A 72,089-nucleotide genomic window follows, 5' to 3' on the forward strand; every position below is an offset into this window, starting at 1 on the left:
ACACTTACATTTTCCAACTAACTGCACACTATATTTTTCTATTGATTGCACACTTCCATTTACTCAAAATGTCGAATTAGTATAGAGTAGCTGGGAGAATTATTAGTGCATTAAATGGATTGTGCAGGGGTTTATGGCAGAAACTGATTAAATGGTCGGAAAATCAGCTTTTTCTAAATCTACTGTTCATTGTTGGATGCCTATTTTATTGTCTCATGTTCAATAATCCTATTACACAATCAAACTTATTTCAAAAGCAATGTTGCCGCTTAAGAAAATATAATCCTAAACACAATGTATTCAGGACTCTGATCCCTTAATGAAATAATTTAAACATTGCATGTAAGAAATTGCTTCAAAGACTAGATTTCAGATTTTGCTGACGATTTGTTTCACGAACTCCAAAAGTTAATATACTAAATCTTCTCAGTGGGTTGAAAGTCCCCCAAGAAGCTAAATATGTCGGTCAAGTCAATACGGTCTTCATAATATTTTAATGGTAGGTATAATCATCGAAAAAACGTTTACCGTGACAGTGGATTCGCCGCGTGAGTGCCTCGGGACTGGAGGGCGATAAGACCCAGAGGATTCATCGTGGGGGACATTTTAAATCTGAAAATTGCAGATTTAATCTCTAGTGGGCGCTGTCGATCCATGAAAAAGACTAAAGTCAGTCGAATCCTGGCTGGTGCCTCGCATATCATACCTTTACATCACTGCATTTAATACCCAGCCCAGAACGAAACATATCAGTACCTTTACCCAACCGTGTCATTCCTTAAACAGAACGCAACTGCATGAAATTGCAGCAAGTCAACGGATGGTGCATAATTGTTTACCTCTAGAGTTAGGCACATAGTTATATATATCGCTAGAGTGAATGTTACTCAAGATTATACATATAGGAAACCTTGCATCTGCAGTCGTTGCCCTCGCCCCCCTCCCCCCGCCATGCAATGTTGCAGAATTGGCCAGTTAAGAGAACATTTGTCAGGGAAACATGTTGAACTTTATTGCAAAGTGTAAACTTTATCAGTTTATTGAAGTGATGCTGAGTGCAGTGGGTTGCGGGCATTCCTCCCACCTTCCATTACCACCTAAATCAGGCGATAATGAGATTTGTGCTAAACCTCATTCCTTCCAATTATCAAGTGAAAATGAAATACTGTGAGGATTTACATAGAAGCGCTACAGCTATACTTATTTGCTCTGCTTTATTTGGTTACCTGTGCTGTTAAGCTGGCTGCTAACAAACTCCCTCAGCGCAGCCATAATCCGATGAAACAATAACAGTGGAGGGGGAAGGCGTTGATTGACGGCTCCTGCGACCAATGAGAGCGCGGCTGCGCCTGTCAGTCAGGTGGAGCGGCGGCTGCAGGTGACACGGTGGACCAATGAGCGGGGCGGGGGCGCGGGCGCGCTCTCACGGTAGGTTGTTCGGAGGTATATAGGCTTCTTGCAAAGAGCTGGCTCATCACGTCTTGGATGGTGAAAGTGACCAAGTGGAGCTCAGAGCGAGACAGAAACACACACACACACACACAACACACAGACAGGGCGCGCTTGCAGGCACATCGCTCCATTCTCATGTTAACAACCCGTCGGACAGACTTGGTCATCGCAAAGATTAATCAGACAGAGAGAGAAAAAAAATAAGGGTTGCAATTGAAATTTGGGGCTCATTCTGCGGTTGCAACGCAAGCAAGTGCCTAGATGCAGAAAGAGTTTCAGCGATTTGCAGTAACAAGGGGGGAAGGAGGAGGGCAAACGGCCGAGTGTGAGACCGAGTGCCCCGCTCTGCAAACAACTCCACGGGATCAGCAGCGACTGTAACGCGAGAGTCGATTTCAAGTTTCGGCGAAGCAGAGTCTCGGATCAGAAGTGTGCTTTTGGTAAAAGGATACCGTCCAGACATTTGAGAAGAGACGCACCCAGGACGAGGACACGCGAAAATATATATTTATACCTATATTGTCGGAGGACAAAGTGATCGGTGATGATGGCGATAAGGAACTCGCTTTGGAAATACTATTTGGGAGTTTTGTTCGTTTTATGCAGGGCGGCTATATCAAATTGTGAAATTTTGCAACCTATATATTGGAATTCCTCAAATCCCAAGTAAGTGAAACAACTGATGGGCTTGGTCAGGCTCAAAACCTGCAACTTTTGTATTTTATTTCTTATGATATAGATACACAAGGTACAAGGTGGAATTGACTGTTGAGCGCAGTCCCGATCTGGATCTCGGTGTTACTGTAAACACAAAGCTGTAATAATTGACACACTCGTGCAATAAATTGTATTTAAGGAGGTCTTCCTGAAACTGCCGGGGAGACTTGAGCAGTTCGTGAGGATTAACACACGGTTAGTTGTTTATACTGTAGCCGGTCCGCGATCATCGGCGTTCATGGGGGTTCAGTTATGAATTGTTGGCCGCATGTCTAATGTAGACGCAAGTTGTTTAAATGATACGGGGTCTAATACATTGAATGAATTTTTAATGTGGGGGTGGCGGATTTTACAACCGGTGGGAAATTAAAATACCATGTTTTAAGGTTGACGATGTCTATATGGATTCAGCCTCTCTGGGTGACTTCGGCTGGGAGAACAGGAATGGGGAGGGGGTGGGGAGGTAGGGAGATAGAAACAGGAGACACTCAGGTCGCAATATGAGACGATGTAGAGCATTTGAAAAAAAAAACTCAATAGACGTGCATCTAAACCCCAGAGCGATTTCTATTCTAAGCAGCAGCCGAATAGACGAGGAAGCAGGTGGCGTTATTGTGGGATTCGGTGCTAATGTTCAGGAGGATAAAGCGATTCTACCTGTCAGTGTGTTGGATGAGACTCTGCTACCAGCAATAAGCCTGCATTAGAGGCTTTGCCGAAGTTTTTACTGCAAGGCGATTCTCTCCAGGAAATCTAATCATTTATACAGGCTTCATTCCCTCAATTATCCCAAACCCAAGTTATAGTTGGCATAGAAAATCAAGTGCTGGAAAATCTCCCCTCTAATTCTTGCATTGATCCACGCGCTATTAAATAAATGCTATGCACTGTATTTAAAATCAAATTAAAGTGTCGGACTCCCCCCCCCCCAACTCCTTTGTTGTACTTCGAAAATTATAATTTGAAACTCAAATTGCTAAGGTCTGATTGCAACCTGGTTGCTTGTTGGTGCTCGTGATAAAATAAAAAGAAAGCAAAAATAAAAATATAAAAACTATTAATTTTAATTTACCCCCAAGCCTATGCCGCTTTCACCCCACCCTGTTTCCTCTCGAGATTAATGGCCCTTTCAGGATTTTGTTCGCAGTCTATCACTTTAAAGTAATGGAAAAGCACACACAAACAGTTAAAACTGTGTTCGCCCGTGAAGTGTTTTGTCTATGAATCAGCTTCTTATCGGAGTTGGGTTAAACCTTTCGTTTGGAACTCAATGAGCAAATGTTTGTTTAAAGTTTTAGAGTAAATCGAGTGTCCCAGCTACCAAAACAGGCCAAGATAAGAAACTTGATGAAAAATTTAAATATACTCAGCTTTGGTACTTTTTAAAAATTACCCAGACCTTTCGTACCTCACCCCTTAAAAGTTTACTTAACTGTCAGTCTCACTCGGTCAGGGCTTAAAGTTACTCGGGAATCTTCCTGGGCAATTTTACACCGGGTTATAAATTAAAGCATATTTTTAATGCATCTGAACAATTTTTAATTATCTATTTTAATTTTAACATTATTTAAATTCTAAAGCACCATGCTGCAAGGTGTAGTGGGACTTTTAAAACTCATGCAACTTTTAATGCTGCTTGTTTCGTGACGGCTAATACACGTTCTCTTACAGAATAAAAGCCAAGTGGAAAAATAATATTTCTGTGCTGCAAACGGCGGGATACCCAAATTGCCCGTAAGAATTCGAAATGTAACTTTTTTTTTGCTTCTGGGCTCTGCCTTTTTGTCAAGCTCAGACTCTAGAGGTTGTGTGTGTTTTCCTTTTTTGAAAAAAAACATACACACCACATAGAACTGCGAGTTAGTGACGAAGTAGTTGCTGCTGGATGAGGCTGCTTGTTCCTGTAAAACAGGGATCGATGGAGTTTGATCGAACCTAACCAGGTTTGGGTTAGATTTAGGGGCAGAATTAAAAAGAATGGAACATTGATTGAGAAATCATATTACAGCCTCACCATTTATCTTCAGTCAAGTGACACTTTCGTTCAATAAAAGTTGCGTCAATTTTCTTCCGCACGTTGGAAAGAAAAAGTTGTGAAACTTGCTTTTAACGCGCCATATGTTCCAAATAAAAGGTTCATAAAATTCCAATGACGGGTTTTGTTCCCTAGCCCCAGACTTTATAGAAAGTGATCTCATCTTAATTTAGGAGTCGGTCGGCAGGTGCGAACTTTTTGCTCAGTGCTTGGGTGGGAGAAAACGGTCAGTTTAAAAATTAAGGATATATTATGTGGAAGATACGAATTAACTAATTTTGTTCGAATGATCGCCAATGGAAAATCGATTTCTCAATGAAGGATAACGTTTCTTGCTCTTAACATTGCATCCTCCTCGCCGCTCTCAGACACTTCCAGCTATTTATAAAAACAGAAAATGCTGGAAATACTCAGCATTTTCTGTTTTTATTTCAGATTTCCAGCATCCACGGTATTTTGCTTTTACTTTCAGCTATTTTCTCGGCTATTTACCAGAGTCTTACTTCTCCAACTCTGCTTAGAATGGGTTGCAAAAGTATCCCCTTCAGCCACCATTGAAAGAAAAAAAGTTGCAAGGAGATTTTAGACAAACCATTCTCTAGTTTTCTCGAAGCAAGCATCGTCATCCCTCCCGTCGCTTACTTACAGCAGCAACACGGAACTGGATTAATAACTCCACTCAATGGTTAAAGAAGCACACCTCAGATAAATAATCACCACAAAGAGACAATACAACTCCTGGTGTAGAAAGTACTTGAATCAGCCGAACATTGTACCACTGTCCAATTGTTAGGCTCTGGGACTTCCTGCTCGATATAAAACATCTCTTTATAGTGCGCTCTTGGAACATTTTAGAACTTAAAATGGTAATCATAATATAAACAAGCCGTGCACACCTGACAGATCAAATAGGTGCTTGCGGTGAACCTGATAATATTGGCAACTTCTCTATTTTAAAAAAAATGACACATATCCTTTAACCCAGGATTTTTGTGACCGATTTGTATATAAATTTAATCAAATCTTGTCTGGCATTGAGTTTGTGAAATTCAAAGTTTGGTCTGCATTGATATTTTGCGGTTAAAGATTCATTTTGCGTCATAGCGCTTGAGCATGTCTGAATACTTGTCCGTTTAAACAAGCTGAAATGTTCAACATATCGCTCAACTTAGATATACAATAAAATTCATGCATCAGTGCACTATTCATATCGATCTATAAAATAAAACCCAAATGCTAAACTTCGAGCCCAGTCAATCTAAACTGGCATTGTTTTGTCTAGTTTTTAAATATTCTAATAGCTGTATTCAAGATGAAAAAAAAATCAGCATATTACTAGAAATTCTGGGGCTAGTTATTAAATAATTAAGGAAAAAAGATGGAAGACTTCTAACAAAAAAACGAAGAGAAATTTCAGTCAGATGGTGGAGGTTTAGTTTTAAAGTGCAGCTCTTTAGCTCACAACAGGGGAGAGATGCAGATCTCTCCAAATAGTACAATCCTACAGAGGTCACTCTTCAGATGCTTAAAGCAGCCAACCTCTCTGACAAGAGTTCTCACTCAGTAGCTGTCTGTAGCCATTTTTCTCTGTGGAGTATTGATATTTTCTCCGTTTCTGAAAATATTTCCCATAAGTTAGGAAAAAAACACTAATATTTATTCTGTAATCGTTACCAGATTGTGTAAAGCATTCTGGGACAATTTTACAATCCGAGTCCAGTAATACCATCAGAATAATTGGAATATTTTACCTTATGGTACATTACCAATAGTCTTGTATTCAGGTGAGAGAGCTTGAGTGGCCTATTGCATTGATCAAAGCACCATCATTACTAACCAACTACCTCAACATATGCAGGAGACATAAACTTTGCTTTGAAGTTATTGTATTTTCACTGCTGTGCATCTGTTTACAAGGGCCTGCTTCAAGGTGGCCCTTAAACTGCCTGACAAGGGCGGGCTTGTCGGATCTGCGCAGTGTGCTCTGCGATGTGTCAGAAAGTGTCTTCATGCATTGCAGGGAACTGATCATTTTCTACAGCTCATTGGTTTGATGCAATAAAATGTTACCAGAGAATGTCCATGTGGTATGTTGAGATTAATGAGCACCCTGTTCATAGACACGTTGGTTCAGATGGAGCATTTACTCAAGTACAGGTTCATTGCCTGTTTGCTCACAAGTGAGGAGAGAAGGGAGCATTTTTGCTAGCTTGCTGTAATATCACACAAATGCTTCTACTGTATTTACAGGAAGCATAGATCAATCATTGTTGAATTCACCAACGCATGTAACTTAGGTTATGTGTTCCTTTATCCCTATACTAGACTACCTGGCTAGATTGTTATCTCTGTAACTCTCTTGGAACTCCAAAGGATGGAAGTAGAATTCACATTTCTAATCTGTGATACGATCAATTGATTTACTCCACAAAACAGTGGGACAATGTGCATAAAATTAATTTTAACAAATCTTTTCCCTTCCAAAAAAAGCCTCTGTCATGAAATGGTTTTAATTTTACTTATAAGGGTTTACAGCAAATCATTTATTACTTTGTCCCTGAGTTACATTACTTCACTTCAGTTCTATCTCATCATAAACTTAATTGCCTTATCACAGTAGCAAGGGTGCAGTTTTATGCTTATTCATGAGCGCTGGTGGTGTTATTCAGTCAACGACCATTAGAAATGAAAGAATTATACAGTATTGGCAGTTTGGTGAGCACTGCTTACACAGAAGTCTTGTGCACATTTACTGCCCTCCAATTGCTGCTGTTTGCTCATTTTTACAACAACTCTGTTCCAATAAAACCTCAGGATCTGGGCAGAAACTTCATAAATAGTTGGGACTGTTTGACAATTAACATTTTCCAGATGCTCAAGTGTATGAAAAGTTAATTTTCAAATAACGTATATAGAATGTATATATATATCTACATATATATTTGGTGAGGAGTTGTCGCCCATACGTAACCACAGAAAAATCTGAATTTTTCATTTGCCTTTTATTCACTACTTAAAGGAAATGATGTAAGTCTCAAAATATAGCTAGTTATTCCATTTACTTGTGTTCATAATGTACTGAAACAGACCATATTACTGTATTGATTATAGAACCATGCAAATTACAGCACATGGAGGCCATTGTGTCGGTGCTAGCTGTTCAACTGGAACTACCTGTTCTAATCTAATTTCCCTGTCTTTTCCTCATATCCTTTTAAATTCTTTCTTTTCATATACTTATCCAATTCCCTTATAAATAATGTTAGGATCTCTATTTCAAAAGCTACTCATGCTAAGGCATTCCATGTTCTAATGGCATCTGTTTAAAATACTCCCTACTTACCTTTTAATTTCTCCAGTGATAATATCGAGTCTGTGCCTCCTTGTTACCATTCACCAGTTAGTGGAAAGAATCTTTCATTATTAACCCCTTTCCAAAACCCTTCATAATTCTGAAAGCCTCTATTAGGTTCACCTTTGAATCTTTGTGCCAGTGAAAAAAGCATCAATTTTTCATACCTATCACCTCTCATTGCTGGTATCATTCCAGCGAATCTTCGCTGCGCCCTTTCTATGGCTCTAATATCCTTCCTGTGATGGGCAACTCTTATTATCAGGAATTATTCTTTTGTATTTTCCTCGTTGATACAATTCAAGTTTTTCCTGACAAAATATATTTTGGCTATATATAGAAGTTCTACGGGCCACCATGAAGTAGATTAACAAAGAAAACACAGTCACAAAATCAATCTGTTCTGACCAAACAAGAGGACTGTTTTGTTATACATGGCAAACTATAATTATCCATGATTTCAGAAAATAAAAATAAAATGTTAAATCATTGGCATCTTTAGGAATGATAGCATGCTTTTAAGGTGAGAGTTTTGAGAGGGGACTGTACACATATCATTACTGGTACTGCTTCGGAATCTGCTTTGATTGCTTCAGTTAGTAGTAAAATGTGTTTTTTTTCTGATTCCTGTCATGAGTAGTGTGCTTGGAGGATGCTGTGAAATTTGTTGAAAGGCTATCGTTTGTTCTGTTGAATCTCAGTGCCACAATCTTGTTCTCTGTCTGAAAGAAATTCAAAGAAATGAGAGTAAAATATAATTCTACCAATTGCTTGTGCAGAGAACATTTTACCTCAGTCTGTTTGTTTAGTTCAAATCATCAAAGGTATAGGCAACACCCTTGATACTTCTCCATTAAAGTAAATTGTGGGCAGGATCCCGGTTTTCACCATAATAAACCTAACCACAAAGAAATGAGGCTAGTCATTATTTTAGACAAAATATCTCTGTTATTAGTCTTCATGGAGGTTGGGGACTGTGAGCAGGCAGTGGCAGCTCATGGCACACAGAGCATGAGGAATGCAAACATCAACACTGGTGCTGAGCAGAAAGACTGTGCTTTATGTTCACATACCCAGAATGGCCAGGCAATGGATTTAACTTCATTAAAAGGCATGTCACTTTTCAGAGAGAGGACAGCACTCAAATGACAACTTATTCCATTTGCATTTTGAAGACACATCATCAGCTGTGTTATTGAGGCCTTCAAAAATTCACGCATAATTTAAACAAGAGTGTGCTGTGCGCTGATGTGGCTATTTGATGGCAGAACGAAATACTGAGATTTGATTGTAGGTCAATGAAGATATTCTCAGTTCACGGCCAACTACCTCAAATAGCCCAAATGATTAATTCCTGGCGATTGTATGTTTACTGTGAATACAGAAAGACAGTTTTCTTACCATGCAGCAGAATGTTTATTAATATTATTGCATTGTCAGGCTCCATTGATGGCTTGGTTCATTAGGTAAATGCAGCGTGCAATGTAATATATGGAGTCAAGTGATGTCACCTGGGAAGGTAGTGGGGGTGCTACAGTTAGTTTTTGTGCCCCTGAACTGGAGAGGAGAAAAATTAGCCAGGGTCCCACTGCAGATGTCTATCCATTGGCCTTTGCTGGAAAGTGCATTTGTGAGGTGAGCAAAGATCAGACTGTCCAGGCTTCCACTTGAAGAAAGGTTACTTCAGTATGTCACCAACTTTAATGTCCATATCCTATCCAATAGCAACTTACTACCGGTAGCCTCGTTTCTGTGGGTGGAGATGTGTATGCTCACTTTTGTAAATATTATAAAGTTCTGCAGATATATAATTATATAAAACACTTTTAAAAAAATCAAGTGGTTTATGATCTTGTGAACCAAACATGGTTTGAAAATGTATTGCACACTTGTTTTGTGTTATTTGAGAAAGATCCTTCTTTGCAGTCCTAATTAAATAAAAATTCCAGTTCCCAAATGCTAATGACTACTGCACCCAACCTTCTCTTAATCGAACTGAGACATGTTGCTTCATTAAGAAGTTGCTTAAAGTGCGAGGACATCACTGGACGAGGAACATATTGATATAATCAGATTTCAAGAACCGAAAAATTCAACTCATGTATGTGATAACTGCAAACATAAATTATATGAGCCTGGAAATTACATTGTGCAAAATTATCATACGAGCACTTAATGGCTTAACATGCTTGTAACAAATTCATCTGTCTGTGACTTTAAGGGAGGCATTAACCTGTATAAAATAAGCAGGTTAATACCTCTGTTAAAATAGGAATTTAATAGGAATATGTTGCGCATTCATACAGCAATATTTCATGAGAATTTGCAGGCTCATGTTACTAAGTTTGGGGGAACCTCTGTTAGTTAGCCCCGGGGATTAATCTTGCTTGTCAGAGCAATTTTAAATTAAATACGACTGATGAGCCCTTTCAAGCAAATCATTGAGTGATACAAACTAGTCTCATTGTATTAAACATTCCTTTATTTGTAGGTAAACAGGTGCGTATTGACTGCATTTTGATTAGGCCCCAGAACTTAGCACTGCATTTATATCTGGGTTCGTCTTACTTGTGTTAGTCCTTGGGAAAGGAAGAAAGAACTTGCATGTATATGGTACAATAAGTACAAAAATCTGGCATTTTTAGTGCCTTGTATGTGCACTTTTACAAAATTCTATTAAACAAATTGAATACTCTGTGGATAAATTGAACCGATGGAAGTAAGACCTTTTTTTAAAATTGGGAAAGCTTTAGTTATGTTCCAGCAGGAACCACCATTAACCAGGATATGCAGCTTATGCATAATGATGGTGCAATTTGGCCCCCGCCTCTGGTGTCACAACAGCATGTGATAGGATGGGCATATGATTAGACTTAAAACAGTACATAATTGTCTTGATGCCTTTAGTGCTCTTAAACTGAATGACAGGTCTCCAATTCCTTGGCACTTTTTGCCTGCTTTTTGAAAGTGCTGCCAAGCTTATTAAAACCAGGCTGCTATGTTATTGTCATGAGAATTTGAAGTTGCTACACTTCTGTGAAGAAACCAATAATTTGATAAAAATAAATTGTTACAAAGTACTGTACATGGGAATCAGCAGGAAATGTTAGGAAAAGTTGTAAATACCAATTAAAGGAGTATGACAAAACAAACCTGTACTTGCTAACAGCAGTCTCATTGTTGTGGTATATGTCCCATGTCCTTGTCTATAAAATCGCATGGGAATGTAGGAGTTCCAGCTGCCTTAAAGCAAAAAAAATTGAGAAGCCTGTTTCCAGACTTTACACCCCCGCCCTCATGTTTAACCCCTGAGGAATTTTAATTTTGGCAAATATGCAAACCTATTTCTCAATTCTACCTCCAGATCAATCGTGGGAAAGGTAGTGCACCGAATTGCTCATTGTACCTTAAGGTGGATCTGTGCACATTAAGGTGAGAAAATATGTCCATTTGTGATGTTTGACTGTTGAGCTTTCATTGGAAAGGAGAACCTGTTTGTCAGCTTTTGACTCTAGGGATTTCCACATAATTTATGTACCAAATTGTTGATTAAAATCATGCATTATTAAAGGAATGCAGACGTTACATTGTTTGGGGTGCAGATCATCTTATAATTTGTCTTTGTTACTTTTCTCCTTTGTAAACTAAGAAAAATGCAACTTATGTGGCTCCATTGCAGAAGTTAGGCCAGGCAAAGACTGTCTTTTGATGTTAGATAATTTTGTGCATGAGTAATAACTGTTGGAGACACTCTTGGGTAATGACAATAAAGTCAAGGCTTTTCCTCATGAACTGGCCTACCATGATGTATTATATGTTTCACAAGCCTTTTGTTGGGGTTTTTTACCTCAAAATTCAACATACTCAAAGCTGGACAAAGCTGGATGTGCAAAACCTACAGAGTGGAAGAGTTGACAAACAGGTTTCCCCTAACCACAGAGTTAAACAGTAATAATCTCCCTATGGACATGTTTTCTCCCCTGAATATGCTTACAGACCTAAGCTACAATAAGGCAATTTAATGCATTACATTTTGCTGTAATTAAACCCGAGGTAGGGTTGAGAAATGTTTATATATTTGCCAATAGTAAAACTGCATCCAGTTTCTTTATATTAATATGCATATTTTTAGATATGGATTTGACTTGACTGCCACATTAAATGTTTGATACATACATGTGTTTTCTTCAGAGAGACTTTCAAGTGTGGAGTAGAAAATTAAGAGAAAGCCATAACACAATCTTCTATTTAAAAGGAAACCAGCTCTCAAGTTATTGACAATAAAAGGATTACACTGCAGATCGCAGCAGTAATGTGAATCAAGGGACAGAATAGAAAGAGCCGGATCTAGCACGATTGAAGTAAAGAGACACAAAGAAATCAGCTGTAGTAATCCGATCGTTTCGAAAGGAAACCACCAGTCTATTCCTTTCTGATAGTACAGCAAATGCACCCATTTTATATACAAAATATAAGCGGGAACCAGGGGTTGCCAAGGCAACATATAGATTTTGTTCATGTCCAAACTGACACATCTATCATTGTAATTTGAAAAGGAAAGGAGGGAAGCAGTATTCAGAGCTGTTGAGCATTTTACTATATAAGAGCAGGTTAGGATTAGGATATATAAAAGGCCCGTATTTTTTGGCTTGGGTTGGAGGATGGTAAAGAAAAGCTGCTCAGTTCTTGTTCATTCATTGTGTGTAATATGAAAAAGGTAGATTTAATTTGCTGCTTTATTGAAGTCCTGTATGCCTAAAGCTCCAGATTGTACCATGGGTTAGTTAGGAGTTTTTTTTAAACTCCTGGCCCAGCAGCAGCTATTCGGTCGGATTAAGCTCACTTTGAGATTGTTTCTTTCATCTATTTGTGCCACAGACAGGAACATGCTGAGAAGGAACAGAACGCAGGAGGATTGGTGGGGTTGAGGTTATCTGAAAGGAAAACAGAGCGCTTTTGATGCAGCCATCTTTCAGGCACAGGCTTTGGTCTCACACTCCATGAGAGAGGCAAAGATAAACACGTCACATTGTTCCTGTACTGCTCTGTTAACTATGTCCCTCCGAGTGCTGCTTCTTACCCAGCAGAACTGGTCTGATCTTCAGTAACCAAGCCAGCCATTTCCCACCATGATCCCGGTAAGTATATCCAGCTGGCCTTCACTCAGTCTCAGGAAATAGGGAGAAAGACTAAATGAAGTATCACATGCCAAATGCACAATCTTTCATAAGAGGCATTTAAATTCAGTACAGAGGAGATTGTGGAGATGGGAGAATGCTAGAAATCCCTGCATGAGCAAGACGGTTCCTTTATTTTTTTACTTTTCAATTTCCTGTTGTATTTGTAAAAGGGTTAAATTTTGTTCCTGTGCACTATTCTGAAAAGGCTTTGGCACAAAAATGCAAGTGCAACAGAGCTTAGGGTCCCTCCAGGTGTAAGCAAGTGACAACTGTTTTATTGGCTGCTAATTAGTATATCAGCAGGACAGTTCCATTCTGTGCCATTTGGAAGGAGAGTTTCAGATTTGGACTTCTAAATGATAATAGAAGTCATTTGCTTAAAGAAGCTTCATTTTTCCAATCAGGTTTCAAATAGCTTCTATCAGAGAGAGCCTGAATTAAGTTCTGAAGAGTTTTCAAGGTTTCTGTGTCACTTTGCACATGCAATAAAAGGTCAAGAAAAATTGGACAAATGTTTTTTTGCCAATAATCTTCACCAGTTTGCTGTAGTCCCTCCCCTTCACTCCTCTCCTGAAGATATTGACTCCTTCTGGAATACAGTGCTGTTTGCCCTCCAGTAACTCACTCAAGTGGCTATTATTCATCTGTGAGCCTTGACAATGAGTAAGGCCAAGAAAATTAGACAAACCTGATCTGTCCTGATCCAATGTCCACACAGGCTGGGAGCGGGGGGGAGGAGGTCAATAGTAGTGATTAGAAGCTGGCCGATTTTTTTTCCCCTTCCGAACCCACGAACACCGAAACCAATTGTAACACCCGTAATTACATTTCAACTGAGATCAGCAAATTCAGCACAGACTGAGGATCAAAGCTGGGACCTTCTCATTCTGTATGGCCCAGCTACTTACTGAACAAACTCACTAAGTCATCGTGAGAGAGCTTCAAATGTTCTTAATTGAAGGCAAAACAATCTCGAGAAGAAATGTAACCTTAACACCATTTTGTTAATTATAAATATGGATAGACCAGGCTGTTTAGAATACCGTTGTTCTGAGTTACTCTATTGAGATAGTAGTGTAACTGTAGTTCAAAACAAAAATTAATACAAAGCAATATGATTAAAAATTTTTGCCAGATTGCAAACTGAGAGGCTTGATCAATGTACTAAAAATGTAAAGGTTTGTGAAACGTGGGGAGGAAATGCTTACAGATAAATTGTCTGTGTTTAGCACTTCTAACAATACCTACCATTCCAGAAATGGATTAATGAACCATAGCAAAAATGTAGGTGGAGAAGCATTTTGTGCTTGTGAGGTGCGATATTGGGGAAATTTCTTCCACTGCTGCGCAGAAAAATCAAAAAGGGAGTATTTTACTCTAGGTCAAACTTGATATCTTTGAGCTGAATGGAGGGGGCAGATTTCATCAAAGATTTGATGATGAATTATCATCAAAGGCACAGGCAGACGCATAGTTATAGATTTAGTCTGTCAGCCAGGCTGCGACCTTACTGCAAAATAATTATTCTGGGGGGAGAGAGAAAATGAAACAGAAGAAAACTTTTTTAAAAATGTCGATAAGCTAGTTAGCAAATTGCTGCCTGCTGATTCAATGTTGAACGCAACTTTCCTGCAGTGGCAGATATAGAGATTTCTGAAGGGGGGAGTGCGCGTGATAAAAATTAAGTTTCTTTTCTGGGAATGCTTGGGGCATGATTTCCTTCTCCCTCTCCCCAGAAAATTGCGATTTTTCTTTGACACTTTATTTGGTGCATTTTCTAGCATTTTAGAACTCAAAGCAAATGCATTTTCTCACGATTCATAAGCTGTTACTTTCCAAGTCTACAGCAACTCCAATAAGTTAATTTGCAGCTTTATATAGAAATTGAAACCCCTCACATCATTTAACATTAGTTAATTTTTAATATGTTTCTCATACAAAATACACTGTAATTGTCTAGTGTCACATTAATTCCATCCAGTGGCTTCTGAATTATTTCTTTTGCATCACTTACTCTCTTGATTGCATTTGTTCTGATGAGTCTCTGGTATAGCCAGGCATCAAAGCTTGGCTTAAAACTTTGACATCTAAACACTGAATGTAACTTACTCAGTTTGTGAGACTGCAACCTTACTGCAAAATAATTGACTAATTTTATATACTCAGGTACACGTCCAAAAATATTTATTTATACAAGTTAGTGATGCAAATGCATTTTCATTTAAAGGGGAAGGAAGGTCCAGGGATAATAGAAACATTCTGTTTCTTACCAGCATGGAGACCTTTAAGCCAGGTCTCCCTCTCTGCTAGGTCACTAGGAGGATATTTAATTTCAGCAAACTACAGTAAAGGCTGTAGATGCAAAGTGTGTTTTCCTGGGGGGGCAGATATCACTGGGAGAGCAAGACCTGACATTAGTGTTTCTATGCTGATAAGAAACTTGATATTTTTATTGAAACAGTAAAATAAATTCATCAGACTGTTATTTCCTTCTATAAAATGGAGTACTTTGAGCATAAGAACATAAGAAATAGGAGCAGGAGTAGGCCATACGGCCCCTCAAGCCTGCTCCGCCATTCAGTGAGGTCATGGCTGATCTTCGACCTCAACTCCACTTTCCCACTCGATCCCCATATCGCTTGATTCCCCTAGAGACCAAAAATCTATCTATCTCAGCCTTGTACATTTTCAATGATTCAGCATCCACAGGCCTCTGGGGTAGAGAATTCCAAAAATTCACAGCCCTCTGAGTGAAGAAATTCCTCCTCATCTCAGTCTTAAATGTCCGACCCCTTATCCTGGGAGACTATGCTCCCTAGTTATAGACTCTCCAGCCAGGGGAAACAACCTCTCAGCATCTACCCTGTCAAGCCCTCTCAGAATCATATATGTTTCAATGAGATCACCTCTCATTCTTCTAAACTCCAGAGAATATAGGCCCATTCTACTCAATCTCTCCTCGTAGGACAATGCTCTCATCCCAAGAATCAATCTAGTGAACCTTCAATTGCACCGCCTCTAAGGCAAGTATATCCTTCCATTGACAAGGAGATCAAAACTGTACACAGTACTCCAGGTGCGGTCTCACCAAAGCCCTGTACAATTGTAGTAAGACTTCCTTACTCTTGTACTCCAACCCTTTGCAATAAAGGCCGACACGCCATTTGTCTTCATAATTGCTTGCTGTACCTGTATGCTAACTTTTGGTATTTCTTGTATGAGGACACCCAAAGTAACCCCACCCCTACCTCCCACCCCGGACATTGCTTCCCCCTTTAACTCAAAGAGCTACAGCTTTGTGCTTGAAACACCAGTACTGATTTTTCCCTTTAGTGGATCACATCTTGATGGTGCTGACTAGTTTTGGGTGTTGATAATCTTATTGAAATACTAATAAACTGTGGCACACACATATAGAACTCTTATAGAGCAGAGTGGCCGATTCATCCCCGAGATCTCTTTGGCTGGTCATTGGTTCTATTCTGTTTTCAGAAGTGAATTCCACAGAATTCCAGTCATTACTTTCACAAAAAGTGTTAGAACCAATCCTGAACAGCCATTGGAATATCTGCCCCTGAGAAACCAAACAGTGCTTCCCCTGTCCTCTGATAAAAGAAAATGGCCCGAGCTGCACTGTTTCAAAACGGGGAATCAAATTAAGGTATCAATTTGAGGTGGTGCTCTTATGTGAGGACCTCAAGGTAAAGGAAATCATAACGACATATGAGGCGACATTTGTTTCTGTGCATTTTACTGTGATATGAGTTGTGCATTTTTTCTTTTTTAAAAAAAAGCCTCACCTTACAAACTATATTGATTACAAGAAAAGGCTGATCGTGGTAGAGGGTCACTGCAAATGATACTCAACAGGTAACTGTGAAATAAGGTCCGAGTACTGCAATCTGTTTGCAAAAAAAGAAAGACTTGCAATTAAAAAGTGCCTTTGACGACTTCAGGATGTCCCAAAGCGCTTTACAACCAATTAAGTACTTTTGAAGTGTAGTCACCGTAGTAATGCAGGAAACGTGGCAGCCAATTTGCGAACACCAAGGTCCCACGAATAGCAATGTGATAATGACCAGATAATCTGTTTTTTAGTGATGTTGGTTGAGGGATAAATATTGGCCAGGACACCGGGGAGAGTTCCCCTGCTCTTCTTTGAGTAGTGCCATGGGATCTTTTATGCCCATCCGAGAGGGCAGATGGGGCCTCGGTTTAACGTCTCATCCAAAAGAAAGCACCTCCGACAGTGCAGCACTCCACTGAAGTGTCAGCCGGAATATATGCTTAAGTCAGACTTGAACCCACAACCTTCTGATGTAGAGGTGACAGTGCTACCACTGAGCCACGGCTATCTGGAAGTTAGATATACACAGAGGGTACAAACATCTGGAATTCCATCCAGGCAACATTCCAACTGGTTACAAAATTCTTGATCGTATGAAAATGGTATGGTATTTGAAAGTATGGTCTCCACATGTATGACATCACGGGGATGAGTCCTCCTGCGTTCCCAGTAAGGAGCTACACATGGTTGGGAAGCCGGGGCTGCAATGCTGTAACCTTACCTCCGACCTGTGATCTCTTTGAGGACACCTTCCGTGCTGGAATTGCAGAATTACCCCTCATAACAGATGGTCATAGTTTATTGTAGACCAGATAAAGTCAACAGCAAAGCACGACCTCTTAATATTAATGATTGCATTTATGTACTGCTTTATTACACTGATGCATGACAATCTCCTCATATAATAAACCATCTTTGAAACACAGCTGAATTTTGCCTACCTAACAGTCACTGGGGGTAATTTTGACTTTGGGTGATTGTGTAAAATGGGCGATATCGACTCAGCCTCCCTTTATACCTCTCTCACGATTTTCCCAATACAGTTGGATAAGATCTGAGGAAATTCCTGGCCTTGGTGTCTTAAAGTTGCATTACTGAATATACGAAATGTGTACGGAGGTTTAGATTGCACTTTTCCTGAAAAATGAATTGCAATGCTTAAAATATTAAAATTCAAAGAGGCTGCTATCTAGAATCAGTTACCAGTGGCAAAGATTGATGATTTTTGGGATAAAAATTCTAATGTGACCGCTCCTGGCCCACAACAGGTGTACACATCTTAAACTTGCACATCTCCAGCCCATGATGCTCCACTAAAATGAATGGCTATAGGCCTTGAATGTGCAATTTAACGATATGCACTGCCTGGCATGGCTCAGGAGCAGCTGCATTGGGATTTCCTATCCCTTTATCTCTTACCTCACTTGAGTATTCATGAAGAGAAATGGGAGGCTGAACACAAGCAGTATCTAACGGGTAAATCGGTATTTTCTCGGCTGGCCGTCAGCTCTTTTCTACTACGTTTGTGCACTCCATAGCGGGATGAACAAACTTTTCTCACGTTTATACTGATTAAGTGGCTCATGAGAATTGATAAATAATCATTGTTGGGTGCGCATTATGAGTAGCTGATTACTGCTATATTTTATCTTCACCATTTCAGACACAGAGTTTCACGTGCCGGGGAGGGCTCATATTGGGAACCCAACGAATGGAAAGTCATGGGCACTGCGCTTAATTACCCAATCCGTGCTCCTGGCGAGTGAGCCTCTGAGAGGGGAATGTTAAAGCTGTAAACTTGTCCCTTGACTTCTTCTCCCCCCAGAGTGTCATTGTAAGGTGAAGAAAGCAATCTTCTTTTTCTAAGATAGCACCTGGAATGTCACTATTTGGCTTTCTCCATTAAATAAAATTAAAGACATTTATAACCATGAAAGTTAAGAATGCAAAGTTCCAGAGAAATACATTTCTTAACTGGTTGGATGAATTCTTCCTGCAAAATCTCACCATCTGCTGTGGAAGCTCTCTCTGAATTCCTCTTTAATCTTCACACATTCATATCAAAAGTTCTTTTTCCCAGTATGATGCCTGAAAACATTGTAACACTTATCCTTTCTCTTTTGAGCAAATCACATCCAAACATCTTGCATTAACCTTATTGACTGTGTTTCATCAGGGGCAGTTCACAAGATATTTGCTTTGTAACAGGGAGCAAGCCATGATAAATATCAGAGTCAGTCCTTGCTTCTTGAAATCCACGTATGTGCATATATCTTTAGCAGGCCAACTTGAAATTGCTGTACTCTTTGAACAGCCTTAGAGCAGAGGTTATAATGATCACCAGCAGAATAATCCCGCAGGTTCTGTTTGCTTATCCCCATCAGATATATCATTTCACAGGATCGCTCCACGGTCCTGTTAAGGAAACAACAGAGATAAAATTATATTTGTGTCAATGCTTTATCAGTGATGGACCTTTCTAACACAAATGGATGATTTGAACATGATACCCGTATAGTTCGGGTTGTCGATAGCATCTGCATGTTATCATTAACAAAGAGCCGTTTAAGTTTTGCATTTATGGTATCCAAAATATCCAGTCACCTTTCAGTTAAACAGTTAAATGTTATTCTGGCAAGTGATCTGATTTGAAACAATTCACTACAATCATTTCTCTATACAATTTTAAATCATGCATATAGAGTATATTAAATTCTCACTGTTATTTGTACCAAGTTCAGTGTTATAAGTCCTTAAAAACCGTGGTTTAGCTCATGTCTAATTTACTCTTGTATTTAAAGCAGAAATGACCATTTATGTTTTAAACTTACGGTTCTCTGAAGGAAGCAACAAGTAAAAGTTGTACTAAGAAGCCCCTACTCGTTTTAAGTATCACCCTGTCATTCAAAGACTTTAATGTCAAATGCAAATGGTTTCAAACATTAATCTTGGAGAGCCAAAACCCTCCTGTGAAGATCTAGCTTTAAGCATTTGGTCTTTATTAACCAGATAAACACACTAAAATAAACAATTTGGTTTGGTAGGACAATTTAAGAAAGCGTCTTGTGGGATTTTAAGAGGAGTAACGTCTGTGTTTATCTAGAGGCATTTAATAGTTTAACTTCTTTAGCCACATTAATTGATTTTTGTCATGCTGAAGAATCCTTGTTGTAATATTAATTGGTATAAATGATTTATATAAGAACATTCTTTTGGATTTTGAGGTACTGGAACTTAATTTGTATCCCAACTGTTGACAGTCGATGTATGGAGTAATTGTATCATAACTCAACAAGGTAAACACAGGACCATTTCACTAGCCACCACTTTACAGCTTAGGACTTGGGACCTGTGCCAGACTGAAGCTTGTAGGAGCTGAGAGTGCTGGAATCATGTCCAGACCCATTTCCCCATCAGAGCAGGAGGCTGGTTCCATGCCTGTGTAATTCTTTCATTAACATCCATATGCTTTCCTTGCCCTAGAATTTTTAGGCACATTGTTTAAGGAAAGCACATTGAAGTCCAAGCGGAGTTGTTTGCCCCTTTACGTAGTTCATCAGAAGGCAGCTTTCAGTTCTAGTTATGAGTAGCTAACTATTTACATTTTATAAGAGCCTACCATCTGCTGCCTTTCTGTACTAACAGCAGTTGGTCTACCTGACTGGATCAGAGCCTCAGTTCAGAATGTCCAGCTTATCCCCAGAAGTCCTGCGCTCTATCACAAACCCACAGCAATTCAGTAACTTTCTTGAACATGGTATGATGCCAGTTGGGTAGATGTCTCACCAGTTTAAATTGCTCCGTCTTATTTCACCTTTGCCAATCCACAGTTTTTTCAAACTGTAAGAAAACTAGAGAAAAGAGGAACCATAACTGGGATGCTAGCCGATAAAAGTTCTGATTTTATTTTGTGCAAGGACTATAAGTCTTCTACATCAAAGCGACATCAATGATGAAAGCTCCAGCTATACTTGTTGGAATTTTTTTTCATGATAGGTGAAGCAGTCCAGCTGCTTTCTGTCATTAAAAAAGGAGTGTTTCTCTGCCCCTTTCTGTTGGCTTTTGATAAAAGGGATACCTAAGAACATGACTATACAAGTAAGGGAATACTGCAGCGGAGAGTATTTCTTTATCTCTTTATTAGCTCTCTTCATACTGGTCTTGATAGATTTCTATTGATAATAGAGGTGACATAAACAGCGCTTTATTGTTCCATTTCATTTTGTTAGCATTCCAATCCTCACCATTTTATGTGCCTTTTTAAAAAAAATTGTATTTTCAATAGTTTACAGTCACACATAGATTTCATGAAGCCGTTTTACAATTTAGTTACATAGTGAATGCGGGTGGAGTGCATTGATTTATTAACATTGCTTGGCAAGGTTTTGTTCCACGCCATTTATAACTGGATCCAACCACTCCTGCAGAGGTTTGCTGCTGCCAATTAAGTTATTTCCTCACATAGTTACGGGCTCCATTTAATCGCTCAGTGATGTAGGTTGGAAATTTAATATCAGCAAGACCTGTAAATGTAAATTTAATAGAAATAAATGGATTAAAAAATATGTTCGTAAATCAGTGTAAACAGCAGAGCTTTGAGTTTGCCAAGCAGAAATGGTACCCTCTGACTTTGAATTTTGTGAATAACTAACTGCTTGGTTTGAGATTGATGGCCTGTGGTTTGCCTACAATGATGTTGTGTTGAGTGCTTCAGTCGTCCCAGGACTCTTGTGCAGCTTGCGATGGGATCTTGTACTTATTATGCCTGGAATTTCCTGGATTGGCACAAATCAAAAGGTACGCCAAAAATTACGCCGGTTTTTATACCAATCTTGTCAACCGGTACTTACGCCAAAATTTCCTGCCAATTATTAGCATATACCGGATCGTAAAAACCGAAGTAAATCTAGTGGAAATCAGCGTATACAGTCGGGGCCTGAGAAAAGTGCAAAACTAATGCAATATTCTTTCTTTAAGTCCCTCCTTATCTATGAAAATTAACATTTGAAGCCTGCAAACCATTATTTATGTACATCTGACATGGGGGGTTAAATTGGTTTACCCCTGAATCCGGGCGCAGGCATCGAGTTGTGCGTGATTGGCCCGCACCTGGTGGTACTGACGCAGCCAGCACATTAGATTGGTGCTGCAACTTAATTTACCTGATTGATGCGCAGCGTTGAGGCCCAACTGCATTGGTCTTTCCATTTTCTCCGTTCTCACCAGCAGGGGGGCCCAAATCTCGAGTGAGTTGCTTGCGCCTCTTATTTGCATAAAATAAGATACGGGTCCACACGGAGTCTGAACAGAGATCAGACATCGCACACGTAAAACACAGATGCAGGTCCCTACGTTTACAAACTGTTGAGTTATGTTAAAACATTGAATAAAGGTTGTGCAGTACTAAATTCCACATCCTCCAATCTGCATGCCAGACTTCACCAATCTGCCGATCTGAGTTTGTACCAGGCCTGCGAGAGTGCGTGCACCAAGGTTCTCTGCTGATGCACTAGCGGCCTTGGTGAAAGAGGTGGACAGCAGGAGGGACATCCTATATCCGCAGGAGGGCAAAAGGCTCTCCAGACATATGCTCAAGAGGCAGTGGAAGGCAGTAGGGGACAAAGTCAATGCCAGACGCATAGCATAACTCCATAAATATGGATGGAGTGCAGGAAGAAGTTCAATGCTTTGACATGAGTGGTCAAGGTGAGTGAGATCAACTGTCAAGCAGCATCTCCTACCAACTACACCACTAGTCGCATCCACTGCTCCACGCACTACACCCCCCCATCACTCACCTACCAACAAATTCTTTAAATCAGTACTCAAATCTTCCATTCAGATGCTTCCTCTCACCCTCACACATTACCACTGTTGCAAGCTGCACACCCACAAGTCACAGGTCACACACACTGGCAGCTATTCAACCATGACAGGCACATCACCCACACATCCTGCAGGACACTCACTGACACACGTCCCACTTTCTTGCAGGAGAAGGTGGCGCATAGCAGGAGGCAGCGAGTGCCAGTGGCATTTAGCCCGTCAAGCTTGTTCCGCCATTCAGTAAGATCATGGCTGATCTGTGACCTAACTCCATATACCCGCCCTAGCCCCATGTCCCTTAATACCCTTGGTTAACAAACATCTATCAATCTCAGATTTAAAATTCACAATTGAGCTGGCATCACCTACCTTTTGCAGAAGAGCGTTCCAAACTTCTCCCACCCTTTGCGCATAGAAGCGTTTCCTAACTTCACTCCTGGAAGTCTTGGCTTTAAATGTTGGGCTATGTCTCCTCAAGTATTCAAGTATAGGAGACCTCCGAAAACAGGTACAAATGCATCAGCAGCGAGAAGCGATAATCCAGCAACTAACCTGTAAATCCTGCATGGTCCCTTTAAATAGTGCTGGTGGTGGGTCCTCCAGGCCGTCTAGGACATGATTATCTGGTAGTGGTTAAGACAGTGCGTTGGTTGCAGCATCAAGTTCCAAAATGGTGTCTATGCCTTTAAAGCAGCATTACACACTGATCTAATGCATATTCTCCTTACTTTACATGCTACCAGTGTTCGTTATCTATGCCTGTGCAAACGCCTTTACCAAGATGGCCTCCGTGCACATCATGCTAGAAGCACGTATGCGCATCCCGGACTCCATTTTGGAACTTCAAGAGGCTGTGTAGCGCCAAAACAATGGTCAGATTTATAGCCCTGTATGTTCAAAAAAGTAGAATCGTGGAAGCTTTTCAATTTTTAATCTAACACTTTATGATGCCATAAAAAAACATTCAAGGATATAGAAAATACAGTACAGATCGAAGTAAGAATTTTTTAAAAATCGCTGTAAAACTCCATAAATAGTGACTTTGGCCTTTTGTGCATCTAATTTTTTTGGCTTAAGTCTACGCCTGCAAAAAACTAGCAAACGCAGGAAATTTACGCGCGAGCTGCAGTTTTATGTGGGGGCGGAGCTATGTCAAAGACAGGAGTGGGTTTCAGCGGAGGGTCCGCGGAATTGCCACAAAATTTGAGAAAGCACGGGCGTAGTGTAAAAACTGGCGTAAGTCACTTGCATCCGAATTTCCTCGATCTCTACGTTGAATGTGATCATTACACTGTTGTTTCAGCGCACGTTTGCAGGAAATTACAGGCCATAATCTTTTGGGGGTTTATTTCTATTTAAAATCATTTGCTTTCATGCCTAATGACAGCCCACTGCAGTACACTGTTCACAAACCTGCATAAAAAAAATTGAACAGCTTACAGATCTAGCTAATCTTGTGTCGTACTGCATTCTTGCCTCCAATAAGAACCATGCAATCTCTATCTCTCAGGATCAACACTGAAGTATTTATTGGCTATGCTTAAGAGAGGCACCTGACCCCACGAATATAAATGGAGAATAACTCAGTGAGACTTCAGGAAGGATATTGCACATTTTTCTGGCATCTCTTCAAGTGCCGCACATTTGAAGCTCTACTATATTCTTGTAATCGTGGGTCTAGGGTAAATTTCTGGAAAGAGAAACTTTCCAATAATAATCAGTAAGGATTTTTGTCATAGATTAATTTATCTATCATCGTGATCAAACCAACTAAAGGATATTCAGACTGAAGGTTTAAGACTTTAGAAAATAAAGTGGCAGTCTAAATTACAGTAACTGAAAATTTGAAGGGTAACTAGGAAGAAAAAGATGATCACAGATGTTTTTTTTTCAGAATGTAGCCCCTAAGGAGGAGTGATCTATGATCCTTGATTAGGCATCCACTAGTAAGCTCTAAAAATAGGACCAGCTTCTTACATAGAGTCCTATCTCATTCCTGACTCCCTAACTATAAAAGATGATGATCCAAATACCAAAGGTAATTGTTCAAGTTCAAATCACATGCTGACAGGTGGCTGATCACAGACAGGTCACAGTCACATAATCACCAGTGTTAAACATCTATGGAGCCAGTCACTTTCAGCGACCAATAATCAGTTGCTGCAGTCAGAAACCTCAACAGAGTTAGATTTTCACAAGGATTTGATCTTCACAGTTTGTGCACAATTTCTGCAATAGGGATAAAATTAGTCTCCTCAGAGCCTCCTTTCCAAAAGATGTCACTAAGCTACCAAATACATTTGATACTGTATTACAGTCTAACATGCTAAAGGCATCTAGTGGGAGTTAAAGGGACTGTATTGACTATATTTTATTTAAAATGAAACCTGTAATAGCCTACTGGTCAGACATTAGTGCTCTTATACTGTGTCAGTGTGTTTCATAGTATCATAGTAGGTACAGCACAGAAGGAGGCCACCCGCCCATCGTGCCTGTGCCGGCTCTTTGAAAGAGCTATCCATTTAGTCCCACTCCCCTGCTCTTTCCCCATAGCCCTGTAAATTTTTTCCCTTCAAGTATTTATCCAATTCCCTTTTGAAAATTACTATTGAATCTGCTTCCACCACCCTTTCAGGCAGTGAATTCCAGATCAAGACAACTCGCTGCGTAAAAAAATGTTTCCTCTTGTCGCCTCTGGCTCTTTTGCCGATTACCTTAAATCTGTGTCCTCTGGTTACCGACCCTTCTGCCACTGGAAACAGTTTCTCCTTATTTACTCTGTCAAAACCGTTCATGATTTTGAACACCTCTATCAAATTTCCCCTTAACCTTTTCTGTTCTAAGAAAATTCAGTATAACAGTGCCAGGTTTAAAATCACCAACTCTGCATTGTTAGTCGTCAAAGCTACGGAAAGTGGTGGCCTGACAACAAATTCAGTGTAGCAGCTGGAACCGAGGCAACAGATCAGGAATATAGAAAGCGATCTGTTTACTGGCACAGGTCCAAACCCTCTTACAATTGTATTGGGTAAGTAGGTTTCAGAAGAGTCCATTGAACTCAGATAAAATCTAATCCCATTTAGGATTAAATATAATCTATCCAGAAAATCATTTCCATTTACAATGATTTCATAGAATGTGCCAGTACAGAAACAGGCTCAGGTCATTCAGCCCATCAAGACTGACCACCCAGTATTGATCTCCACCTAAGCCATAGTCTAAACCCATCCTGTTGCTCAATTCCTATACCCTTTAATATACTCCCTTTTCATTCTACTAATTCCCTTTTAAAAGAATGTATAGAGTAGATTTTGACTTTGTGCGGTAGTGTAAAACGGGTGATAGCGAATAGGCAGCCCGTTTTACATCTCTCCCGATTTTTATTTGCATTAAAGTCACTATCGCACAAAGTCAAAATCTATCCCATAAACTCTGCTTCAACAACAGGTTGGTAGCGGAGAATTCCACATTCTAACCACCCTCCGTCTAAAGGTTTTCTTTTTCTTACCTCCCCTTGAAATCTTTTTGTGACTGTCTTAAATTTGGGCCTTTTTGTCACTATCTTGCCAACCAGTGGAATCTGAAATCCTAAAATTTGCTATCAATTGAAGTGAGCTGCAGGCACTGGACATTCCAGTTCTGTTTGGCTGGCATGGCCCATTTGGCACAAGTTGGGTGGCATTGTTCAATTAGTGCCAGTGCCCACTATGCCAGTATTACAGGTATAACAAGATTTTTAACCCTTTATAGTAGTCAACATTTATATTTTGGCAATTCTTTTATACTGGTCAAGATGAAGAATGTTACTGTCAGAGAGTGGAACACTTCACCCATTTTTGTCATCCACTATCAGCTTCAGATACTCCCTGCACAGGTATAATTCCCTTCACTGTGCCTCAATAATGTACCTTTAACTCCAGCTTCCAAAAAGCACTTCCTGTTTCACTAGCATGCATTTTATACTTTCAACAGCCAGCAGTCCTTTTTGTTTCTCTAACTGAGTTTGCCAGTTGGCAACTTAATGCCAACGTGTGCCAAGTTTTGGAGTTTTTGTTCCGTGGCCTCGCAACTATGAACTGGATTGGCTGTGTCCATCTTCCATGTCACATTAGACCATTCTCGGCAGCAGAGGGAGGAGACTGCTATCCCAACCAACCCCGGCTGGATTTGACCCGAGTTTCATAGATGAAATGGCAATCTGAGTTAACCTACTGAATCACTCAGTCCCTGAAAGCCTTGTTTTAAGCAAAATAAAAATAGGCAATAATGAGTTTATAGAGAATCGTGATTATCAAAGACTGACTTACTACTAATCAAGGATCTAATCAAGGAGTTGAGGCGACCTCTTAAACTATGAGATCAGTTTGTAAATGTTGTCTAAACCCTCATCCACCCCCCCTCCCCACACCCCCATTTAGATTACAGCTTCGGACGGCAGATTAGATAACTATGAACTAGATGGGCTGATTGGTAATTTCTTGTTCTGCCTTCTCATGCTGTCACTTCCTAGAATCCTTTTCCCCTGTGAGTCTGTTTGTTTGAGCAGTGTTAACGGCAGTGAAGGTGGATAGGGCATGCAAACCCAGATTTTCTGATCGGCGTGATTTAGGTACTAGCGGTAATCCATTTAATTTAAATTGGTTAGTTCTGGAATTAAAATAATGCTGATTGGATAATGGAGGGTTCGATCTCCTATATACAGTGATATTTACAAGTGGGTGCTAATGTCTCGTGATGCTATTATTTTGCATGTGATTATCAGAATTAACAATCTTCAGTGAACGTTACTGAAACAATTGGATTGGTAGAGATTTAATCAACGTATGATTGTGCTTTGGGAAGGTGAGCAGGCAGTTTGATTTAATTATACAAAATGATGTAACTGTAAACCAATTCTAACAATGGATAAGAGTAATGTAATCTATGTGAAACCACTGATGTACATTTTTCCAAGAGCTAACGTTTTGTATAAATGAATGTGACACTGCCTTCCCCTAGTCTCCATATTTCTAATCAAGGTGGGGTAGATACTTTATTATAAATTGTGCCATTAGCCAACCAGATTTTTGATATCACACACATTGATCAGTCCCTGACCACATGATATCATCATTTCAGAAGCTGACGTGGAGCAGAGCAGATTAATTCCTTCATTTAAAAAAAAGAACCTAGTGTAAGATTGTATCAGGCTATAATACTAATTAAAAATTATAGAGCATAACATTAATGATATAAGGAATCCTCCCATGTACTTGCCAATAAGTACCTCCCATGTGATATGAAATTACTGTGCTTCAGCATGTTTCTCAGTGCACTGGAATATTTTAAACCTTTATCAATTCAGGGATTCCTCTTTTTTGTTTAAATCCAATTAATCTTAAATATATTGATGCTAAGCAGGACTTTATCCTACAGAACTGATCCTGACTTTGATTTGTTGCCCTGTAGTTATGGTAATGAAGTTGGTCACATTTGTTTGATCATAATATCTTAAATTGATTCCACTTTAGTTCCAAAGTGAAAAATAATTCCTAAAATATAGTTGCTTCATTGGATAATTTCATGACCAAAGACATTGCTATTTGTGAGTTTTTAATGTAATGCAGGTTATTGCAGCCTTAAACAACAGCCTAAAACAAAAATAAAACGGGATTGGTTAAACTGAAGTATATCAATGAAGTAAACATCAATCCATTTTTTTTAAGTGATTAACACACACCAGCATGGAACAGTCTGTAGTTTTTCAGGATTTAAAATGGTTAGATCCAAAAACAATATGCTAATCCTAGACAAATAGGTTTTACAGGACAGAAAGCATTTCTCCATGGCTTGTGTTTCTTAACGTATCTGCCATTTAGATAAGGCTGCATTTCTGGAAATGACGTTTTGAGTAGACCACAGCTGTACAGACAACGCAGGGTAGTGGGAGGTGTGATTGGACAACACTCACCCAGTATTCTGCCTAGAATGTGTAATTTGATCCATGCAATGGCAGTCAGGCTGTTGTAAACAATTTTACAACACCAAGTCACGTCAGGCTGTAGACAGGCAGTGCTGCATTCAAGCTGTTTACATTCCCGAGTTCAGACAGAGCACAGTGCTAACAACAACTTGCATTTATACAGCACCTTTAATGTAGTAAAACGTCTTAAGGTGCTTTACAGGATTATCAGACAAAATTTGATACCAAGCCACATAAAGAGATATTAGGAAAGGTGACCAAGAGGTTGGTCAAAGAGGTAGGTTTTAAGGGGCGTCTTGAAGGAGGAGAGAAAGATAGAGATTTAGGATGGGAATTCCAGAACTTTGGGCCTAGGCATATGAAGGCATGGCTGCCAGTGGTGGGGCGATGGAAATCGGGGATGCACAAGAGGCCAGAATTGGAGGAGTGCAGAGATCTTGGAGGGTTGTAGGGCTGGAGGAGGTTACAGAGATAGGAACACTCCCGAGTTCAGACAAAGCACAGTGCTGTGATGTCATCTGGTGGCCGGCGCTTGTGCAGAAGGATGACGACATTAGGTCGCCTGAAAACCGAAAGTTCCCACATGGTGTCGCTGATCATTACATAAGATAAATAGTATAGAAAACAACGAAAACTTAACCCACCTTATATTGTGAGGTAAATCTCAATGCTGTTCACTCCTGCTAATCTCCATTCTGTAAAGCAGAATACAATTAAACTAGAGGAGATGAATCCCTTCAGGTGTCATTCAGAATCCTTAATATGCAAGTAAACTTACAGGAGAGATCGATTAAGAAGTGACTAACTAATGCACACGCTGGATAATGGGTGAAATGTTCTTTCGTGTTGCAGTGTGTGACAAGCTCTGTAGTTTTGGTTGTGTGCAGCTGAGGTTAGACTCTGTGTAAAAATCTATCAGCTTCACGGGGCAAAGGCACTTTGTTCTGGGCCTTGGGGATATTGTATCAGCAGCTGCGAGTTTAAGGAGCTGCTTCCGAGCATTAACTGGAGCAAACACATCTAAGAGCAAGGATTAGTGGCGGTGTACAGATATGAGTGCAGCAAGTGCAATTTATGAGCATATATCCCCAAGACAAGTCAGCCTGTATACCAGGATGCACTTTCATGAATAAAACAAATTGTGCGTATTGCAATTTATAAAATCCTTTTGGGTGGAGCCTTTTTATGGAATGGAACTTTTGCGAAAGGTGCTCTCAAATTCTATTCTAACCTAAGCTATCCAGCCAAAAATGTATCTTAACGCTTGTCTTGTGCGGTGCAAGAATTTGTGCCTGCTTCTGGACAATGACTGTCTGTAAAAAGTATAATGCTGAACATCAGAAGAAAAGTAAAACTTACTTTCTTCAAATTTTAATTTGAATTATTTAACAAACACTCGATGGGCAGCTTTGATGGGCCGAATGGCCTCCTTCCGCACTGTAACCTTTCTATGATACTAACACCAATATTCTCTTTTTTTTAATACAGCTTAATAATGTGACAAGTGAACTTGGAGTACAGGGAGTAGAAGTCATTTGTTAGTCTTTTGACAGTTAACTTTTTAGAACGGGGAGAGGGGTATTCAAAAGGGAGACTGTCCAACAAAAAGAGGTCAATGGAAAAGATTTTCCATTGCTTTCATTTAATATCCCATCCCGATGTACTTTGTTATTGCAGCCGGCCACTTATCAAGTTCCAGCTTCCTGCAAAAACCTGGGGGAAAAAAACTTGTGAAACAGAATATTTGTTTGCGTTCTTTGGCAAGCAAGTGCACATTTATTTACATGTTCTTCTCCTGTGTTTTTATTATCAGGTTCATACCAAGTAAAGGACTGGTGATGTACCCACAGATAGGAGACAAACTGGACATTATCTGTCCTAAGGTGGACTCCAGGATTACTGGACAGTATGAGTACTTTAAACTGTACATGGTGTCAAAAGACCAAGCCGACAGCTGCAATGCTGTGCCCAGCCCCACACCGTTACTCAATTGCAACAAGCCAGATCAAGATGTCAAGTTTACCATCAAGTTTCAAGAATTCAGCCCTAACCTCTGGGGACTGGAATTCAAAAAATATGAGGATTATTACATTATTTGTAAGTATTAACATTTTTCGTATCTTGACTTGCCTTGCCAGCTTTTGAACTAATTACAAGCACTTAAAAAGTCAAAATGAAAGATGTGAAAGAAATTGCATTCATATAGGGCCTTTCATGACCTCAGGACATCTCAAAGCACTTTACAGCCAATGAAGTTCTTTTGAAGTGTAGTCACTGTTGAAGGAGATAGATATACTTCTTAATGCTGGAGGGATCAAGGGATAGGGGGAGAAAGCGGGAACAGGGTATTGAGTTAGATGATCAGCCATGATTATTTTGAATGGCGGAGCAGTCCCGAAGGGCCAAATGGCCTACTCTTTCTCCTATTTTTTATGATTCTGTGATTCTATGTAATGTAACAAATACGGCAGCCAATTTGCACACAGCAAGGTTCTCATACAGCAATGAAATAAATGAACACATAATCTGTTTGAGTGATGTTGGTTGAGAGATTAATATTGGCCAGGACACCGGAGAATTCCGGGAGAATTCCCCTGCTCTTCTTCAAAGGTGTTGTTTCTAAATAAGGAGCCTTTGAGGTTTGTGATACTTTTATTTTAAGTATATTCTCAGTTTTGCATCCAACCCCTTTCATCTGAACTCTTCTGCCTCTGTCAAGACCCTCTCTCGCAGTATTATGTACATGCAGCTTATTTGTAGGATCAGCTGGTATTTTCCTTCTGCAATCCACATTGAGTTAACAGCTCTCTTCGTTTATATAAACTTGGAAAATAAAAAGGGTCATTTCCTTGTACCCAAATGTGCTAAGGGAATAAAACAGGCACAGAGAGCCAAGATGGATGACAGCTTATTCCACACGTTAATCACTTAAGGTGTAAACGGAAGTCTTGCCTGGAAAATGCTGCATGCTGAATTTGAATCCTTGTTAAAATGTGAACAGCATTTTCTTCTGTCTACAATTCAGTTACTAATTGTAAAGGCAAAGCCTAATTATTGCCTTAGGCCTTGGCAATCTAAAAAAATGTGAACAGAGACTGAGTAGAAAGGGAATTAACATTCTAAGACAAGAAATCTGTAACCAAAAGCAACTGACTGTAAAAAAAATGGGAAAAATGTAGCAATATATGAATGAAATAAGTCCTGATGTCAATTGGCTGTATGAGCTTCTCTTTCAGTTTTTAAAAATGTTTCATTTTAAAGCTTTAAGGTTTCTAGCACTGTTTGGGGTCACTGGGGTTAACTATTGCAACACAATGCAGCTTTATAAATAAGTTTAGCCGTACGCTAAAACAATGCTACTATTTGTAAAGCAAGTCAAAAGCAACACATTTCTCACCTTAGAAAGTAACTGACAACACTTTGATCCTCAGATCCTTAGTGAGTTCCTGCCAGTGGACTAACTTGAAGATGACATTTGAATCCCTAATGCTAAGAATATTAGAAAATAGGGAACAAAAAAAAGTCAATCCAGGCATTTTCTTCCATAAACCATGTATTATCTACCTTATCATTGACTTTATCCAACCCATTCGATTGGAAAACTCTGCATAGATACTCTATGATGCTCATTAATTAAATAATATAGCAACAATAACTTGCACTTAAATAGCACCTTTAACGTAGATAAACATCCCAAAGAGCTTCACAGAAGTGTAATCAGACAAAAATGGACACCGAGCCGAAGAAGCAGATATTAGATGGGGTGAAGAAAAACTTGGTCGAAGAGGCAGATTTTAAAGAGGGTCTTAAAGGAGGAGAGTGGAGGGGTTTAGAGAGGGAATTCTAGAGTCTGGAGCCTAGACCGCTGAAGGCACAGCCGTCAATAGTGAAGTGAAGGGAGGGGAGACACACAAGAGATCACAGTCGGACAGAGATTTATGGGAGGAGGGGTTGAAGGGCTGGAGGTACGTACAGAAATAAGGTGATGCAATTCTCCAGAATATCTGGCCATTGCATATCTCCATTATTCAACTATGGCCGACTGCCCTCCATAGATCCCAGACTGCCAGTTCCCAATCAACACCACTTCTCTCCCCACCGCCGCCCCCCCCCTTGTGGCTCAGTGGTAGCATTCTCACCTTGGAGTCAGATGGTAATAGTTTCAAGTCCCACTCCAGAGACTTGAGCACAAAATATAGGCTGGCACTTCAATGCAGTAATAAGGGAGTGCTGCAATGCCTGGAGGAGCCATCTTCTGCATAAGATGTTAAACTGAGGCCCCATCTGTCCTCTTAGGTATAAAATCCCATGGCACTAGTCAAAGAAGAGCAGGGGAGTTCTCCTCAGTGTCCTGGCGAACATTTATTCTTCAACCAACATTACTAAAATGGATGATCTGGTCATTTATCTGATTGTTGTTTTGTGGGAGCTTGCTGTGCGCAAATTGGCTGCCGTCTTTCCGTATATTAAAACAGTGACTACACTTCAAAAGTAATTCATTGGCTGTACAGTGCTTTAAGATGTCCTGAGGGCATAAAAGGCACTCTATAAATATAAACTCTTTCTTTGACCCTAGCAACTATTTTGCCCTGGAGTAATATATGATCCGAATCTATACTTATCCCTGCAACCTTTAGTCTGAAGGATGTATTTATAGCTCTTACATAACAGTTCCATTTAGTTACTTAAAAAATGAGACTATGAGAGCTCAGTCAAAAAGTTAGGTCTTCATTTGAGGATGTAGAATGTGTTTGATTTTGAAATTTGAGTCAAGTTAAAGAAAAAAAATGGTAGAGTGATGTTTAAAATTTACATATCAAAATTTCTTTATGTCAAGGAGTAAAGTTCAGATTCTCTTACATTCCTTTTAACGAGCAGCCAAAACCTTGATAGGATATTAAGTGTGTGACTATAGCTTTAATTAGAATAGAGCAATGAAGAGTTGGATATGAGTATACTTCACAGCATTTTGCTTGTACTGCATGTCTATTAATAATCTATAAGCATTGCTTCTCACACTCCTACTGTAGCTGTATCTCGTACATTATATAAATTCCCATGCTGGTGAGCTGTCTATTTTTCCAATCAGTCCTAAATTTATATATGAAACAACCTTATAACAATCTGGATTTAACAAGCTGAGTCCAGGCTTGTCCTCTGTTCACAAATCAACAAGGCTGTGAAATTGGCCTTTAGAGTTTTCCCCCAGCCTTGCTCAGTCTCCAGTTACAACATCTTCATTAATTTACTGTCCGTTCGTTGCTCTAGCAGGACACATTACTGGCTCTGGGACTAGAAATGAGGGAGCATGCTAATGCTTTGGGTCAGCAAGTAGACCTCATTAGTTCAGTTTACAGTCGGATGATGATTACTTGCTATGACAGTGTTCAGGACATGTAACATTTTGAAGTGTCGTCTGTAAATGTGTCGTCTGATGGTGTCTGACTTAATTAATGGACCCTAGTGACTGCATAGAACCTAACCCTAGAGCTAAACTCAATCCTAAAATTTGGATTGGTATGGTGAAGACCTTTTGTCTGGTGATAGATCCTGGCAGAAACAGGCCATCCAAAACAATTCCAATAATTATGAAAAAAAAATCTCGGCCTTGGTTTAAAGCAAGAGTCGCTTAATACTCAGCTTATGATAAGACTTGAAGCTGTCATTTTATACAAGACGTTTAAGTGCCGTAGTTCTGGGCAGCACAGTGATAAGGGATGGGCTTTATATGATATGTGGAGCCGTAGTTATTTTCTATATGAGAAACCAGCAACAGGAAATTTTATTAGACATGGATAGAAAGCTTTAACTGCTGTACTATCGTAAAGTTCATGAAGAACTGATAATGAAAACAATGTGGGTATTATTTGAAGCATAAAATTGCTTCTCATAAGTGCATGTTAATGTAACTGGCTACACTCTACATTCAGTGGCATCACTCAGGTTAATGACTGTACATGAAAAACAAGTGCACAAAATATTATATATAGAAAGAACTTGCACTTATATAGCGCCTTTCACAACCTCAGGACATCCCAAAGCGCTTTACAACCAATGAAGTACTTCTTGAAGTGTAGCCATTGTTGTAATTTAGGAAACACGGCAGCGAATTGGTGCATAGCAAGGTCCCACCAACAGCAATGAGATAAGACCAGATAATCTGTTTTTTAGTGATGACACCGGGGGAGAACTCTCCTGCTTTTCTTGGAATAGTCCCTAGGAATTTTTTATGTCCACTTGAGAGGGCAGATGGGGCGTCGGTTCAACATCACATCCAAAAGACGACACCATAGCACCCCCTCAATACCGCAGTAAAGTGTCAGTCTAGATTATGTGTTCATGTCTCCGGAGGAGGACTTGAACCCACGAACTACTGACTTAGAGGTGAGAGTGCTACACTGAGCCATGGCTGACATATGATCCAGTAACAAATGAAAACCTGCAGACCCTTGTGTCTGACACCATTGAAGGCGTACAAAATTTAATGGAGTTCTTGTCTAATAGAGATTGATAATTTGGAATTGTTAAGATGGTGGTATTTTTTTGTCCTGAATCTTTGCCTCATGCTAATTCATGGGGTCAATTTCAACTCCCCTCCCCCCGCCCCCCCACCCACCCCTGGCGGAAACCAGGCGAGGGTGCAGTTAAAATGGAGCGGGGGACTTTCTCATTCCTTTCCAGCCCCGATCTGGCTGACTGCAATTTTAAATTTCCCACAAGGAAACTGTAGGTCTCCCCTGCCCTTGGCTTCCCACCCTCCCTGACTGGGATTCCTCTCTTGGAGAACTTACCTGGACTGTTCCCCTGGGTCCCTGGTGACGGCCTCCCGATGCTTGTTTTTAACTGGCGGTTAGCTGATTACCACCAACTTCCCGGCTGCTTTGGTCGGCAAGTCGACAAGCGGCATGTTAATCAGGTTCGGTCGTTCAAACTGGCTGAGCCTTCCTGCTACCGATCCCAGACAGGCCTGCCACTCGCTTTGCTGCGTTTCTGCCCGGAAGTTTAAATTGAGCCCCATTTTGTTTTAGCTTATTCAGACATACTGCTGTTAAGAGTACCACTGAAAACGCAGCATTGACCTGAGTTATAGGAGGCGATGAGATTGTAGTGGGTCATTTTAAACTAACTCGCCTGGTGGGAAACTGAAGTGATCACATCGGCTGTCCGTTTTACTTTCCACGGTAAGTAAAATTGGGCGGCATGTAAAACAGTCGGCCAATCAGATTGCATCAGTTTCCCACCAGGTGACATAATTTAAAATTACCCTCACCTGTGGGTGGTAGATGTTATTCATTATTAATAATGATGTGACTGTATGAGAACTGATAAGTAAACATGAATTGAACGCTTCAAATAAATTTGTTCTTGAAGAAAATGATTGTAAAAGAGAATTGGAACAACTCTCTGCTTTCCTCCCTCCTCATTTTATATCTTTGCGATATCACTAGTGTTATTCAGTTTGACGTGAATGTTAATGGATTTTCCTGTTGGGTTTTGCTGGTTTTGAAGCATAGGCGATACATTTAGTACAACAGCTCTGCACAGAATAGAGTTCAGAGATTTGGATAATGAAAGAGGTGTCAAACTCAGCCATCCCTAGTGTCACAATATGTATGGAAATACCTCATGTTTAATTAGTTGAATCCCACAACCTTAATTGCTAGCCATGCCTCTTGATCGGAAACTTTTGCCTCACTGCTGGAACTTTGCCCCAGTGCCAAGACTTTTAAAGGTGTCCTTCCAAAAAAAATAAATTTGAGCTCTCAGTAGTTGAAGCGATGTCCCAGAGATGCGTTGGGAGTTGATTCATCCATCCACTGAAGATGACAAAACAAAATTCTGATAGGTGCAAACATAATCCTGTTAAATACAGTGTAAAGGCAGCTACATGCTATCAAGGGCTGTTTGTGTTTTACAAACATTATATTATTGTCTTTGATCTAAAAATGCACGACAAACGTATGTTTTATTGAAGCAGACAGGTGGAAAATTGCTCGAGATTCCTACCGAGTAAAGATTCTCCTTGTAAAGCAATAAGGTTCATCAGTGGGGCACAACCTGACTGTGGCACTTTATTAAGTTTATTGGAGAACTGTTTGTAGTCAAAGCAAATAGCTTCATGTACATCAAACTATTGTGCTGGAGAGTGGTGTGTTTTCTCATTAGTTATGTTGTATTCCAAACTGTCAGTCGGCATTAACTCAGTGAATGTAGACATCGACTAACCAAGGGATGAACTCTTGCTTAAAATGGTACATTGTGCCTGACTGGAGCCTACAGGGCAATCATTGGGTCATTAATATCATTGCTTGTGTTTGTGATTGGACGGTTTTCAAAAGCTAAAACCATTGGATTGGAACAGGCTGATTTTCGTGCTTCTGAATTATTTTCAGATTAACTCTTTGAGGGTAATTTCTGACCCAGAATCCCAAAGTGATTATCGGATTGCAATGTTACTTATTCGGATGGTACTACAGCGGTGAATGTACAAAACTTCAGAAATATCCACTGCCATTGCATAATGGGAATTTGAGCTTTCGCTGTCTACAGTTTTCCAACCATTCATTTTAGTGGTCGGGAAATTGTGGGCATGGAGAGCCCGAGTTTAAAAATCTGCGTGGTTTACATAATTCATTTGGGCTTTTTTTTATAAATGATAATGTGAGCATGTGTTTTCAAAACAGTAAAAGTCATCAGAGGATAAATGCTTGGGTACGTGACACAAGCACACTGATGTTAAACATACTTATCAAAACTTATCTGTCTGCTATTTATGCATTAACCCATTTGTTTTAAACAGATGAATGCCTCCGTCTAAAACAGAGAGAGGGATTAAATACTTGTTTATTAGTATCCCACAGTTTAATTTCAGGGCCTTTATTTTAAAGAGATGATGCATTTCAATAGTTAACTCATAAAACATAACCCTCTGCTCAACTTTATATAACTTTGTACTCTTGGCAATCAATTTGTAAGTAAACGCTCAACCAGGAGGAGCATTCAAAAGGGAATTGGATAAATCCCTGACTCAGCAGGAAGTGGATGGGCCAAATGGATTTTCTTGACCTTAAGTCTTAACTTCCTTTCTGTTCTATCTGCATCACAGTTCTGATGAACAAATTAGATGCAATTTGATATTGTGCACTCTGGCCCATTAACACTTACAAATTGGATTTTCAGAACACAGCATTGAAATAGACAGAACCAGCTTCTGTCCCTATCCCTTTCCACATTCCCTCCCAGTGCATACAGAGTCCCTGACCCCCTCAGAGCTAGGCTGTGATGCACCTAAGCTTAACGTGGGCTCCTGCTAATTAGAAAAATATTCTCAGTGAGGCTCGGAATGAAACAGGAAAAGTTGAATTTGACTACTGGCTTGTGCTAATGCAGTTAACATGGCTGTTATAACGCCCAACGTCACATCAACACTGTCACATTCCAATGGATTCCTGTTGCAATGTTATATGAGTTAGAGATGATAGTGATGGAGAATGCAGTAACCTTTTCAATCGACTAATGTGCTGCTGAATAAATTGCTTGCACAATAATTAGTATTGCATACTTAGAATTTGCCTGTTAGTGCGTCTAACTGCAGTGCTTCGCTTACATTTTGATGGCTGTTGGCTCCCCTCCCTTATGCATCCTCCTCCCTCGCTGACAATGTGGAGCAGCTCAGGCCATGGAATTCTGTATTTCCCGTCCTAATGCGATCTGTAGTCAGCCAGCAGGAGGTGTGGTTGAAGCAGGACAAATGATCGCTGTCAGCCCTCCCTTCCATCGAGGCGTGGCTGTTTCTGTGAAGCATTTCATTTAGCAGCCCAACCAAGAACTCAGTAAATTCATCCCAAATGCTGGGTGGTAGATTTTAATGGAGGGCACTCCTGACTTGGGCTACGATTGATGACCATAATTGCAGAGAAGGAATGTAAGTATCTGGGGTTGAAACTTAAATCAACTGACTGCTCATAAAAATCTAAAGTGAAACTCAAATCAGACCCATTGTGTGAATGGAGCATTTATTGTATTTTGTCCTTTTAGCCTAAAACCCAACCGTTAAATTTAAAGGAGGACATTTTAAATATACAGCAACATCTGTTTCCTGTTTAGCTATCAACCAGGACAATTTGAACTGTATCAGCCAAAGAACAAGGGTCTAAAAATTCTGGCTCGTTTTGGGCACAGAAATGGTGCAGTCTGGGTGGGGGGAGGAATTTGCGATGGAATCTGTTTCCACCCCTTTCTGGCCACGTTCCAAAAGTCAGGTGGGGAGGGGAGCCAAATGCATCTTCCGCCTTTCACCCCTCTCACAGGCGTGATATCACAGACTGGCAGGATAATGGTCTCAGCCCAAAAACCCTTTGGCTCCACCCAGCATATGGCCAACTGTAAGTACCCCTGCATGATGCAGGCATACTTGCCGTACAAGTGCCGTAAGTGTGCCCCTGCAATGCCTTTCTTTTCCCATTGGCACTTGATCTCAGAGGGAAGCAAATTGAAATTTGTACCTTCTGCCATCCCTCTCCGCTAGGGTGTCGTTTCAAAATTCCTGTGCCCCCTGCTGAGCCGATTCCCAGGGAGCACTGTAAATGGCATGGGCACCTACCCCTCTTATGCAAATAACCCTGTCCCTGAAATTTGGGATGAAGTCATCATCAGGGTAAATTTCACTTCTGCATTTTGAAGTTATTATGTGGAAGATTAAAGAAGACATTGGAAATGAACAAGTGATATTTGATTCCAAAAACAAAAGCTGTGCTCCTTGTTTTTTTTGTGGCAAATATGTTACACTCACTACTTTTGTAAAAGATGATTGGCTTTTAGGGCCCTTCGTCTCTCATCTAGGAAGGCAGTGCTGTTGATAAACCAACAAAACACAAAAAGGAAGAAACAAAACAATGCCTTTGAGCTGTGAAGTACCATTTCTTTTTAATTTCAAAAGTCCAAACTCCTCTGCCACAGTGAAAATACTATCAATTTGTAACTGCTAGTAGCATTTGATCCTTCCTGAGAGCTACAGCAGATACAGGGGTGTTGTAACAGGCATGGGAAGTGGCTGGTGTCCTTCTCATACACTTTCTCTTTGCCACGGGCAACGTTTGAAGCTCGCATTTTGGAAGACAATCATGGCCCCTAGAATCTGTGCTCATTAAATCGAGACACTCGAGTTTAAAGAATTCCTTGTCGTCCTTGAAGGACCTGGGCATAATGCGAGACAATTACTGCGGAGCTTGTTGCTTCCATTTCAGATAAGTGGCCTTATTGATGAAGGGGGTGGGGGAGGTGAATACTATATTCTCATGCTTATCAATAGAAGGTTAGTCTTTGTGAACTGATTAAAAAAAAACTTGCCAGCGTTAGGAATATTCATAGGCACCCACCATGCTTTTGTTTAACAGTAAAGGGAAATCCCCCAGATGGAGAAAGACGACTGCATAAAACTTGACATGGCAGTGACCTTTCCTGTTAGCTAGACAAATCAAGTTGCCCCTGTCAAGCGACACACTGTGTTAAAGGCATTGCGGTGTCTCCTAAAATAACGACGCATACAAGAGTTGGAAAATCTTCAATCCATTTAATTTCCTTCTTCATTTTTATTTGACTGTAGCACATTTTTCATATCTAATGAAGAAGTTGATGTAGTACCCCTTTAAGGTACAGTGGCATTCTGACAATGTTCCCTTTCTTACCCTATTTTCAGGGAATGTATAAGAATTTTTTTTTAAAAGCAAGATATTGGATCAATGCCCATGCATTTTATGACAGTTATTAAGTGTCATAACTCAAGGAGGCACATACAAAGTATTACTGACACTTGAATGTAGTAGCATAATTAATTTGGCTGCGAAAAAAACATTAGATCCACTGCTGGTCGATGTTTTATTGGGTTCAGGCTAATTAGCAGAAAGCATTAAACTAGAACGGGCCCTCATTTGTGTCTCCTACAGTCTCAAAGATAGAGAATGTGAGCCTGGTCCTTTTACTGCCAACAGAGCCCAGATTGCTTTAGCATTCTTCAGCAGTGTGTTCTATTCAGCAATTCATCAGCAGCTTGTAATCCAGTTACTCCACGTCTAGTCCCGGTCCCCATAAAATTATTTCTACATCACCTCGGACCAAACAGAAGTGCGTTTTGTCGAACACACGGAGAAAAAAAAAACGTGTTTTCTTTTATTCATCGGGAGAAAGTGAATAGAGATTACAAGTGGTGCAGTTCAATGGGGCCGTTTTCCACAGTCTGCTTTACAAAGGGCCGATTTTTGGGGGAGGAGGCCTTGTCGTTCCTGCTCTTTGTGCAGTGAGCTTAAATGTTACATTCGATTTATTTCCACCTTTTGTATGGATATTGCTGTCTGTTTAAAAAGCTGGAGTATTGTCCTTGAGATGTCATGAGCAGTTGATGTTAGATAAATAAATCTCGTTTTACCAAAGCTACATTTGATCTGTGATCCATAAGTCAATTTGATAAATTCAAAAACCCGTCAACTGCTGATCTGTGTCTTAAGGTTGACTTATGAACAGGACTAATGATTAATAGAATACTTACTACAAAGTACAGAAATTTAAACAAGAGATGAGGTTTTCTTTTCCTAGATTTTCTTGGGTGTGTAAACGAATACTGCAGCTTTAATAGACAATTTTATCCTTTGGGCTGTTTTCCAACTAAATTAAACATGAGAATAGTTAGTTGAGGTTTTGCTCTTTTCTTAACTAACAGCATCCCAGTATTATTTTTAAAGTAACCTTTTCATATATTTCATTCTCATGCCTCTGTAGGAGCTGCTTTGAATGTGACATTATAACTTTGATGCCACTGGTGTTTTGTATTCCAAGTACTGGGCTAGCTGCTATGAGGAAAGATGGTTTGTGCCAGCTTCCTGTATAGTTCCAGATTCCGGCGAGGTGGTGGGGTGAGGGTGAGGGGGGGGGGTGGGCGGTGTGGATATTTTCATGATGTGATGTGATCTGGTGTCCCGGTCAAGGGTGTTGGACACAGTGCAGAGACTTGAACCTGCTCTCAACTATGGTTGATAAGTGAGCATCTTAACTGGTATTCCACTGTTCTGGCTCTGCCACTGTTATGTCTATCAGAAGAGCCGACAATAGAAAATAGCCTCTGGGTCTTGTTCAGAGGTTCAAGAAATAATGGACAAGAATGTGTGATATGGAATGTTTTGCCAAATCGAGGATAGATGGGACTGTAGGAAAGTAAAACCGAAGGCCAAAATTCAGTCTGTTCTCAGTTTGGCAGCACAGTATACATAATAATGTGCAGTCTCATACTGACAGTTTTATTAAATTGCAGTTTATAAAGTTTACTGCTTTAAAAATGTTTTAACGCATAATATGGTGCATGTACAACTCTCCCCATGGGCTCAAAATTACAACCAATAAAGATCAGCTCAACCAGTTGATACACTAGTTTGAATTGGCATCTGTTGGGATCTTACGCAATGCTACCTGTGGTTAAATACAACTAGGTGTGGCACCACAATGTTAATACATCCAAATAACCTCCATCAGGTTCAGTTGCACTTGGTTAACATGTGAAGAGTTATTCCAGCTAATCAGTGTCCAGCATTCAGATGGGATGTGACTGAATATTGGCAAATGCGTACTGATGCATTTTCCAAGTTAGAAAATAATCCTGTCATACGCTTGTGCCACAAAGCAGCTGGGGAGGGGAGGGGGATTTGTGAAAGATAGAAAGAACATGTATTTATATAGCACTTTTCACGATCTTAGGTCGTCCCAAAATGCTCTACAGCCAATGAAGTACACTTTTTTTTTAAGTGAAGTCACTGTTGTAATGTAGGAGCCAAGTTGTGCACAGCAAGGCCCCACAAACAGCAATGAGATAATGACCAGATCACCTGTTTTAGTGATATTGGTTGAGGGATAAATATTGGACAGGACACCGGGGAGAACTCCCCAGCTGTTCACAGGATCTTTTACGTCTACCTGAGAGGGCAGACAGGGCCTCGGTTAAAGTCTCATCCGTAAAACAGCACATCCAACAGTGCAGCACTCCCTCAGTACTGCACAGAAGTGTCAGCCTAGATTTTGTGCTGAAGTCTCTGGAGTGGGATTTAAACCCACAACCTTCTGACACAGAGGCGAGAGTGTTACCACTGAGCCACAGCTGGCACCTTAGGTTGCCTTCAACCATCTGATCTGAGTGCTGTGTACTTGGCCAGTGGATTTTCTTTTATAGGCTAGAGACAAGCGCTTCATAATCCTGTAAGTGGACAATGGATCAATCTCTGGCTGCAGCTGGCCAAAATGCAGTTGGGATTTTTTGAATGTCAGAGTACAATGCATTCACCTTTCTGATGAAGTGTCTCTGTTATACAGTTTCTATCAGCTCAGTTCCACACATACGTCATCAGAGAATTGATGTGAAAAAAAGAGTTAAAAATAGGGAAAACAATGCTATAGGCAGACTCGACAGCTAGACACTTTGCAAATTTAATTTTATTAAAAAAATTATTTTGTAATGCTAACTATTTTCATTGATTTGTCTCTCCCTCTCTCTGTTGTGAATAGTATGAACTGGCTTGAGCTACCGATTGCTTTTAAAAGAAAGTAACTTATCTCCTGCGATTGTTTTTAGGGGAGAGTGAAAGCCTATTTGCTTTGCTGCATTCCAGTCAATTCCTTTTAAAACGGTTTTGAAATCTCTGTGTTCTGGCCTTTTACAATTGGCGGGGCCCACGCTGAATTCATGAAACGCACCTGAAATTGACCAGCAAGTTGTTAGGAAATGGAGGCAAGTTTTAGGGCTCCATTTTGGGTGAACTATATGCAGCGGATGAAACATCCTGGCTAAGCTGAGTCAAACAGAAAAAGTCCAAGCATTAACTGCCTCTCCCTTTTGATGGGGTATTGAAGGATGAAGCAGCATTGAATCTGTTATTCCTTTTTGAACTACTCTGATCACTGGTACTGAAAGCAACGATATAGGCACAAATCCAACAGCTTAATTCATCATGTGATTAAAGCAGTGTTACCGACCTTATAGACCAGAGATAGCCAAGACCCACGCTGTATATGAAGCACAGTCAGTCCCCGGGGAGGCAACATAATAATGATCAAATAAAGACATATTAAAATGTAACATTACTTTCCTTCTGTTGCGGACTGGGAAAATATCAAATCCAGTAGTGGCACTTGTGTACATGCATTCCTCTTTTGCTCATTAATTCGTGTCATCAACCAATTTTAAAATTGTGCACAATTTTGATGAGAACCTTGTAGCAGCGGCTATAATTCTTGCTATTTCTGACAGGTGCAACAGCTAGATAAACATTACGAAGCCGGTGGTGACATTGTTCTCCATGGAATTGTGATGTAAATCACGTCCTCCGTCCATCCCCCCCTCCCTCCCTCCCTCCCTCCACTACCCATGCCCCCCAAACTGAATGAAAATTCCCATCCCCTTTCCTTCAAATCAATTTGTTGTTATTAGGTCCTTGTGTGGGCTAGCACTGCCATCACAGAGATATAAAGTGAAAACATAGCACACACTAGCAAAGCACAGAAATAGCTGTTATCAAGTTTAGGTTACTTGCAGCAAGCCTTGCAGCAGCACATTAGTCCGATACTTTGCGTTGGTTTTAATGTGGTCATGACTCAGACCGAAAGATGCTGTTGTGGGCCTGATCTATTGACTGTCAGATTACCTTCAGTCAGTTGTTGCAAGCTATTGTCATTCAATGTTTTTCTCCGCTAAAATAATACTGCCGGATTTCGATGTATTGATTTAAAAAAAAACATAGAGCATAGTAACCTGTACTGCAACTGGAGCATTTCTAACCCCGTAACACCATTTTCCCCACGAGAAGCTATTGGGATTTAGTTGGATGAGTGGGCTAAGCCCTCAACCTGAAAATCTTCCATTCAGCTATTTTTGTTTTGAACACTGTATTGCAGAAACAATGAGACATTATTTTGGGATTTCATTATTACTGCAAGTTGGCATTCAGCTGTCATTTGCAACTGACGGATGGAGCTCAAGTTTCCTATAATCCTACACAAAGCACTCATGGAATTAGGCAGTTCCAGGATTTACCATCAAATACTGGTTTCAGTTTATTTTGACTGCAAGAATGTGGAGTGCTGCTCCCCAGACTGTGAAACATGAATTCACCTTGAAAATCCGATGGATTTTTCCAAGACTGTCCGGTGTAACATTTTACCTTGTAAAATAGGACGTGATGGACACACTGGGGTTTAAAACCCAAACCACTGAGGGTTCATTTACGCCATTTGTTTTCAAAGCTCGTTCCAAACAACATGATGTGTTAAATAGTTGACATGGGAGTCAGTTTGCAGTTGAAAGGTATTCTCAAGTTGAGAAACAAAACTTCAAAAAAGGGGGGACGCAGCTGATGTTTGCTTAGTGATCAGTCTCCTACACAGCTGCAGTCTGTCGGGAATACTTTGCACTTGCTCCTGTGTTTGACTTACACACATAGCTTTCAACAGGTACTAATGGCACGAAGCTCTGGTATCCTGAGCATCACCAGCTGATTTGTCTCTTTTAGCAAACACAGAGCATGGCTTTGCAGTGGGAAGCTTTGCTTATAGCTTGACCCCGTGCAGCTGGATGTGTGAGGCGATAGCTTGACAGCCCCTATGAATTTTTCGAATAATTTCCTCAAGCATCCTTGGCTAATTGTCAGATTAATTATGTGGGCAGGATTGTGATGTGGCTCAAGTTAGGACTGTCAGATTACCTTCAGCCAACAGTCTTTTATTCTTTGTCCAATGTGGGGTTTAAATTCATAACCATTTTATAAAAAAACCCTCTCACCCCATAAATTTCATGTGGAAAAAGGACTGAGAAATTGGAAACCACCTGAAGCAAACTTAAAGGATCCTTTGAGATTGTTGGTAGAGGAATTGCTCATTTCTTTGTTACTTGATCTCAAAAACCTGCCAAATTATACATCACTTTATACCAATAATTCTTTCATACATTTCGAATGGAGTGGCACTCAAGCTATCTTGCCAAGGTGGTCACTTTGCATGCTGGCGGATTGAGCAGATCACAGCTGTATGTCTTTGCCTGATCCCATTTCACAGCCAACACATGGTACACTGATCGAGCACAGGCTTCTGATTGTGTCTGTGACGCCAGCTAGGATGGAGGGAGGTGGGATGGGCTAGATTAAAGGATCAACATTTCCCAATTTGTAGATACTTGGGGGGGGGGGGGGGGGGAAGGGTTAGAGGAGCAAAACTATGGCCCTGAAATTTAGTTGTGGGATAACAACCTACAAGCACTTAGATGTGTTTGTCTGAAATTTGGTGGAGGCGGTAACACTTTAACCTGGTGAATGCCTGCACTAAAATAACCAGAAAGGAATTTCAGACAGACCTGTTAAGTGTTTGCATGCAAGTATCCCAAGATATAATTTCAGGGCCTATATATTTAAAATAAAAAGTAGCCGCATAGCTATATCAAAGCCCTATTTAAAATAAGTAAGCACTGCAACTGCTTTTAATTGTGTTCCTTGTAATTTTTTTAATATGCTTTTATTAATTAGTTCTGACTATGGCCCTGACTATGGTTTGCATTCTTCTGTATTGCTACAAGGCTCTCTTTTGTCCCAGTTTGTGGGAGAATCGTAAGTTTTCATCGTTAATTCTTAATTAAGCTTCTCCTGGTCACATACTTACAGGTGCCCTTGAGTGCCTCAGCTAATTAATCAACACATCACAAGCGACCTCAATTAAGAACTTTCTCCTTTCAACCGACCACACAAGCCTCAGTACCTTAGCATTAAATTTATTTTGATCCCACTTTTGCCTTGTGGTTGCTCCATGGGTTGCATTGCTGGGGATCTTTTTGGGGACGTTCTAACTTTTATCTATACATGGGAGTTGGCGTTAGTGCCACTCCATCATTATCAGTTTTTCTTGGGCAACAGATCTGGCCTAATTGCAGGGCTTCAGTTAGCTTTAGGTCTGAGTGTGAGGTGACCCCATCAAATGCGCATACCCAATTTGGCCACTGTAGGCAATGTTCGTGGATGAACCCTTAACCAATTTGTATGACGTTCCTTTGTCCGCTAGTAAATGGACTAACGCCTGCGTTAAGATAATGCAATATAATAGGAATGTGCTAAGTCTGCCAATATTGCCAATGGGAATTTCTAGACTATAGAATGAATTGAGTGTTTTAATAAAGTCTGTGAATGTGTTATTTGCATGTGTGCATGCATGCATACTTAAAGAGGAATTAAATCTCCACTCATAATCTGAAATAAAAGGAATTCTACTTCATTTGTTTTTTTTAGATATATTTTTTGTTTAAACAGTGAGCAGTCATGACATGGTGCCTTGGAGGAGTTACTGTATTGGAAGGGAGATGAATTAACATAACATTTATTAACCCCGGGCAGTTCAACAAGCTTGTAATTTCAACCACATGCTTTAATCAACAACATCACACTGTCAGCCCACGAACACCCTTCCCTCCACTGCTGCCTCAATGGCGTCTTCAGTACTCGTTGCTATTAAAAATATGTTAAACAGAGACCCAGTCTGCCCTCTCAGGTAGACGTAAAAGATCCCACGGCACTATTCGAAGAAAAGCAGGGGCGTTCTCTCCAGTGCCCTGGCCAACATTTATTCCTCAACCAACATCACTAAAAACAGATGATCTGGTCATTTATTTCATTGCTGTTTGCGGGAGCTTACTGTGTACAAATTGGCTGCCGCGTTTCCTACATTACAACAGTGACTGTGATTCAAAAGTGCTTAATTGGCTGTAAAGTGCTTTGGGATGTCCTGAGGTTATGAAAAGCGCTATATAATTGCAAGTTCTTTCTGTTATCCTGTTAAAATATCTTATGTTGGAAAAAATTGATACGAGGGAAAATAAAAAAAAAGTCAAATTCTTTTAACTTTTGTTTTTTAAAAGCTGTACTGATGGTAAGGAGGGAGTTTGTTTAAGGATTACTAATACATTGTATAGTGTTTTACATTAGTTATTCAGGCTTTGTAGTATTTGTTCTGCCTTCCTTGTTGCCATTTTCAAAAGTGTCTGGATGTTAAACTAAAGCCTGATCCTGTCTGGAGAGACCCGGTTTCCCAGGCCCCCAAATAGATTGATTTATTAGCATATTTTAATGGCCAAAGTACTGACTTGTATTGCAATAAACAATTACTTTGGTACCTGAATGCTTTTCAAAGAACTAATAGTGTTTGGAATTAGTTTCATAGCTTGGTTTCACCTGCCAAGATATTGTAAGTGTACACCTGTAACCAAATGACCAGGTGAAGGGATGAAGATAACATCTTTATTAACCATTCCAGTGCCCTCGTGCCTGCTGTTCTATGTTTGGGTACTGTTTTAACAGTCCTTGCTGTTGTAGTCTAATAGGTCATAAAAACCACTTCCAACATTGACAGGCATGATTTACACACAGAATTGCTTCATGCTATTGATTTTTCCATCTAAAAACTATATGTCTCCACAATTTTCCAAATCTGTTGATGTGGTGCCACATTACAGGCATATTCTTAACTGTCTTTTAGCAGATTAGATTTCAATAGCAGATAGATTACTATGTTACCTTAAGTGAATGAGGGATAGGGAGGAAGTGAAGTTATTGGATAAAATGTTCAAGCGTTCAGGTTTGTTAGAACTGTAATATGTTTATTTAGTGTCTTTGTTCAGGCAATACACATATTCTACAGATGACACTAGATTGAAATTTAATGATTAAACTTTTTTTCTTTTTTATAAAAACTTTACCAGCAACTTCAAATGGTACTTTGGAAGGGCTGGAAAACCGGGAAGGAGGAGTGTGCCAAACCAAAGCCATGAAGCTTATAATGAAAGTTGGACAAGGTAAGAACCTGGTATTTCCGGGAGACACGAGCAATGGTCTCTGTTTCCCACTTAGTTATAAACTGCTTCTAATCATTATGACAATTAGAGTCTCAATTCAGTCTCTCCATTACTGTGAAAATCAGCAGGTTCTCTACAGGTGTCAGAACAGAAGAGCACCCAACACCTAATCCTCATCCTGTAACTTTTCTGGAGTTCTGAATCATTGTCTGTTATATAAAAGGATTAGAAGTGACCTAAACGCTTGTCCTAAATTTTAATCGCATAGTTGCGCTGTAAAATGAAATAAAACAATCTATCTGTGGCCCTTCCTTAAGGTCAGTGAGACCTAGGCATCAACTTGAGGCTGTTGTGTTTTTAATTTCTGGAAAGAACGCTTTGCATTTTGCAGTTGGCTCATGATTTGAAAAAATCAATTAGTGTTTTAAATAAAAAAAAACACTAATTATACAATGCAGACTCTCGCTTCTCTTTGTTTTTAAGCCTTTAATATGAAGATTATGCTAGAGACTAGAGGCTTATTCGGTTAACTGTTTTGAATGTAACTGTTATTAAATAAGAAAGCCTTTAATAGATTACTCCTTCCTTGTAATATCATTAGTTGACGGTAAATGGAAATTAATTCTGTTTCATTTAACACAATTTCAATTTTGAAATGCAATCTGTGTTGACATCAGAAAGCTCCCTTACATCTCTAGACTTTGCAAAATGAAAACTTGTTTCATACACTTTCTATGTTGGCGTAGTGTCCATTTTGCATTCTGTCAGCATTCTCTATTCGATTGAACTATCATCTCCAAAGCTTTTGCCTGCTAGTGGAAGGCTTCCCCATGGCTGTAGTAGATGGCATTTGAGTGGTCAGCATGTAAAAATGCCGAGTATCTGCAGTACCATTAGGCTTAGTTTGGGCTCGGGTAAGGGACAATTTAGACAATGGCCATTTCTTCTCTGCCAAGGATGTGCATGTAACAGCAACTTAAAAACTTGGTAAACCAAGCAGAGCAGTGCTGCTGTTAAAGTGAAAGTTTTAAGTAACATTGTTACCAGACAAAGTACCTGTGCACTGAAGTGAATTGCTTAACATTTCAAATTTTGACAGGACAAAAATACACTAACACTTTAGCAATAAATAGAAATTCTGCTAGTTCATTTTGTTAAGTCCTAAACCATGAATAGATCTTTTAAAGAACATTACTGTTCATCAAAGTGACTTCCACAGTGTTAAGGCAATAAAGCTAAATGCAAATAGGCTTCACTCCAATCATGGCACCTGGAGTCTGCAATGGCCTCAGTGTGTTGCTCATGAAGTAAAACATCAGTGTTGAGGGATGGCCCTTTGTCTGACTGATGAAGGTATCTCAGCGTTACAGTTTGTAACTGAAACAACCTTTTTAAAAACTTTTTAGATGCAAGTTCTGTGGGAGGAAAAGAAAAATCAACCAGAGCTCCTGGAAAAGAACGGGATGGCACCACAACCAAGCCCACCCAAAAGACCGAGAATGAAGGTAACCATCTAGTAGAAGCTGATTCTAATGAAGATACCTCACCTATGAGCTGGAGTTGTGGAGCTTCTTTCATCTGCCAGAAAGGCCCATGTCACGTGCTCCGTTGGTGCAAGTTAGACATGAGGGACTTTGGCATGAGTGAACAAATGGCAGGAACTCCTTGACTCTGGGGCCGTTCTATGATGGGGACTACTTCTGTTTGAGTCTTAAGTGCATTTTTATATGAGCCACAACCATTCACTACTTAGTTTGGCTCAGTTTTGCATGTATGTGAAGTGCTGATCAAGTGGGCAGCTTGCACTTAGAATCATAGAATCATGCAGCACGGAAGGAGGCCATTCAGCCCATCGTGCCTGTGCTGGCTCTTTGAAAGAGCTATGCAATTAGTCACACTCACCTGCTTTTTCCTCATAGCCCTGCAACTTTTCCTTTTCAAGTATATATCTCCAATTCCCTTTTGAAAGTTACCTATGAATCTGCTTCCAACACCCTTTCAGGCAGTGCATTCCAAATCATAGCAACTCGCTACGTAAACAAATTTCTCCTCATATCCCCTCTGATTCTTTTGCCAATTATCTCAAATCTGTGTCCTATGGTTACTGACCCTCCTGCCAATGGAAACACTTTCTCTTTATTAACTCTATCAAATCCCTTCATAATTTTGAACACCTCCATTAAATCTCCACTTAACCTCTGCTCTAAGAAGAACAATCCAGCTTTTCTAGTCTCTCCAGATAACTGAAGTCTCTCATTCTTGGCATCATTGTGGTAAATCTCCTCTGCACCCTCTCAAAGGCCTTGACATCCTTCCTAAAGTGTACCCAGAATTCGATACAATATTCCAACTGAGGTTTAACCAGTGTTTTATGAAGGTTTAGCATAACTTCCTTGCTTTTGAACTCTATGCCTCTGTTTATAAATGAAAGGAATCTTACAACACCAGGTTATAGTCCAACTGTTTTATTTGAAAATCACAAGCTTTCGGAGGCTTTCTCCTTCGTCAGGTGAGTGTGGGATTCGGATTCCATGGAAGGTTGCCGCATTTATATTCAGAGAACAATACCTGGTGATTACAGATAATCTTTCCAACTGCCCGTTGTCAAGGCAATCAAAGTGTTCAGAAAGAGAGATATTACCTACAGGACCACCGAATACACAAACGGCCAGAACAAAAGACAGACAGAGGGAGAGAGAGAAACATCCAAAAGGAAGAGAAAGACAGAGAATGACCCGTTGTATTAAAAACAGATAACTTTTTTTCGCTGGTGGAGTTATGTGTAGCGTGACATGAACCCAAGATCCCGGTTGAGGCCGTCCTCATGGGTGCGGAACTTGGCTATCAATTTCTGCTCGACGATTTTGCGTTGTCGTGTCTCGAAGGCCGCCTTGGAGAACGCTTACCCGAAGATCGGTGGCTGAATGTCCTTGACTGCTGAAGTGTTCCCCGACTGGGAGGGAACCCTCCTGTCTGGCGATTGTTGCGCGGTGTCCGTTCATCCGTTATCGCAGTGTCTGCATGGTCTCGCCAATGTACCATGCTCCGGGGCATCCTTTCCTGCAACGTATGAGGTAGATAACGTTGGCCGAGTCACAGGAGTATGAACCATGTACCTGGTGGGCGGTGTCCTCTCGTGTGATGGTGGTATCTGTGTCGATGATCTGGCATGTCTTGCAGAGGTTGCCGTGGCAGGGTTGTGTGGTGTCGTGGACGCTGTTCTCCTGAAAGCTGGGTAATTTGCTGCGAACGATGGTCTGTTTGAGGTTGGGTGGCTGTTTGAAGGCGAGTAGTGGAGGTGTGGGGATGGCCTTAGCGAGGTGTTCGTCGTCATCGATGACATGTCACGCTACACATAACCCCACCAGCGAAAAAAAGTTATCTGTTTTTAATACAACGGGTCATTCTCTGTCTTTCTCTTCCTTTCGGATGTTTCTCTCTCTTTCTCTGTCTGTCTTTTGTTCTGGCAGTTTGTGTATTCGGTGGTCCTGTAGATAACATCTCTCTGTCTGAACACTTTGATTGCCTTGACAACGGGCAGTTGGAAAGATTATCTGTAATCACCAGGTATTGTTCTCTGACTATAAATGCGACAACCTTCCATGGAATCCGAATCCCACACTCACCTGACGAAGGAGAAAGCCTCCGAAAGCTTGTGATTTTCAAATAAAACAGTTGGACTATAACCTGGTGTTGTAAGATTCCTTACATTTGTCAACCCCAGTCCATCACCGGCATCTCCACATCACATCTGTTTATAAAGCCACGGATACAATGTGTTTATTTAACAGCCTTCTCAACTTGTGTTGCCACCTTCAAAGATTTGAGTATGTGTACCCTCAGGTCTCTCTGTTCCTGTACCCCCTTTAAAAATTGTACCTTTTAGTTTATATTGCCTCTCCTCATTCTTCCTCCCAAAATGCATGATTTCACACTTCGCTGCATTAAATTTCATCTGCCATGTGCCTGCCCATTTTACCAGTCTGTCTATGTCTCCTGAAGTCAATGTAGTAAACAGTGAACAGCTACTATCCTGCTCACTGTTCACTACATTTCCAAGCTTTGTGTCATCTGCAAACTTTGAAATTATACCTCCTATACCCAAGTGCAGGTCATTAATATATATCAAAAAGAGCAGTGGTCCGAAAACTGACCCCCTGGAGGACACCACTGCACACTTCCCTCCAGTCTGATAAACAACCGTTCACCACTACTCTCTGCTTCTGTCTCTTAGCCAATTTTGTATCCAATCTGCCTCTGCCCCTTTAATCCGATTGGCTTCAATTTTACTAACAAGTCTATTATGTGGCACTTTATCAAACGCCTTTTGAAGGTCCATATACATAACATCAACTGCACCAACTTCATCAGCCCTCTCCGTTATTTCACTGAAGAACCCAATCGAGTTTGTCAGACACGATTTGCATTTAACAAATGGCTGTCATTTATTAACCCATGTTTTTGCAAATAATTTTGTCCATTTGTAAGATAATAAGAGTTTCATATGCACGTGGGTTATGTGGGCCAAATAACTGACTTATTCACAATAGACCAGCTGCACCCCCATTCCTGCCCAAGTGGAAGGATGGCTGCTCGGCTGAACTGCTTGGCCACTTCCTACGTGGTCTCTGTATCTCATAAGGTACTAATTGTTTCTCAAAATCTATTTAAGCAACATGAGAGCAAAGTTAAACCATCGCGAAGTAAATATTTTATACAGTTTGCTGCATCATCAACTGTGTGTGACAGTGACCCAACGGTTGAGTTATCCGAGGTGGCTGTTTGTGGTCAATCCAAAAAAGCAAACTCACCCTAAAGCTCCTTACTAAAAGCCACCAGGGCCCTTTAAAATGCACAACTTCAGTGATGTGAGGGAGGTGAGTGTTGCACTTCACAAAACGTACAGGAGATCTGAAGGGTAAAATGAACCATCTGTGTCACTGTGCGATGCGCATTAAACCAGCAGAAACTTTAGCATTTTTTAATATTGTTTCTTTAGCAATCCTAAACTAGGACTATGAAAAGCAACAGGATTCCTCCACTTTCACAAGATAGCAGCAGAGTGCCAATCTTAAACCATAGCAGGGTGATGCTTTCACAGCACCTAGAACTCTGCCACGATTAGTGCAGTTTTCTGCACTTGGATCGTTTGTATTTGCTGCAGTTATTTCCTCCATATTGCCTAAATCTTGACAAGCTCCTTTACTCCTAATCCTACTAGACTTTCTCTCTGCCTTTCCACTTTGTTGAAAAGTGAGCTGCAATTTGAATCTGCGCTACAGCCAGATTAAAATTAGAGAACGTAATGCTCTCATTTGTTTCCTCGGGAGTTTGCGTTGTGAGTGATTCCAGATGTTTGACAGATAATGAGAGCTTCTATGTACTGTGCTTTCAAGAGAGGAAAGCCTTTAATTTCTTCCTGTGCTTCTTCCTCACTGTGTCAGGCTAGCACTCAGCTGCAGCTTACAAGACTCAGTTTAATGTAAATGTGATTGATTCCATCATCTCTATTAGCATGCCTTGCTTTGCCTCAGACTCTTATAGGCTTGCTAAGTAGAAATTTTTCAGAAGGTTTCATGTTGCTGTCTCTGGCTGTCAATTCTTTGAGCAGCAAAAGGGAGGGTTAAGACCATATATTACATTTTCTCAAAGCCGTGACTCCCCACGGGGATCTGTTTATTATTTCAAGGATTTAAATTCATGTTTCAGATCCATGAGCTTGCTTTACATTAATGTGTCAGAAAATAGATCAACTGCTCTTTTAAATAACACCCTACATTTCTGTGAACGACTAGAAACCGGCAGAATGCTGGTAAATTTAGTATCTATGTAATAGATTTATTTTTATTGTAGATGTAAAGTGGTCAACTGCATGTGGGATTGAGTCTCAGTCTATAATTCTACCATAGCAGGACAGTAGAACTCCATTTCTCAGGCTTGTATCACAGCAAATTAGATCAGTTCACTTGGAAATTGCATCATTCCAACAAAGCAATTGTCCACTGGTGGTAGCTTTTGCTGTTACCTCAGTAACTGTGTTGCCTCCATGTGAGAAGGCTTAAGACATGAAGTCACCAATTATTAATCCACAAGAGGAATTGATGCAAACAGCAGCTTTAGATTCTAGTAGTCTGTTAGATTATTAAAATATTACCATTTTGCACCATAAGTTACAAGAAACATCTCTTTCCCTTCTCTGTATCTCCATCTCTATTTTATCAATAGTATTGTGGTCATCGCTGTTCTGAACTTTTATCTCTCATTCCTCCCAAGTTCCAAATATGCCATCTAACGTACTCAGTGTAGTACTGAAGGTGTGCTGCACTTTTGGAGGTGACGTCTTTCAGATGAGATGTTAAACCGAGACCCTGTCTGTCCTCTCAGGTGGACGTAAAAGATCTCATGGCACTATTCGAAGAAGAGCAGGGGAGTTCCCTCACTGTCCTGGCCAAAATTTATCCCTCAACCAATATCACTTAAACAGATTATCTGGTCATTTATCTCATTGCTGTTTGCAGGACTTTGCTGTGCGCAAATTGGCTGACTTATTTCCCTACATTATAACAATGACTACACTTCAAAAGTACTTCATTGGTTGTGAAGTGTTTTGGCCAGCCCTGAGGTCGTGAATGGCGCTATCTAAATTCAAGTTCTTTCTTTGTCATCCTTCTCTCTGCATCTTCACTGTGCTGAAATCAAGGGGCAGAGGCAGCGTGGATACAAAACTGGCAAATCTCACCATAGCTCATTAGGAACTCAATAACAGGAGTAGGCCATTCAGATCCTTGAGCCTGCTCCGCCATTCAGTTCGATCATGGCTGATCTGTACCTCAACCCCATTTACGCACCATTGCTCCTTATCACTTGATACCCTTACCTAAAAAAAATCTATTGATCTCAGTCTTGAAGGCTTCAATTGACCCAGTATCCACAGTCTTTTGGTGCAGAGAATTCCAGATTTCTACTATGCTTTGTGTGAAAAAGTGCTTCCTAATTTCATTCCAGAATGGCTTAGGTCTAATTTTAAGATTATGCCTCCTCATTCTGACTCCCCCACCAGAGGAAATAGTTTCTCTCTAACTACCCCATTGAATCTATAGGATTTGAAACACCTCGATTAGATCACCCCTCAATATTCTATACTCAAGGGATACAATCATTTCCTTCTTCTCCATAGTCATTCTTTACTCTTACAATCTTCTAGCTTTTAGAACCCAAAGGTGTAATTGTTTAACTACTACTTCTTGATTTACTTTGTCTTCTATCCTGCTCTTTTCAGTTAGACTTTTCAACTAGTTTTTTTAATAAACGAAAACCATAGAATGTTATCATGTGAGTTTGCACCTGCAGCTCCCACACAGAAGGTTTCTCGATTTCAGCAAGGCCAATGGGCAAGCGGTGCAGATGCAAACCTTTGCGAGAAGGTCCCCTTGTTGTCCCCACAACCCATTTAATGGTGCCAAGCACCAGGACACCTAAAACATGGGAAGTGGAGATATTTATTTGTTAAAATTCCCACTAAAGTAGAGAGGGGGCAGATCCAGCCTGGGGGGAGAAGAATACCAGACAAGTGGATTTACAAAGATGGAACATCATTGATGGTTATAAAGTTTTGATTCACAAAGGAGAAATTGCCATGTAAATTAATTTTATGGTCAGTCGGATATGAAATTGTAAGTTAGATAAATACAACATGCCTTATGAGTAAAAAAAAAGCTCAGATGCATAGTCTCATTCCTGAGTGAATAGAGTAGTTTGTTTCTCGGCATATGGAATGACTAATATATCCAGCACCAGCAGCAAAGGGGCTGCAGCTTGTCAGACTGTATGACTAGGGACAATTGTCTTGAGGATTTACATTTTCTTACTCTCGCCCATGCTGCCTCAGGCAAGCCTGCATCTGTTTTAAGTGAAGCTGTCAGCTCCATTCTTTGCTAGTGACTGACGAAGATTTATTAATAAAAAAAAGTGGTCCAGGGATAACATGTAAGCATATGTCATTTTAAATATTCATTGCTGACCACTAGTGCTTGTATTTGGATGACCAATAGATAAAACTCGTTTGTCAAAGCCTTTGTTTTTATTGAAGACCAAGTCTTTGTTTTGATGGTCTGTTCGAAGTCAATTGGTGTGTTAAAAGAAGTATATCATGTATTAATTTAGTGGTTATTTAATGGTAATTTATTTTCTTAGAAAGTTTGTACTTCTTCAGCAATGTGTTTAATGGTGGCTTCACTAAATCAGCCTCAGCATCCAGAAGTGGCTGGTTGGTTGATTCAAAGTATATCAAAATGAATGCCCTAAAATCCCATCAGTAATTCCTTGGAAACACAGAGACTGCAGCTTCAAGCATTTTTCAATAGAGAGAAGGTTTTATTTAACAACATTTAATCCTAGGAGTGAAATGATATTCTGAGAGATGATTTTAAAGGGCTTTTGTGGAGAGCCAAATTATTCAAACATTTCTTCTTTGTTTTCAGGTGGGACACACTCACTGAGTGGTGACAATAAACCTTCGACTCCACCCAGGGACTCGGACCAGGGCAGGTTCCTCAGCCCCGACGTGGCCTTATTTGCAGGCATTGGATCGGGCTGCGTGATCTTCATCATCATCATCATCATGTTGGTGGTCCTGCTGCTGAAGTACAAGAGGCGACACAGAAAGCACTCTCCACAGCACACCACCACTCTGTCCCTCAGCACGCTGGCCACCCCTAAACGCGGCGGCAACAACAACGGCTCCGAACCCAGTGACATTATCATTCCGTTAAGGACTGCAGACAGCGCCTTCTGCCCGCATTATGAAAAGGTCAGCGGAGACTATGGACATCCTGTGTATATAGTCCAGGAGATGCCACCACAGAGCCCAGCGAATATATACTACAAAGTCTGAGATGAGAGAACTAAGGCTAGTTTGGGATCCTGAAGAAAATTCTTGGCCTGTTGCATACCTGGGTCTTCTGCTGAAATTAGTGGTGACTTTTTTTTTTGCACCAGGATTGACGTTAAAGTGTAGGAGAATTAAAGGGGAAAATGAAAGCTTTGCAGGAAATTCAGGTGAAGAGAGAGCTGGTTAGTGTGTATGGTCTGTGTAGGAATCTGCTTACAGTAAAATGACAGGAGCGGCAAGCCGGAGGACAGTTGGGTCAGGGACTCAACCAGACTGTTCCACCTTTTACTCTCACCATTAATTTCTGGACCATATGTTACAAACATACCAGGAAGCAAGAAGCAAAGGGATGTTTGAACTATCCATCACTGTATTTATAACCAGTAACGTTTTACGCTTTGGATATTCAGCAATAGAAAATAGTCAGTCTGCACTTTCCCTGGACTGTTACCTTTTATATTAACCGGATTTCATAAATCCGCCTCTGTCTCCGTTCTTGTGCTTTTTGATTTTTATTCCCTCTTATCGTTTTCCTGTTACCAGTATTACTTGTTAACCCGAAGGCCACTTTGCCTTCGAACATGATCACTGTAACTTCAGGAACTTTCTAGAACGTGCCACGACATTAACCTTAATCAAACATCCCAGCCACCAGTGGTAGTATTCTCACAGTAGCCACACTTTAATCAGTCATACAGAAAGTGATAAACCATGTCCACGTAGATGCAGGAGTCCCTCTAGCCAGATATAGGATACATTGTTAATGAGCAGGAGACCTGTTCACCTGTGAAGTTTAACTGCATTTGCAGTTGTATGCTGCTGCCTTTTTGAATCCAAAAAAGGAAGTGTAAAGATATAGATTATTTAGGGAGCACTTTGGTACTAAAAGTTCCAAGATGTAGGCTGGTAGACATGGTGACAAGCACAGTGCTGTAGGACTGCACTTTAAATGAACTAAAATAATTATTTTGAGCAAAACTGAGCTGGAGAGAGAAAAATAAAAATGAAAGGCCCCCATCCGCATGGTGCTTTATTGAGGTATTAAAGGGAAGGGCGCACATCAGTGATAAATGGCACCACTGGGGCTAGTGATGATGCTCTTTAAGAACAGTGCGACAGTGGCATAGACACACTGAGGAAAGATTCTGCTTTACGGTTTGAATCCTTTAATGCTTTGTATGAACAGACTGTGGAGCAGTCTCCGTACTACATGGTACAGCTTCTCTTACTGTGGCTGGCATACCACTGTGGCTTCATTGACCTTTAAGTAGTCATGAGACAAAAAAATGAAATACTTTACATAACATGGACAAGGGAGAAGAAGGAACTAAGTGATCAAATAGCAGACCGGGGAGCAGATTATTATGGGTCAATTTTTGTAGTCAGAATTGCTCTGTAAGTATGCACAGTGGGCAGATAAAGATGGTTTGAACATTAGACTATCTGGATGGTCATAACACAGCCACAAAACATTTGGACACTTGCTTCTGGGAATGGAATCTTGTTTTCATAGGTAACCAATATAAAAATAGAGTCCTCATAAGACTTCTTAAGTAACAAAAGCTGGGAAATCAGTCCTACTTCATATCTACAAGAACTAAAGGAGCTTTTTAGCCTCAATCTATTTAGTTTACATGTGGGCCTAATTTTTAGAAAATACTTTTTCTTAAATTAATATTAAACAGTAGTAGCCTGGCACTGCGAATGAAAAGGCTGGGCTCAGGAATCCCAAAGGGGAACCCTCAAAATGGCTGCCCAGCCTAATCCTTGAACCTGAAAATTACCTTGGCGACAAAAGTGAGTCACTTTGCATATACTTAGGTCGTTGTCATGGTGATGAAGTACATTACATGTGCAACTGATTTTCTACCATTTCCATGCAAAGTGTTTTTTTTTGTGGGCCTTCGGGACAAGAGACATATTAGCAGAAACACTTCTCAGTTATACAAGATCTTGTTTGTTCTTTATGAAGTGCTTTATGGGTTATCTGTGCCCAGCTGTGTTGTTGTTTTAAACCAGACTGTGAAAACGGCAGGTGAATTTCCAATTTAAAAAGAAATCCAATGTAGGGATCGATGGGATTTCTGGTTTATAAACCATGCAGTGGTTGTGTGTCCGATGTAGAGTAAGGCACTTTAAACTGATCCCTTGCGGTTCGTCTTACTCCCATCCCCATCACCCCCAAAAAATGCCACTGTAACCGCCTTGCAGACACAATCATCCCTATCACCTGGTTTTAGAATTTGCACCACACAGTAAACTGATGCTAGTTGTGAAGAAGCTGTAAATATGTGGAATATTTTAATGTATAAGGATTTGGGCAGGGAGGGGGGGAGATTTAAAATAGCCTTATTCACCTTTTTAGTAACAGAAGTTCACAGGAGAGCATGACTTAATTTTCCTTAAAGTAAAATGTTTTGTGTAAATAGAAGATTTTTTTTAAACAAATTCTAAGGAGGATGTTTTGTATAAAATCTGAATTTTTTGCAATGTATTTTTAGCTATAGCTTGTTTTCAAGGCAGTGTCATTCCCCTTTGCACTGTTTTAAAAAATGGAGAAAAAAGAAAATTGGTAAGGTTACCAAATTGACCGCTGCATATTTGTGCCATGAATATTTATTTAATTGTTTCTTTGTCCAGTTTGTACACACAGTATTATGCTTGCTTTATAAATATTGAATGTTGCTTTCTCCTCATTCCCCCCCCCTTTTTTTGTCTGCTCTTTCAGTCATGGTTTTTTTTCTGAAGCAGGTTTAATTTTCACCTTCACTCCCCTGCAGTCCAAGGAAAAATGAACAAAATTAAAATCACATTCCATAAGTCTGTTACAAACTGAAATTGTTTTTAAATAAAAGACTTTTTTTCCTATGGAAACTTGCCTGGGGTTCAATTTTTTTCTTCTTCCCTTCTTATACTTCCTGAAATCTGGCAAAAACAAAGGTCTTTTAAAATAGCTTGTTACATTTCGAATAAAATGCTGGAGATTCAATTATGAAGTTGTGTTTTCAGTGCCCCTGGGATAGGGAGAGGGAAAAGTCAGCCAGTGTTCCCACTTCTGATTACTATCATGCTGGAAAGTATACTTGTATATGTCAGGTGAGGAGAGGATTGGGCTAGGTTGTAACACCCCCTCCCCACCAAGGTCGAATAGCCTGTCTACACTCATTGTCAAGGCTCATGCATAAACAACAACAAATTGCATTTATATAGTGCCTTTAATGTAGAAAAATGTGCTTGTCCTAAGGAGGCCTAATCAGAAGAAATGCACGCTGAGCCAAAGAAAGGAAGTGGTGACCAAAAGCTTGGTCAGAGAGATGGGCTTTAAGGAGGGTCTTAAAGGAGGAGGGGGAAGAGTTTAGGGAGGGAATTCCAGAGAGTGGGGCCTAAAAGAATGGCAAACTGAGCAGGGTACTGGAGGGTAACTGATAACTGGAACATACTCCAGCATGAGAGTCAGTGGGGTAAATTTCCGTCTTTAGTGTTCCTGACACTGTTCGGCATGTATATGCTGAGAATTTTGAGTGGGCATTCCCCATAGTTTTCGATCCATTGAAATGAATGGATAAAAATTGTGGGCAACACACTCAATTCCCTGATATAATTTCCCAGAATGTAATGGCCTAAAGAAGGACGTTAATCTGAAGGAGCAGGGGAAACACAGACTGGGTTTGTGTGGGGCTTCACTGAAAATGTCCTTCACTTCTACCTTCTGGCTGGGAGAAGATGACTTGTGGACTGTTCTACAACAATGCTAATATACCTTTACCATGAGTCAGCAGGAGGTACCATTACTGTGGGGTGGGGGAGGGGGACCACTGGGACCCCTCACCTTTATTCAGTTCTCTATGGAAGGCCTTCTTATGTGGATTGGCAGCTAAGCTGAAGGTTACCTAGCCTCACACACCTAAAGCAAGTGAGCCCGAGTGACTGAACTTGAACTTTTGCTCTCATGGCTGGTGACTAAATCCTGGCCTTAGTCACTACTTAAAAATAACCACGTTCCCTTCTCCCTCTCCTGACTCCTATCTGGGAACACACAGACACCATACTCCCTCTAGTAACTTACTCAGGTAGTCATTATTCATTGTGTGAGCCTTGACACTGACAGCCTCATCCGTGGAGGGTATCACAGTCTAGCCTGATCCTATTCCCATGCAAGATCCAAACACACATCCTTTCAACAGGATTTAGGAGATAGCAATCTGGAGCAGGAATGCTGCCTGATTATGCCCTCCTTAACCCAGGCATACTGAGGCCAATTGTACCACCCTTATTGCTGCCAAGCTCAGATCAGCTAACTAAGCACAGACTTTGGATCCTTCTTAGTCGGCATAGGTACTGACTGGATAAACTCTCATGGGAGCTGATACACATATATATAAGTTAATCAATGAATGCCATCCTTCTAGGAACAATTCTACAGCACAGCCAAAAATAGTCGGAGCTGGGAATTTTCTACATTCTTCAAAGCGCATTGAAAATAGTCCTACTCTATGCAGGCTCCACTTCAAGTCACATTCTTTCATAAATATGGTTCCCAGACACTTAAATTGCTACCATAGCAATTTGGAAAGAAATCTCAAGGGTAATTTTGCATTGTCATTCTCACTGCGACAACTGCTACATTTGTGCAAAAATACGAATAGGAACATAGTGCTTCTCACCTGATGTCGACAGTTCATTAAATGTCGAGTTTGGTCAGCGGAGGGAATGTGAGGTGGTGGGGGGGAGGACAACACACATTTTAATCATTGTCATTTTCAATTTGAGATCAAGGGTCAAAAGAAAACATGTCGACAGAATGTTATTAATCAGAGATTAGAGTTATGCTATGCTAAAAATAATGTGCATCATATATTTGTTTTTTGAATAATTAAAACGCGTTCAAGTCTTTATTCAGGGTCATTGACTGATTTCCATAGGTTAAGAATATTATGCATTATGTTTTATTTTCTCAGCTTCTTTCAATGCCTCTGCATTCTGTAACATTTAATGCACCTCACATCATCCTCATTACAACATACACTGTCCCTGTTTTAAAGGGCATCATTGCCCTGTAAGGTTATAAGAATAGTACTTCTTCCCCCATTTACAGAGATACTGGAAGACTGACAGTAGCTATGAAACTGCAATCCAGCATAATTACAGTCAAGTATGGTGTGTGGAAAAAAAAAGATAAGATCAGAGAAAGTTAGCTTTTTCATTTTGTTTATGAACATGCACTTACAGTGCAATGACATCACCAATACATTATTTTCATTGCAAATACAGCCTTGTGCTGCTTTGAGTGTCACTATGGCAATAGCAGTGACACTTGGCTTCTCCAGGAACAAACCACTCCAAATCCCTAGCATGCAATAATTCCACTGAGACTCCAGAGTTGGGGGTCTGGACCTTTTTTTCTCCCAGCACACAAAATATACAAGAATGAAGGATTGGAGAAGACCAGCTTGTCCTATACTGTCCTGGTGTAATTTCTACACACCAGCACTCCCCTCCTCATCTCCCCTACCCCACCCCCACCACCACCACCAGTCAAACATCTCTTGGAAGAGGCAAAAACAAAACCTTCAGCCAATGTAGGAAAACTTCTAGGAGATTCCTCCCCGACCCACGAAGATCAAACAGGTTCCAGGAGACCACTGTCACTGGGAGACAAATACCCTAATACACACTGACCTATAGGTCTGTACACTCAGGAAGTTGTCCAGCTCCCATAGGAATTTTGTGCCAAGTTGCCAAATGTTTGTTTCTGAAGGAGTGAGTTATAATGGGGAATGTCTTCTGGTTAAAAGAGAAAGGATAGTTAAAAGGTTCTTCAGTCCTCAAAGTGTTATTAAAATGCACAAATGTACAAAAAAACATGAAAAGAATCAAAACTTCAATAGCAGGATAGAAATACATAAACATTACCTGAACACTGAATGATAGGACAAATTGTAAAGATATTTAAAAGCTTCAGAGTGATCTATCCAAAGCATTTAATTTGATTTCCAAAACTAATCCTGTACATTTGTTAATTCGGAAAACAATAGTTGGAATAAAGTTGCATAATTTAGATTCAGTGGCAGGAATAAGATCTCAGGGACAAAGGCTTACAATCACAATGTAGTGAATATCACCAGTAGTAGCTTTTGCAGAGTTACATGCTTGGCTGTATTGGTTTTAACTGTAGATACTTGATGGTAATTACAAAGTAAAAAGGGAATCCTCTGATTGTGGTCTATTGTCTTTGATAATAGTGTTCTTTTTCAAACCTCTTTTTCATTTGTTATTATTTAAATTGGCAAGAGACAGACATTGGGGCATAGTAATTGGACCGCGCCTAAATTGGGGCACGAACTGGGTTCAGCACACACACCGCACGCACCTAATGAGGCCAGTGGCAGGACCATGGAAAATTGGTCTGCAGACTTCATTAGTATAGTACCAGCAAGCTGTGAGCACTTGTCGTGCCCTCAGAGGCAGCTCACCGGTTGTGGGTATAAGGTGAGTCTGGCGGAGGCAAGTGGCGGCCGGCAGCAGCCTGCAGCCCACAGTTTTAATGAGGAATCGGGAGGAGCACTCCTTGGCATTTTAAAGAGGTCGAATGATTGTTTTAGGTAGCTCCTCTACAGTGCCTGAACCAATATGACATCGGACTTGTTTCCAACGCTGTTCGGTTGTGAGAGGTTGGCACCCTAAATTGGACTTCTTTGCACCTGTTTCCTGCCTGGAAATTGAGCGTAACATGGTCCAAATTCACCTCTTAAGTGCCTTCAAAGAGACAGTCACATTTGCAATATCCCTTCTAAAAACTGAATGGTTACAGAGAACAATTGGCTCCCCTAATGACTATAGTGGGCAACATTGAACATGTGGTGTGGCCCTGAGCCACACTGACTAGGAAGGTTCAAGATTCAACATTTAGTCTGTACTGAGTTACCCAATCTCAGCTGAGGTGCAGGATGGTGCTACAACTAGTCTCATTACACTGGACGAGGGAGGGCATGAAGCTGTTCACTGTCTAGTATTGGAATTTTAAAAAAATTCATTTATAGGATGTGGGCATCACAGGCAAGGCCACTATTTATTGTCTATCCCTAATTGCTCTTGAGAAGGTGGTGGTGAGCCACCCTTCTGGAAATGCTACAGTCTATATGTCTTTTTGTAGCAGGATTATACAACTGAGTGGCTTGCTAGGCCATTATCAGAGGGTAGTTAAGAATCAACCACATTGCTGTGGCTCTGGAGTCACATATAGGCCAGACCAGCTAAGGACAGCAGGTTTCCTTTCTTAAAGGTAAGGGCATTAGTGAACCAAATGGGTTTTTACAACAATCCGTTAGTTTCATGGTTACTATTACCACTGCTAGCGTTTTAATTCAATTAACTGAATTGAAATTGCCTACACTGTTATAGTGGGATTTGAACACATGCCTCTAGATTACTAGTCCAGTAACATAACCACTATGCTATCTTACCCATACATGGATGTTGGGGTGAAAAGGATAATTCTTGGCTGTGGTGTACCCACTGTTGAACGAGCTCTCCCATGAAGAAGAACCATTTGTGCAAGGTATTGGCATCTGTGGAACTTTACTCCAGTGTGAGCTACTGCCTCCAGGAGCAGAGAAAATTGGGAAAAACCTTCCAAATATTACGACTAACAAACTATTTGCTTGCTCTTTGTGTTCTTGTTCAGTAGTGAGAGCTGAGGACACCATCAGGGAAACTGGCTTGACGATGTTGCTGCATCAGGCAGTGTGGGGGTACAACAGAGGTCCAATTCCTCAATCTGGAGCTTTGGGAGAGAAACAACAAGCACAGGGAACATGGATTAGGGAAGTGTGGGCCCACAGCCCCTGATATTCCATCCATTACTGTGTCAGTTTTGGGTCAGTGGTAGCACTTTTGGTTCTGAGTCAGAAGGTTAAGGATGAAACATTGAACCCAAGCCTCCTCTGCCCATTCAGGTGGAAGAAAAAGGTTGCATGGCACTATTCAAAAAAGAGCAGGGGAGTTTTCCTTGCACCCTGGCCAATTTGTATCCCTAACCGACACCACCAAAAACAGATTAACTGGCCCTTTATCTCACTGCTGTTTGTGGAACCTTGCTGTGTGCAAATTAACTGCTGTCAATTTCCTACATTGCAACAGTGATCACACTTCAAAAGTACTTCATTGAGTGTCAAGCGCTTTGGGATGTTCTAAGGACGTGAAAGACACGGGGGGATAAATTGGATAAGGGTCCGTTCTAGGCGCTGCATGCTGCCTGCTATTTACCCTGAAATCTCCGTGCAGCAAGCGCAGCCCTCGCTACTGAGAGGCTGCATGGAGAATGAGGAAGTTGGAAATGGGGCGTGCACAGCGCACGTCATCAGCTGCCTGCACTACTTAAAAGTGCAGGCACATTTCCAATGGCAGATACATAGCCAAGGAGGAGAAGGGAGAATGGCATCACGAGTAGCTGCACCAGCAAGAGAGCGGGCACCAAGATTCACTGACGATGCTTTGGAGGCCCTGGTGGAAGGTGTGGAACAGAGGATCACAGCCATGTACCCGCAGGGTGGCCGGAGGCCATCTAGACTAAAGCTGCATAGGCATTAGCAGGCTGTGACACAGGAGGTGAATGCAAGGAGCATTGCACCACGCACATGGGTGCAGCGTCGCAAGAAATTTAATGATTTGACACGAGTGCTCAAGGTGAGTGAATGCAAGTGTCAAGTGGAACATCCTACCAACTGCACCAATACTCCATGCACGACACCTCCCGTCACCCACCCACCCACCAACTGCCCATCCATACGCAATGCTGCATCTCACCTGCACATAGTAACACACTTGCAGGCCACACAACCACCACTCAAATCACACAAACTGGCAGCTTTTCGACCATGACAGGCACATCACCCATACACCTCGCAGGACACTCACTGACACACTGTCCTCTGTCTTGCAGGAGAAGGTGGCGTATAACACCCGGCAGCAGGAGAGATGTGAGGCTAGATGGGCACGTCTACATGTCCTCATCCCCCTAGAGGAGACGATGCTGCTGATTATTGGGCGGGCTGTCACTGCAGCCAATACAACGTGCTGCGCTGGAGGTCCCGGTCAAGGGGGTCTCTGCATATCTAATGATCCTTCTCCTTTTCCATATCTCCATCCTCCTATAATTTTTTCTGACTCACGTGCTGCACACGCTGCCAGCACACACCTCTTACTTGCTCCTCTCCCCACTCCACAACTCATCCTGTTTCCCTTTGTCATTGTAGATATCCAAGAACATGTGACAGCACCGTCCGAGGAGGAGGAGGAGGAGGAGGGGGACACTGAAGCCACACCGTCACTCGATCTGACACTTGCTTCCACCAGCTCAGAGACTGACACGACGCGTCCTTTAGAGGTTAGGTTAGAGGAGGGATCTGCAGGTGGTGAGACACCGAGCACAAGTGCGCAGGAGCCGGGGCGGAGGGAACGGATACCACAGGAGCCAGCTCGCCGGAGGGCGAGGTCGCTCACTAGTTCTGCTGCAGAGGAGTCAGATGAGGACTTCGATGGGCCAGGCTACAGAAGGCGACTGATGGGTATAAACCAACAAATGCTTGGGGCACTGGAAAGCCTGCCAGAAAGCCTGCGCATAATGAGAAGAGGCATGGAGGAGTCCAGCTCCAACTTGACGCAGGACTTTGCGCAGAGCTTGGTGCCCATTCTTTCCAACATGGAACAGGTGGTCACCTCCATCAGCGCACCTGTGGAACCCACCATGGTGCAGTATCTGATGACTGATGTCACAGCATCCATTGCAGCACAAACATCTGCCATCCAAGGTCTCACTGCTGCATTTGCAGCTCAGACTGCTGCATTGGAAGTTCAGACTGCTGCTATCATGGGTCTGGGGACCACTGTGGAACGGGGCTTCCAGGGCATCACAGCACTCCAGCAATCCGTTCTCTAGCCAATCACCAGGATTGCTGAGGCGCCGCCCCAGGAGAGTGGCAGTGGAGCCATGGTAGTCGGACCTGCTGTCCTCTCTCAGGATGACAGCATTCCTGCTCCCACTCCTGCCACTCCGCCAGTGCCCCTGTTGTTCTATTTCGGCCAGCCAGGCCAGACTGCTGCAGCCCATGCTGAGGTGGTGCAGTCTGAAGCCGGTCCCTCCCGGCCCAGAATTGCCATCTGGACGTTCCTCCATTGAAAGCCAGCAGCCTTCCACCACCCATGCCTCAGCCACTGGGGAAGCACCTCGTAGGAGCACTAGGATAGGTAAAGGCAAACGAACAATAGGCACTAAGGGAATGCACAAGGGTGAATAGTTCTGTTAGGTTTGCATATTTTCATTTATTAATCCATAAATGAGAGTTTGATTTGGCATTTGGTGGTGATTTTTATTTATGCAATGAGCTGAGAGGGACACCAATGTGTAATCTGATGGAGGGCGATTTGATTGTCTTGTGGGAGGGGAAAGGTGGGGAATGTAGGACTGTTGGTGAGTTGGGGGATGTGGTTCCAATTATTGATAGCGGGCACGGATCAAGCAAGCACGCACAGTCCTTGCAGACAAGGCGTGTGGTTCCTGCTGCATCCTTGCGTCTTCCTCCACTTCCTCTTCTGGCTCCACCCCTCCTCCTGCTCCTCCGCCTCTTCCTCCTCAGTCTCCTCCCCCACCTCTGGCTCAGGATCTTCTGCAATCATTGGTGGCAAAGGCTGGTCCCTCATGATGGCGAGGTTGTGCAGCATGCAGCAGACCACCACAAATCTGCCCACCTGCTCAGGGAGTACTGCAGGGCTCATCCAGACCAGTCTAGGCAACGGAAGCGTTGTTTGAGGAGGCCTATGGTGTGCTCCACGATGTTGCGTGTGGCAGCATGGCTCTCATTATAGGCCTGCTGTGCATGTGTGCGTGGGTTCCTGACTGGTATCATGAGTTATGTCGTGAGGGGGTAGCCCATGTCACCCAGTAGCCAGCCTTTGACTTGCCGAGTTGGATGAAAGATAGCTGGCACGTTGGACTGCCGCATGACGAAGGCCCAGGGTAGCGGGCAACGACCTCCAAGATGTGATGCGTGTGGTCACACACCAGCTGCACGTTGAGGGAGTGGAAGCCCTTTCAGTTTATGAAGACAGCCGAGTTGATATGCGGGGCACGCAGGGCAATATGTGTGCAGTCCATGGCACCCTGCACCATGGGGAAGCCAGCAATGTGGGCGAACCCCCGTGCTCACTCGTTCTGATTGTCTCTGTCGAGAGGGAAGGTGATAAACCTGTTCCTCATGTGGTACAGTGCATCTGTGACCTCCCTTATGCAGCAGTGCACTGCACACTGCGAGATGTTGCACATGTCGCCAGCAGAGGCCTGAAATGATCCTGAGCCGTAGAAATTCAGTGCCACGGTGACCTTCACAGCCACAGGCAATGCTGTCCTCGCCCTGCTCTGAGGCTGCAGTTGTGGCCGCACCAATTGACAGATCTCAGTGACGGCTTCCTTGGTGAACCTCCTCGGTCATGTTGAGGTAAGAGAATTGATCCTTGAAGGCCCTCATTAGGTAGGGCCTCCTGCTTAGTGCCCTGCGCCTCCTCGTCCTCCATCTCCTTGCAGCTTGACTTGCTGGGCGTGGCCTCTCTGCATGCTCCCAGTCATGCTGAATGCCCATCGGGAGCCCTGGCAGACTGCCCATGGTTGGCAGGAATGTTGTTCCACCAGGGTTGTAACTTTCTGACCCTTAAGGCAATACCTGCCAAAGCACTCTCAAAAGTAGTGCAGGAACTCTCAATAAGAATAGCGAGCTTTAAAAAACACTTCCTACTCCTCCAGCAGCCAGAGCAATAATCCAGCAACTAACCCGCAAAACCTGCATGGCCCTTTAAATAGCGCTGGTGGGGTTCCTTCAGGCCCTGTAAGAAACGTTTAGATTGTCAGGGATAAGACTGTGCATTGAGTTGAGCGTTAAGGTCCAAAATTGTGTGTATCATTTTAAATCAGCATTGCACACTGATTGCAGCCATTTTCTCCCGACTTTACATGCTTCCAGCATTCGGGATTAGCGCATTGCTAACTCCTATACCAAGATGGCGTCTGGCACATGTCACGCAGGAAACATGCATGCGCATCCAAGACGCCATCTTGGATGTCGGAGGGACTGTGTAGCACCGAAACAATGGGTGCTACACGGCCCAATTTAGCGCCCATTATATCGATGCAAGTTCTTTTTTCTTTCTATTAAATTAATAGAGAAACAAATTTTCAAATAAAACATTTAGCAAAATAACAGGCAGCTCAGAGTTTTAAGGATGAGACTGTATTACAAATACTGCAACTGGTTACCCATCTATTAAATATTAAAAGAGTAATTTGAGCTTTAAGGATGTTTACTTTGAATTATGCACATCACAGCGATTTAATGAAACTGTTAAATTAATCTTCTAGCTAATAGGAAAGAATGCTTCAAACTCAATGTACTGATCATTGGGAGCAGAAAGTAATGAGCAAATATTACACAGTGACAATAAATCTCTGGAAGCCTGTTACAATTATAAACTGTAAGATTTAAATACTCTTAGTAGATGATTACAGGTGTTCCACATAAAGCAGCTGTTATGGGCCGAATGGCCTGTTTCTGTGCTGTATATTCTATGTAATTCTATGTAATTGTTAGTACTACAGCTTTATTATCAACAAATAGATAGCACATTATAATACAAAAGCCATTTTAGAATAGCAATTACAGGCGGATGAGTGCTTCTGATACCATGGCAGGGAGATCATTTTGAATGTGGTTTAAAAAGCACTGTAGCTGCTCCAGTGAAAAAACCCACAATTTTTCATGCCTTTCTTCATCACTATAACATCTCTTTCCCGGTATCATTCTGGTGAATCTTCGCTGTGGCCTTTCCATGGCTCCAATAACCTTCTTTTGGGTGCCCAAAACTGTACACAATATTCTAACTGTGGTCCAACCAATATTTTCTACAAATTCAACATGACTTCTGTGTTTTTATGTTCAATATTCCTATGTATAAAACTCACAATCTCACTGGTCTTTTTAGGGCCTATTCTTCCCTGTGCTTCCACTTTAAAGATCGATGTATCTGCACCCCGAGGCCTTCTCTGTTCCTCCACTCTGTTAAGAATCAGACCATTTACGATATATTTCCTTTCATTGTTCTAACTCCTAAATGTACTATTTCATATTTCCATGCTTTAAACTGCATTAGCCATCTATCTGCCCACTCCGCTAACCTGTCTATGTCCTTTTGCAACCTTAAGAACTGATATTTACTCGGCAGATGCGGCATGTCAAGCTCGCAGGGTCACGATGGACCATTTGAGCTCCTGGGCCTTATTTCAATATTCCCACTCGGAATCCCGCCCGAACCCGGCAGGAACAACGAGATCCCTGCCATCGGGGATCTGAGGCAACTGTTCCAGGCACTAAGATAAGTGCGGGGGAGGTTGGGGTCGGGAAGCAATCGTGGTCAGGAGAGGGAGGAGGGGAGGAATACGGTGCAGGAGAGGCCCAACGTTTCCTTGTAAGGCCCGAGGGAGCACTCCTGCTTCTCCTGGCCCACAAGGAAACCTTTAAAAATTATTATAAACACACCTTTCTGGGCATCTTGTTGTCTTGGATCCATCTGTCACTAGCTTTGTCTGGTGGGTCGAGCACTCGGCGAGAGCTGTGCGACTGGGCATGAAAATCACTTCATAGGACCCTGACTTTTGAATATTTATGAGGCCCTCGACTACCTGTTGCAGGTGCCTCACATGCCTCCTGAAGCCCGGGAGTTAGATTAGTGGCGGAACGAATGGAGAGGCAAGTTTTCTGCCCCTATTTTAACCCCCCATTCCCCACATGCCCCATTCTTGAAGATTGTGGGTTCGAGTCCCAGTTTAGAGACTTGAACACATAATCTGGGCTGACACTTCTGTGCAGTACTGCAGGAGTGCTGCACTGTTGAAGCTGCCATCTTTCAGATGAGACATTAAACCGAGTCCCTGTCTGCCCTCTCAGGTGGACATAAAAGATGTCATGGCACTATTTGAAAAAGAACAGGGGAGTTCTCTGCTATTATCCCTCAATCAACATCACTAAAATAGACCATCTGGCCATTATCACATTGCTGTTTGTGGAAGATTGCTATGTGCAAATTGACTGCTGTGTTTCCTACATTACAACAGTGACTACACTTCAAAAGTGCTTCATTGGCTGTGAAGCGCTTTGGGATGCCTTGCGGTCATGAAAGGTGCTATATAAATGTAAATTCTTTCTGTCTTTAATTGGCAGTGATGCGAATATTACTCAGAGATCAATACAATATCATTTACATGCATATGTGTACTGTGGGTTACTGGAGCTCCAAGTGCATGGCCAATGGTGATCTAGCTGATGGTGATCTGGGATGTGATCAAAGCGGGGTCTGGAGATTTATTTTGAAGGAACTCCATCTCCTCAGAACAACTCAACTTCTCGACGAATTTGGTATCATCAGCAAACTTTGATATCACTCCTCTTGTGCCAATAGAACCATAGAACCATAGAAAAGATACAGCACAGAAGGGGGCCTTTCAGCCCATCATGTTCGCGCCGGCTTTAAGAACAACCAGGTGCCCATTCTAATCCCACCTTCCAGGTCCGTAGCCCTGCAGCTTACAGCACTTTAGGTGCAGGTCTAGGTACTTTTTAAAAGAGTTGAGTTGTCCCTGCCTCTACCACCAATTTGGGCAGCTAGTTCCATACACCCACCACCCTCTGGGTAAAAAAGTTTTTCCTCATGTCCCCTCTAATCCTTCTGCCAATCAGCTTAAATCTATGTCCTCTAGTTCTTGAACTCTCCGCTAGGGGAAACAGATACTTCCTGTCTACTCTATCTGGGCCCCTCATAATTTTGTACACCTCAATCAAGTCACCCCTCAGCCTCCTCTGCTCCAAGGAAAACAACCCCAATCTCTCCTCGTAACTGCTATGTCCAAATCATTTATATAAATGGAAA

The 72,089-nt window shown here is 41.2% G+C and overlaps 1 protein-coding gene across 1 annotated transcript; it reads left to right on the forward strand.

Moving 5' to 3' along the window:
* Positions 1–1,488: 1,488 nt before the first annotated feature.
* On the forward strand, positions 1,489–59,972 carry LOC137323060 (ephrin-B2-like). The gene is made up of 5 exons (XM_067986457.1): positions 1,489–2,118; positions 30,185–30,468; positions 48,140–48,232; positions 49,639–49,737; positions 56,713–59,972. Exons 1-5 carry the CDS (start codon positions 1,997–1,999, stop codon positions 57,123–57,125), a joined length of 1,011 nt encoding a protein of 336 aa, XP_067842558.1. The 5' UTR covers positions 1,489–1,996; the 3' UTR covers positions 57,126–59,972.
* The last annotated feature ends 12,117 nt before the right edge of the window (positions 59,973–72,089 follow it).

Source organism: Heptranchias perlo, chromosome 6 (genome assembly GCF_035084215.1).
Source record: "Heptranchias perlo isolate sHepPer1 chromosome 6, sHepPer1.hap1, whole genome shotgun sequence".
Taxonomy (NCBI): Eukaryota; Metazoa; Chordata; class Chondrichthyes; order Hexanchiformes; family Hexanchidae; genus Heptranchias; species Heptranchias perlo.

Bases quoted from the DNA above. Each gene is read 5' to 3' on its own strand.
- LOC137323060 (XM_067986457.1), top strand. From the start codon at position 1,997: ATGATGGCGATAAGGAACTCGCTTTGGAAATACTATTTGGGAGTTTTG. The intron at 30,469-48,139 runs GTAAGTATTAAC...AAACTTTACCAG, and splicing joins TGAGGATTATTACATTATTT to CAACTTCAAATGGTACTTTG. The intron at 49,738-56,712 runs GTAACCATCTAG...CTTTGTTTTCAG, and splicing joins CCAAAAGACCGAGAATGAAG to GTGGGACACACTCACTGAGT.